The 72,089-nt window shown below is 43.2% G+C and overlaps 2 protein-coding genes across 2 annotated transcripts; both read right to left on the bottom strand.

Moving 5' to 3' along the window:
• Window positions 1-5,709: 5,709 nt before the first annotated feature.
• Window positions 5,710-13,154, bottom strand: LOC121576946 (fibroblast growth factor 6-like). Its single transcript, XM_041890565.2, has 3 exons — window positions 11,963-13,154; window positions 11,332-11,435; window positions 5,710-9,710 (listed from the first exon to the last, which is right to left on the bottom strand). The coding sequence occupies exons 1-3, from the start codon at window positions 12,300-12,302 to the stop codon at window positions 9,534-9,536; spliced, it is 621 nt and encodes a 206-aa protein (XP_041746499.1). The 5' UTR covers window positions 12,303-13,154; the 3' UTR covers window positions 5,710-9,533.
• A 3,827-nt stretch (window positions 13,155-16,981) lies between these two features.
• Window positions 16,982-71,673, bottom strand: LOC121576947 (solute carrier family 45 member 3-like). Its single transcript, XM_045223606.1, has 6 exons — window positions 71,385-71,673; window positions 37,399-37,734; window positions 27,174-28,007; window positions 22,567-22,832; window positions 18,777-18,977; window positions 16,982-18,744 (listed from the first exon to the last, which is right to left on the bottom strand). The coding sequence occupies exons 2-6, from the start codon at window positions 37,544-37,546 to the stop codon at window positions 18,535-18,537; spliced, it is 1,659 nt and encodes a 552-aa protein (XP_045079541.1). The 5' UTR covers window positions 37,547-37,734; window positions 71,385-71,673; the 3' UTR covers window positions 16,982-18,534.
• Between the last annotated feature and the right edge of the window lie 416 nt (window positions 71,674-72,089).

The raw sequence follows: 72,089 nt of genomic DNA, 5'->3' as shown, positions 1-72,089 counted from the left end.
CCGAACATACATACAAGCGACGCGAACAATAACACACAAAGGCAAACATAAAACAAGGGAACTTATATGGTACATAATCAATACAGAATACGAAACCGGTGTACCAACTAGACAATACAAGACAAACATCGAAACATCGAGCGGCAGTAGCTAGTACTCCGGGGACGACGAACGCCGAAGCCTGCCCGAGCAAGGAGGAGGAGCAACCTCGGCGGCATCCGTGACAACACTTTATGAAAGAACGGAAGTTCCAGACTTGTTTATCCAGGCACAACGCCCATTCGTATTACACAAACTTTTGGCTGGTTTAATTAATTAATTAATTAATCTAATCAGACTGTACAGCACATCTCCTTTTTGAAACTACTCACATCATGTTCTATATGTTTTTGTCATCAGACTGTTAAACAGAACTTCATGCTTTTGAAAGGTTATGCGTGATTGACCACAGATTTACCTCTTGGAATCCAAGTTTATTGACCACTACCACTAGTTTACCAGAATAAATGTACCTCCTATTGTTCCAATGTCAATGAATGAACTCTGGGTAACACTAATTACACCTGTAATCAGTGGTGACGTGTCATTCAGGGCAGGTGGGGCCGAGCCCCACCGGTTTTGTTAGTTTTTTGCCTGTTTTGCATGTTATTTTGGCATTAATACGTGTCACATATCAGTTTGCAAACAATGTAAAAAAATAAATAATCATTGAGTTATTAAAGCCACATATAAACATGGTTTATTTTTTGCTTTCTTGAGTAAGGCAGCTCCAAAATGCAGGTGTTTCAGTCTAACTCAGTGCTTTCTTTGGTGGTGGCGCAGCCAGCGGAAAATACGATTGTAGGGGTTGGTAATGTTCTCTAGTTGCGCCGTGATTGGCTAAGTGTTCTGTCACTAATGGAGACACTACATCACTGCAAAATCTACGGGTAGAGTTCGAAAATTCAAGCCCCTTGGGTGCTGCCATAGACTTCCATTAGAAGTGTCCATCCAAGAAGGCTCAAGGTCATTGGCCACAGATAAAATAAAGTCAAATCACGTTATATCTACCGTAGCTTTGATTGGACTGATCATGTCAACATCATACTTTCTAAATCTTAGCTAGCAATCTAGACAAGCAGTCATCATCATGAATCAAGTCGACAATGTACTGGAAAATCCTTTTCAATCCTTGTCATATGAAGAGAAATTATAGATAAAACGTATCGGTGGACATAAACATTACACAACAAGTTGGAAATCGTAAATTCAACAACGAGTGCTGAGGCGCAACTGCAGCCTCGGGTTCGATCCCAGGCTGTGTCACAGCTGGCTGTGACCGGGAGACGGTGCACAATTGGCCCAGCGTCGTCCGGGTTAGGGGAGGGTTTGGCCGGCCGGGATTTCCTTGTCTCATCATGCTCTAGCGACTTCTTGTGGCGGGCCGGGCACCTCCAAGCTGACTTCGGTCGTCAGTTCGACAGTGTTTCCGTCAACACATTGGTGCGGCTGGCTTCCGGGTTAAGCAAGCAGTGTGTCAAGAAGCAGTGCGGCTTGGCTGTTGACCTTCGCCGAGTCCGTAGGGGAGTTGCAGCGATGAGACAAGATCGTAACTTCTGGCCCATGGCGTTGCATGTGAATGTTTATACTTTTTAATGTTTTTCTTTTTTTTCGTGATATCCAATTGGTCATGTTTGAATACATTGGCCATGCTGTCAATCCAGCATGACTTCTGCCGCATTCAAAACAACTGGAAACTTGGAACTGGGAAATCTCAGACTTCAGTGAGTTCAAGACAACTGGGAAAATCAGAAAATAATTTTGAATGGTCATCCAACTCGGAATTCCAAGTCGGGAGCTCGGGCCTCTTTCTAGAGCCCACAAGAAGGACCACTGCGCCACCTTCCTGTTCAAGTGAGCATAGCACAACAAGGTGAGTCCAAAAATGTATTGTATGCTGCTGCATAAATGATGTAATATGCCAGGGAGATATGTATACTGTAGCCAAGAAAGTAATACTAAGTGTATGTTGTGTAGTAAGATGTTAGTAGCCCATGTGCCTCACCCTAATAATTTGGTCCCTTTCCCCCCTCATAACTTAGCCTACTATTCTGACTTGGTGGTGCACATGTAGCCTATAGCCTGTTTTAGAGAAATGTAATCATCAAATATTGTGAGAGCTTTCATTGTCTGCTTATATGCCCCCTTTATTTATTCTACGGTTCTGACTTGGTGTACAGGGAGAATACTGTAAGAACGGCCCATGTTCTGAATTCTGTCGCTGTACATTTCAAAAGTGCTGAAATGTTAGTCCTAGCTCAGATTGCCTTTTATCTGCTCGTCATCCCCTTATGCCATAGTTTGTACATCTCAATTGTCAGTAGAAACCACATTTGTTTAAGAAAGTCAGCCATATCAGCTATGTTTTAAAAAAAGGCAGTAAATGAAACTGTTTCGCTGCCAGACAAGGCTCCGCTGATAGCCAGGTGTAGCGGTGGTAAGGATTCACTCCATGGTGCTGAAGAGAAAGCTCTGCTGTTGGGACAGCTTTATGTAGGCCCTAACAGTTTGTGGGCACCGTTTGTCACTGTTATAGTGCAATGAATGTATTGTTTAGTGTTGTGTTGTGTTGTGGCTTTGCTGGCATGCATACATTTATTTTTATTTTTTTATGTTTGTCCCACCAAGATTCAATCAAATAAAATCTAATTGTATTTGTCACATGCGCCGAATACAACAGGTGTAGACCTTACAGTGAAATGCTTACTTACAAGCCCTTAACCAACAATGCAGTTTCAAGAAAAAAAGTGTTAAGTAAAAAACACACTGCTCAAAAAAATAAAGGGAACACTTAAACAACACAATGTAACTCCAAGTCAATCACACTTCTGTGAAATCAAACTGTCCACTTAGGAAGCAACACTGATTGACAATAAATGTCACATGCTGTTGTGCAAATAGAATAGACAACAGGTGGAAATTATAGGCAATTAGCAAGACACCCCCAATATAGGACTGGTTTTGCAGGTGGTGACCACAGACCACTTCTCAGTTCCTATGCTTCCTGGCTGATGTTTTGGTCACTTTTGAATGCTGGCGGTGCTTTCACTCTAGTGGTAGCATGAGACGGAGTCTACAACCCACACAAGTGGCTCAGGTAGTGCAGCTCATCCAGGATGGCACATCAATGCGAGCTGTGGCAAGAAGGTTTGCTGTGTCTGTCAGCATAGTGTCCAGAGCATGGAGGCGCTACCAGGAGACAGGCCAGTACATCAGGAGACGTGGAGGAGGCCATAGGAGGGCAACAACCCAGCAGCAGGACCGCTACCTCCGCCTTTGTGCAAGGAGGAGCAGGAGGAGCACTGCCAGAGCCCTGCAAAATGACCTCCAGCAGGCCACAAATGTGCACGTGTCTGCTCAAACGGTCAGAAACAGACTCCATGAGGGTGGTATGAGGGCCCGACGTCCACAGGTGGGGGTTGTGCTTACAGCCCAACACTGTGCAGGACGTTTGGCATTTGCCAGAGAACACCAAGATTGGCAAATTCGCCACTGGCGCCCTGTGCTCTTCACAGATGAAAGCAGGTTCACACATGTGACAGACGTGACAGAGTCTGGAGACGCTGTGGAGAACGTTCTGCTGCCTGCAACATCCTCCAGCATGACCGGTTTGGCGGTGGGTCAGTCATGGTTTGGGGTGGCATTTCTTTGGGGGGCCGCACAGCCCTCCATGTGCTCACCAGAGGTAGCCTGACTGCCATTAGGTACCGAGATGAGATCCTCAGACCCCTTGTGAGACCATATGCTGGTGCGGTTGGCCCTGGGTTCCTCCTAATGCAAGACAATGCTAGACCTCATGTGGCTGGAGTGTGTCAGCAGTTCCTGCAAGAGGAAGGCATTGATGCTATGGACTGGCCCGCCCGTTCCCCAGACCTGAATCCAATTGAGCACATCTGGGACATCATGTCTCGCTCCATCCACCAACGCCACGTTGCACCACAGACTGTCCAGGAGTTGGCGGATGCTTTAGTCCAGGTCTGGGAGGAGATCCCTCAGGAGACCATCCGCTACCTCATCAGGAGCATGCCCAGGCGTTGTAGGGAGGTCATACAGGCACGTGGAGGCCACACACACTACTGAGCCTCATTTTGACTTGTTTTAAGGACATTACATCAAAGTTGGATCAGCCTGTAGTGTGGTTTTCCACTTTAATTTTGAGGGTGACTCCAAATCCAGACCTCCATGGGTTGATAAATTTGATTTCCATTGATCATTTTTGTGTGATTTTGTTGTCAGCACATTCAACTATGTAAAGAAAAAAGTATTTAATAAGATTATTTCATTCATTCAGATCTAGGATGTGTTATTTTAGTGTTCCCTTTATTTTTTTGAGCAGTGTATATACAGTACCAGTCAAAAGTTTGGACACACCTACTCATTCAAGGTTTTTTTTGTTTTGTTGATACAAACACTGCTGAGAAACACCTGTAAAATACAGTCACCAGACAAGTACAAAACTCTGAAATCTGAAATTGGACAGGTTCTGTAAATCCTTGAATACAAAACTTCAGCTACAAATGTCCTAAGCAATGCGTCCACAGCTGTCCAACTCCAGTAAAAGAGCAGTATAAATGGCAGTATAAATAGAGCCCTCGCTTTTAGTTTGTGTCAAATAAAAACTTGAATGAAAACTGAATTTCACAAATTGATAACTATAAAATAAAGCAGTGTGAAATTAGTTTGTTAAAGAAAACGTAATTTACCCAGAGAGTTTATGGAGATAGCTTTATTTACATATCCATTCAAATTCACCTTCAATAAATAATCTCCTAAATCGACAGACTCTGAGCTCTTGCAGGTTCCCTTGATTGTCTTGCGCAGCTGCCATGGGTCTAGCACAGGGAAACAATTCACCGGCATTGATTGGTGTAGAGCGGCCAGCCAGATCACGAAGAAAGCCGGGTGCATGTTGGGGAAATGTGCGGGGTCATACACTAATCCGCCATGTGCTCTATCTGCAGTGTTGACCACAATTGACGGGAAAAGAGGCCAAAAGTTATATTTGAAGAATGACAGCTCTGTGACTGGCCCAATCCTGTAGAGTTTTTTTTGGCTGACCGGATGTTAGTTTGAGTTTCAATAACTCTTTAGATAACAAGGCTAACAGTAAATTATGCTCGCTTTTACATAAAAAACGTGTTAACTATCAGGCTCAACAGAATTATGTAGTTTATATGTGCTGGAAATTATGTATGGATCGTTTAAATCCTACATTAGTAGGAAACGTCACCACCCTCGCCTCAAAGGTAATTGGCCCATGTGCCATTCCTGCTCTCTGCTTGAGCAATCGCCTTTACAGTGGTCTGCATTTCTATTTGTTGGTACAGTTTATTTACATTTTACCTGCAAGTAGAGGTTGCCTATATGACGGTCTGGGTTCTCTTTTGTTTTTGCCCCCTAGCCTCTACCTACATAGGGAAGTTGATAAGTACTGGACAGGTTAAATCTCTCTCTCGCTCACACATACACATCTGTTTTGCCCAGTTTTTGTCCCCTGCCTTATCCTCCTATCCCTGAACACATATGGAGTGTAGGGAACCAAATTGAACCATATTCTTCCCAAAACGTGGCTATATTTATTTTTGCCAAAGGGGGGAACCCCAGCTGCACATATGTCAATGTAATTTGAGTGTGCTGAAAATGCCAGTATAATCCTTGAAAGAGTTCAATTTACTTATCATTTGCCACAAAGAAACACTCGCTGGCTTATTTTATTTTGAATAGTGTATAATATACTCCTCAATGTAAAATACTTAGGGTGGCCTTGACAAAATCAATACATAGGAGGTTCAATCATGCTAAATCCAGTTCACAATTTACATTAACCATAGGCATAACATAACAACCCATATAAAACATGTTTTATTATTATTGCAGGAATACAGTTGACTGTTGTGCACAGCACATACGTACAAAAATAAAAGGAAAACCATTTTTTATATATTAGTATACTTACTCGTCGACATATTTTTTCAGAAACAAATGATTGGAGAAGTCTGTTTTTCAAACTAATTTACAATCATTTCAATGAATCGGAACTAAGGCAGAAGGTAAGGTATATGTTAAGAAAGAGGAGGGAGATTTAGAGAATGCACACTCCCCTCAGTGCAGGAATATAAAACTGAGCGAGAACACAAACTAAGGCTGCCAACACCAGTATGAAAATGTATGCACTCGCTAACTGTAAGTGGCTCTGGATAAGAGCGTCTGCTAAATGACTAAAATGTAAACACACAGGGACACACACAGACTCGCTACCGGCACCTTTGCAGAAGTTGGAGAGCCCGCAATGGATTGCATTGTAAGTTACTTCTAGGCTTGAACACTCTTTGAGCAGCTTTAATACATTTGGTACAAAGACGTGTGTGTAGGTCTAACAGATGTACACTGAACTAGGTGCCCCTTATGACATAAGAAGCCATTTTGACTGAGGCACAATTCTCACACTTCCAAATATCTCTTATTTCAGTTCATGTATTTGCTTGTTAATAATAATAATAATAATAAATGTATTTTATATAGCTCTTTTCATACAAAATCTCAAAGTTGTCCAGATAGTGTCATGTTGTCCATATGGACCGGCAAAAAAAAATATGAATGATCAATACAATAGGATGTTGTTATCAAAACAAATATTAAACACCTTCATGAACATTCACATTGCATGTCTTATTATGATGACATTTTGGGGAGAAGAAGGGATAGAAAATAGGATGTTGCACCACCCAGATGAAATAAACCATGAATCCTGCTACGTCATCCCAGAAAGACACATGCAAGAACAGTGGAAAAGCTCGTTTTCATTCCTCAATCACTGATCATCATCCTGAATAGGTCATGATCAAGACCTTTTTCAGTTCCATTGTGACAATATAGGTAGGCTTGATCTGGTGCTATCTGTAGAGATAACTCTACTTGGAAGACTGAGCAACACTTTTAACTTGTTTTCTAAAACTATTACAGTATATCTCCAGGGAGCACCAATTGTTTTCAAGCCATAGAACCCTTAAGCACCATGGTTCAAGCACCTGCAATACTTGTTATCCATATAAAATCATGTTTTGTCTCATAACGGCCCACATTCAAAACAGCATTTGTGTTACATATTTTCATTGTCTGCCATCCTCTTTGTCTGCCATCTCCCTTGTATACCATCTTCCTTGGAAGTAGTGCTTTGCTAGCACTGCACAGCAAGACAATTCCAGCTTATTCCTGACTCAAGGTAAATTGATCTGATAGCACCTCTGCTTTCTCTTTGGCTGTGGCAGATACAGAGTATGATGGCTGTACACACGGATGCTTTCTGTGTTCCATCTCAACTAGACACTGCATCAAGCCTGCAGCCTGTCTCTTCCTACTACAAGTACTTGGGTGAGGGTAAGTACCAGCTCACATCCATTTTACAGTCGGCTACCAATGAATGCTGTTTTGGAATAAGAATTTAACAGGTGTAAATGTAAAAGAGGTAAAAGATTACAACATTTCTTATGGATTCTACTCTGACGCACCAAACATACCTATAGGACTGTAATAACCAAAGATAAACGTCTTTAAATCAGATTATGCCACTCCATTCCCAATAAGTCCATGCTCATTGCCCACCAGTCAAAGAGAGGTCCAGAATCATCAAACCACTTACACCTAAAAATCATTGTATGTCATTCATGCAAGGTTTTCTTCGAGCTACATATCATCCATTAATAAATAAAGGAATAACAGAGTGAACGTAGATCAAAGGGGCAAAGTGATCCGGGTCAACCTGAACATCACGTGCCTAGACACAGTGAAAGAAGTCTATGACTCTGACCTTGGACTAAAATGGCTCCGGATGGGAGAGGAAGGATACTTCTGGAATCTCATGGCCATTGTTGAACAAAGGGTTTTACAGTGTCAACTGGCCAAGGGGGGTCTGCTCAGGTATTTGGGGAGTAGCTTGTCCAACATGATCCGCATACTTAGCAGGTTAAAAAAACAATGGGTACCACATGCACGGTCCCATATAAGTCCTCTTCTGCATGTCAGTACAGCACTGTATATATTTTTCCCTCCACTATGGAAATGTACAGTATTTGAGGAGGAGAGCAAGCAAGCATTGACTTCAAATATGCTGCATAATGCACAAAGTCCAAACATCACTACAGTAAGCTTTTGGTGAAATGCTTTGAGACATTGCTTCTGTTTTTCTTTCACACAAGACCTTATAACTTAATAACTGGTTTAAAGAATGAAAGAAAGAAACAGGTACCTATGAGTACAATCCTTATTATCTAAATATCAGATATTAGATGTAAAAGACAGATTGCACTAGCTACCTGAAATATTGTTAGCAAATCTCAGTTGCATGAAATAAGCAAAGCTTCTCAAAAAATTTCACAGAAATATTGACATTACTTCAAATGAATGTATCAGACCCTCATTTCCAGAGTAAATGTGAAAACAAGCACTATTTATGCAGCTCAATATTTACTGCAGAAATGGAGATACTGTAAGTGCTAAAAAAAAATCTAACCAGCGCACAAGTTAACTAACCAAAATGAATCAAACTGATCACTACAGCAGGCTCCCTTTAGTCCAAGACCAGGCACACACACACATTTCAATCTGGTCTGACCATCTAGCCATCACACACTTAGCCTCATAAAACCATCTAGCCTCATAAAAGCCAGGATTGTCAAGCCCCCTAGGATGGTGGGTCTCCAGTTCTAGCTTCCCACACCAATGGCTGTGAGCTCGGACACAGAGTCTCAATTAGAGTCTCAATTACTTAATTGATGTTATTCTGGAAAGAAAATAAACTGAAGATACTTGTGGGCCTCTAGGAATTGGGCTAAAGCCCCCTGGACTGTATGAGGTTAGTGATGACATGCATGTCATCCCTATTTCTGACTGAGGGGCGCATTTCTCGCATGCAAGGGAAGGGGCCGCAAGTAGGAATCAAAGGCAGCCACCACCTCATCACAAAGCAAGGAAACAAACATTTGGCAAGTGCTCTAGTTACCCTTACTATACAATGGTATAATGTTGACACAGAGGACGGAAAATGTCTAGTACTTGATTGATAACGACAAAAGTTCAAAGTAAACAGGCATTCTTCTCAGTAGAAATTTCATGCACACATTTTTTCATTCGGGACGTGGCGCTTTGAGGTAATAAAAAGTATCAATTTCTAGAGGCTGAGCTGTCATCCACTGACAGGGCAAGGTCTCCACCAGTTATGGCAAGCACCCATATAAAGTGAAGGGGACAGATTAAGCTTCTCCACCCCTTATATAATACTAATTAAAATAATAAGCAGCAAATAATGGCATATCCATAAGTTCTAATACAAAGTAAGCTACCGAAATGTACATAAAAAAGACTGAATAAATACTATCATATATAGTGGTATTTCTTTCTTTTGCAGTCCATTTGTATTGGTATATGCATGTATACAGAATAATGTTACCTGGAAAACAATCCACATGTGCAAATAAGTGAGTTTTTGCCAGTTTTGCTCATATTCGGGGGAGGAAGTGTGTGACAGTCATGGCAGTGGTGGCTTTTTTGCCTCTCTTCAGACGGCCATGCTTGCTGAGAGCAATGTAGGAGCCTCTGTAAACGGAAGACTCATAGGCATTGTAGTTGTTTGGCAGCATGCTCTCTCTGAACTTGCACTCATCATGGAAGACTGTCTGAAAATAGCAAAGGAGAAAAGGTCTAAGAAAACATGTGGCCAAGTCTAGTTTCACAGTTAGCAGTTTGATATGGTTGTACAGGATGCACAGAAAAATACTTGCCATGCAATCATTTCATCCTCATCCGGAGTTGGTTCACATGTAAAGTAGGGGAGCCATGCACTAATATATTGTAGCAAATTTGGGGTTGAGAGAAGGCCATGAACCTGCAAACTTTTGTCTCTGAAGACTAGCATATCTCTTGCTCAATCCAAAATTAATAAGAAACAAAATTGTTTATGAGACCGTAAACGTATGTCCTTGAGGGGATATCTAACGAAAAGTACATTTTCCACATATTTTTGAAAACTAGAACTCAAAACTTTAAATCAACTGAGATAATCCTGAAATATCATATTCATTCAATTTCAAAGGAACTTACAATGTGAATGTTGCTGTTTTGGAGTAATTTATGCATGCTATTGGGAGCATACTAACAGAGGCCCTACCACTCCCATACTCTGTGCTTGATAAAGACAATGCTAAACTGCAGCTTAATTAACAAAAACAAATGTTGGTTTGCTTACTCCCTGGGTCTATAGACGTATTTATGTGTATTAATAAGACTTATTTATGTGTATTAATAAGATGACGCAAATGTGAACCAACCCTTTAAAACATCAATGACTGGGGTATTATGCACAGGTAGCACTGCTGTGCCACTTATTTCTCACCCATATGGGTAATTAATTAGCATTTTAACCAATTGTTTATTGGTGCAATTATTGATGTCAAAATGTTTTTAATTGCATACACTTTGTAACTGTATTTTTTTGGTGACTCTGTTCATTCATGCACAATTGGAAAGCTGTGGGCCTTCTTGTGCGCACCTTGCACTTTGTTAATTGCGAATCGTGTTTGTTTATTGTTTAAACATTTCTCTAACAATATTTATTGGATAGACATTTTTGACCATTTTCTGCAATAATACGTTGTGAAAAGAGAGGATGTGCTGGGAGTTCCAACAAGACTGAGCTGATGACGTCCGTCAGAGATTCCCTAATGGAATCACTTGTGAAATCATCAAACCTGACTCTTGGTTCAATGTCCATAATCCTGACTCTTGGTTCAATGTCCATAATCAGAGGACGCACTTCAATCAGTGATAGCCATAGCCTACAAGTGTAACCTAACATGTAAATAGGCCTAATATTAATCTTTAAAGGACTAATTTCATACTGTCCCGGGTCCCGATGACAGGTTCTGGAGTATCAGGGGCTTTCCCTCGAACGCAGGGCCGTATTACAGCGCGTGACACAATTATGCGTCTGTTAACCTCATCATTATAGCCCAAGGCAAATCGACCATGAACAGGCCCTTAGCTCATTTACTGCCTATAATTTCAAAATAATGCATAATAAGATAGGGGGAGCATATCATTAACAGTACCAAATAGCCTACCATTCCATTATCATATTTATTGTCACATAATTCACAGCACACGTTAAGATAGGCACACCCAATAGTTTATATGACATGCAAATAAAACCCGACCAGTCATAGCGTAATAGCAAAGGCCACTATTCTCTGAGCCATTAACAAATATTGCAGGAAAATAAATGTAACTGTGCATACCTACCGTTCCGTATAACCTTCCTCGGCTATTCATTGCGACAAACAGCTCACTCCTTACCCCATACAAGCTAACCACTCCTCGCTCTACCGTTGAGATCTCTATTAGACCTAATTGAACAAAATACCAGATATTAGATATTGAAAAAATACATCCGATCAGATCGGTACAAAATATAGTTCATAATGGTTATAGCATATGCTCTGCGTCTGTGGGTGTAACCTTGCAGATTGCTACGCAGGATGCTGAGTCTTTGTTCTATATCAATTCCCACGTTCAATTTTCGATGTATGCTCAGCAATGTATAGGCTTAGGCTATCATGTATGCTTAATAATTGCCCTTTTGGACGTGCACGGTGACTGTTAGTTTCTGGGCCACTGTAGGAGCCAGTGTAAAAATAGGTTGTTGTCTAAATACGTCCATACATTCATGTCATGTTTGAGATTAAGGAGATAGTTAGCACTGATGGATACTGTTTTTAATAGATTTGTCTTTGCTCTAGAAGACATTCAATGCTCCCTTCGCGACTGATGACACATCATGCAAAATGGGCTACAGACGCTGTTAGATCCATAATTATTGATGACGACCCCTTTATGTGATGTCTATTGCGTTACATCTGTGGAAGCAACTCACTGTACTGGTTTTCATTATGTACACCATTTATCCTGCCGTCTGGGAGGACCTGAAGGTGAAACCCGATGCCCACGTTGCAGTAGAGCCTCCGGACTCTTTTGATACCTAGCAAATAGTCACTCTCCCAGTTCAGGTCCGATTTCTCCCCCGAGATGCCCAGAATGGAGCGGGAGAAGAGGGTCTCCCATCTTTTCTCCAATAAAGTTGCATTTGTCCTGCTTGGAATAGGATATGATGACACAATCCCCACTATGAACCCCAAGAGAACAATCGCAGTCAACGTCCAGTGCGTGCTGGCCTCGTAGGACATACTGATGAGGAACCTTTGCGCAATGGCCATCCGGTTTACCTTCGGGGCACGTGGTCAAAATGAATGGCCCTAAAAATACCACTCTTCTTGTTTTTCTTCCTTCGGCATGCTGGCAGAGGATTATTTTTGGAACGCGGATCAGGGGTCTGGGCATGAGACGACAGCCCCAGTGCAGAGGAGTAGAAATGGGAGTGCGCGTGGCAGAGCTTGAGATTGTGGCGGTGATGATTACCATGTTTTGTAGCTCCGCGCCTTTCTCTCTCTGTGGGCAACGCAGGCCGTGGAGAACACCACTCACCAAAACCCTGTTTCACCTTGCCAGGCTATCGCATCTCTAGATGACATCATGCTGACTTCACTGCTGCCCCTTCGAATAATACAAGGGCGGAGGATGGGGAGAGTGAAGTTGCAAGCAAGCAAGAAAAGAGGCGCTGAACTGCAGTGCCAAGTCTGTGGAGAGTTCAACCGAACACTGTCACAGCGCCCGTGAAACCGAGGAAGGGAGAGATCTCATTGGGTGGCGTTAAGCAACTGCGGGACATGATGGACACTTTGGCAGCTCCCAAATTGGGTCGGTGGTCATATGTCTGACAGGCTGCTTCCTTATTTAGAAGGAAGGTGTAAAAACAGTCCACTTGTCACCGGAGAGCAATGGCACCCTTGGGGGCCACTTCCTATGCTGCTGGTTCAAGAACTTTCCCAAACAATTCTTATTTTAAAACACTTGAATAGGCTTACAATTAAAGTAGGATGCATTAATGAGCACTGTGGTGCGTAATTTGGTTACCCCGAAACGTCTCGAATAGACTATTCCTTCCCCTGAAACATAAATGCAGATCATATTTTCTTTGTAATGATGACACCATGGAGCATATGCCTATTCGTCTGTGGCGCGCTTCCACCGGTCCCCTGAATGTCATCCATTTGGTTGGGAATTCCGATGGATGGCGCTATTTCCAAGGTTTTAACTGTGCTTCATGCGCAACCATCATTGACCATAGTTCAAATAATTTTGACAGACTACAAAGTTGTTCCCAGTGACATACAACATCTCAGACAAGCATTTTACAATGCAATACATTTATTTTGTATAAAAAAATCTATTTGGTGACTGCACAATACCCAATCTGAGGGATCTATAATCAAAATAAAATTATATGATTTTTATGAAGGCTGAAAACACAAAGAACACATTTGGAGCATCAGAGAAAACTGAGGACATAATAGCACATTCATAATCATACAGTCCTTGGCAAATAGGACCAATGTGAATAGATCTCTGATTAAGTCTTATCCACCCCAGCACATTTACAAAACAGCTTTGTCAATCAACCAAAGCCATCTTCTGAAATGTGACCCTCGGTACTTGCTATCATGAGACCCAACTAACCTAAACACTGGGCATTTGGAAACATAATTAAAAGGACCACAACACTGTTGCTAAGTTATGAAATTCATTGGTTACAAACACTACATGACCAAAAGTATGTGGATACCTGCTTGTCGAACATCTCATTCCAAAATCATTGGCATTAATATGGAGATGGTCCCCCCTTGGTGCTATAACAGCCTCCACTCTTCTGGGAAGGCTTTCCACTAGATGTTGGAACGTTGCGGTGGGGACGCTTCCATTCAGCCACAACAGCATTAGTGAGCTCGGGAACTGATGTTGGGTGATTAGGCCTGGCTCGCAGTCGACATTCCAATTCATCCCAAAGGTGTTCGATGGGGTTGAGGTCAGGGCTCTGTGCAGGCTAGTCAAGTTCTTCCACACCGATCTCAACAAACCATTTCTGTATGGACCTTGCTTTGTGTACGGGGGCATTGTCATGCTGAAACAGGAAATGGCCTTCCCCAAACTGTTGCCACAAAGTTGTAAGCACAGAATTGTCTAGAATGTCATTGTATGCTGTAGCGTTAAGATTTCCCTTAACTAGAACTAAGAGGCCTAGCCCAAACCATGAAAAACAGCCCCAGACCATTATTCCTCCACCACCAAACTTTACAGTTGGCACTATGCATTTGGGCAGGTAGCGTTCTCCTGGCATCCGCCAAACCCAGATTAGTCTGTTGGACTGCCAGATGGTGAAGCGTGATTCATCTCCAGAGACTGGAGCATGGTGATCTTAGGCTTGTGTGCGACTGCTCGGCCATGGAAACCCATTTCATGAAGCTCCCGACGAACAGTTCTTGTGCTGACGTTGCTTCCAGAGGCAGTTTGGAACTCGGTAGTGAGTGTTGCAACCGAGGACAGACGATTTTTACGCGCTACGTGTTTCAGCACTAGGCAGCAACTTTCTGTGAGCTTGTGTGGCCTACCACTTCGCAGCTGAGCCTTTGTTGCTCCTAGACGTTTCCACTTCACAATAACAGCACTTATAGTTGACCGGGGCACCTCTAGCAGGGCAGACATTTTAAAATTGACTTGTTGGAAAGGTGGCATCCTATGACGGTGCCACGTTGAAAGTCACTGAGCTCTTCAGTAAGGCCATTCTACTGCCAATGTTTGTCTATGGAGATTGCATGGCTGTGTGCTTAATTTTATTCACCTGTCAGCAACGGGTGTGGCTGAAATAGCCAAATCCACTAATTTGAAAGGGTGTCCAAATACTTTTGTATATATAGTGTATGTCTAACAAATATCAACAAAACTAAATATAGGGGAAACTCAAAACAGAGAAACAATACAGTGGTTATAAATGATCCTGATGCAACAGTATGAACTACTTCCTGTTTACTAATGAATAATGATACAGGAGGTTGTTTACCATACCCTGCAAAGGTATTAGTCATCATCAGGACATCCAGCAAAGTTGCTCCTTTAAAACCAGAACTCATACAGGAAATGGTCAGGATGAAATATTTAAAGCAAAACCATGTGTTTAAATATTATTAATGTACTATTATGCATGGTAAACCAGGAAATCATCAACTTTGTGAGTTGAGTTGGATTTCTGACAAGCAACCTATGATGAACGAGTGGGATGGAAGAATATTCAAATAAATTATATCGCTGAAGTCAAGATGTCTTTATACCACATCTATACAAAATAATAATTTATAATTTTTTCACATAAATATATTTTGCCCTTTACACCTTTGACAGATGCAACAAAAAGAATAAATATTTTAATGCTTATGATTTTTAAAAGAACAATAAATAAATAGTTATGTCCAAAAAATTCTAAATTTTGTAGAGGCACTTGCAAAATGTAGCTATATTCCTAAGTTGCTGGCAGTATGTCCATATGCTCTACAGTAGGTCAGATAAGTATTTACTTGTCTGTGTGCAGGGGGAATTTTCTCAAAGTCATCTGTTATTTTCTAAAAGTGAACCTGTCTGTTTAGTAATTGGTTTTCATTGATGAGTGTCATGGTATTATCTTTCACTAATTGCCAATGAAATATTACAAAAAACAAGTTCATTTTGATCCCATTCTCAAAATGAGAGTATATATCCAATAGGGCCAACTAGCCAATCTCATCATTGCATAAATGGGCTATTACATTATGTTTGGTTATTATACAGCCATCCACATTTCTAATTGAAAGTCACAAAGAGTAGGCAAATCATACACAGAATGGATACAATATAAACATATTGAATGTAACACAAGCGTTTTACTAACAAAACCCCAATTTTGAAGAATAACTGAAGGCCACAATATATTTTGATTACTATTTAAAAATACACTCAGTGGCCAGTGTATTAGGTACACCACCCGTTCACGGAAATGGTTCACTCCTACAGACAGTGAGTCACGTGGCCGTGGCTTGCTATATAAAGCAGGCAGACAGGCATCGAGGCATTCAGTTACTGTTCGATTGAACATTAGAATTGGCAAAACGAGTGACCTAAGCGACTTTGAGCGTGGTATGATCGTTGGTGCCAGGCGCACCGGTTCCAGTATCTCAGAAACGGCCGAGTTTACCGAGAATGGTGCGACAAACAAAAAACATCCAGCGGCAGTCATATGTGCGAAAATAGCTTGTTGATGAGAGGTCGAAGGCAGGCCACAAACAGGCAAATAACGGCACAGTACAACTTGTCAGTCCTTGTCACGGATGGGCTATTGCAGCAGACGACCACACCGGGTTCCACTCCTATCAGCTAAAAAACAAGAAGAAGCGTGCGTCTCCAGTGGGCATGCGACCACCAACACTGGACAATTGAGGAGTGGAAAAACATAGCCTGGTCTGACGAATCCCAGTTCCTGTTGCGTCATGCTGATGGCAGAGTCAGGATTTGGCATAAACACCATGGACCAATCCTGCCTGGTGTCAACGGTACAGGCTGGTGGCCGTGGTGTAATGGTGTGGGGAATGTTTTCCTGGCGCACATTAGGTCCCTTGATACCAATTGAGCAACGTTTCCATGCCCCGAAGAATTCAAGCTGTTCTGGAGGCAAAGGGGGGTCCAAACTGGTACTAAATGGTTGTACCTAATAAACTGGCCACAGTGTACAGCAGCAGATGAGATACAAAGTCTGTAGCCATGTTGCCCTGCTCTCTCTACTGCACTATGAAATTCACACACGTTTGATTTACTATCCTTGTGGGGACCAAACAATTGAATCCCTAAACCTAACCCTAACCTTAACCCTAAACCTAACCCTTACTCCTAACCTTAACCCCTAAGTATACAATAGCCTTTTTCCTTGTGGGGACCGGTGAAATGTCCCCACTTGTCTGAATTTTCCTTGTTTTACTATCCTTGTGAGGACATCTGGTCCCCACAAGGATAGTAAAACCAAAAAAAAACACACACACCTTTTCACAGACCCATGTTGACCTCCAAAAGAGATGTACAATACACAGAGCAAAGTATAAACAATTTGACAGAACACAGAAAACTGTCATCTTGCATACCGAAACTATTTTCAGTAAACCAGTTCACTGTATTGCTGCAGTGTTGCTAGTATGACATTTTGGTCTTTTGCTCATGGGAATATTAATGGAGTTTCCAAAAATAAATGTACCTGGATTTTTTACAGCATTGATTAATTGACCTTATTTACTTTCCTAGAGTGTCATTTCAGGTTGAACGTGATGATAATGCCAGTAGAAATTATGTAATAAATAGCACAATATGGCACTGTCTGACATTTCTAGAAAAGAGGTGAGATATCCTGAGATGACAGACTTCAAACATAAATGCAATGATGCCATTGAGCCACTTCATTCTAACACAACCACAGTTACACAGATGACCTCACCCAAACAGGTTGCATAAGAAATTCCCATAAGAATATAAATATATGTATTCATATACAAAATATATACAGTAAACCTGTTAATTACCAAAAACCATCCAACACTCGGGGCCAGTTACCCTTAACATTCCCAAATTTTCTATTCGCAGTTTCTTGACGAACAAGTCCAATGGTCCCATTTGACTTATCACGTGTGTGATAACATGTATGTTTCGGTAAGCAATGCATAATCATTGTGACTGCAAGCACAACCTGGCTGAGAATAACAAACAGACAGAAATGCCCCTAGAGTAGCAGCATGGAGCTATGTGAGCCCAGATCCTTTCCAAAGCAGGTGATGGGCTCTCCAGATTGGCTATTTATATCTCTTGGCCAGTCTGCATGAGAAGTGGGCAATAATCTCCTGTTGACTTTGACTAAGGGCTGGATTCGATCCGTATCGCAGAAATATCGCTGAATATCCACGTTATAGCTCTATTTAATTTTAAAGGCAATGTTCCCGCGGACTGCATTCACGGTAAAAGCTGCATATGTCGGCTTAATCGGAAATTACCTTTACATTTTAACGCAGATCCTCCGCAATACGGATTGAATCCAGCCCTAACAGCAGATTGTTTTAAAGATATAGCATTGACAAGCTCCACTTCACACATAGATGAGAGTAAAATGGTAATACATCTGTATTCCAGTTGTCTAAGGGCTGATGGAGTCTGATCATGCTGTGAAGCTAGTTGTACCTGAGGAGAAGGAGAAAGGACTTATCTGAGAGGCCATCTATGTGGCTGAGAGGAACAAGGTGAGAGACACTCAAAATACACAGACAGTCTCTCTCTTGTAGACACAGTAACTGGCTGCAGTAAACTCTGGAGGGAACAATTGTCATGGGTATACATTTGTCTTTAATTCTGCCGCACACATACACACAAACGTATAGACGGGCTGCCTCATTGCAATGCATTGGTAATGCCATGGCAACGGTCAGTAACGACACTGGAGTGTTGCAAGCTGGGAGCGGTAGTGCATTCCTTCACTCCTGGTTACTGGTTCTTTCAGCTCTTGAGGTCCTTTTGGTCAAAGATGATGTGGTTGGCCAGATAGATGGCGATGATGCCGAAGATGGCGGAGGAGGCCATATAGGCAGTGACGGACTTTGTGAACTGAACGATCATGCCCATGAAGAGAGTAGGAAAGACCTGAGAGAGGAGGAAGGTGCTATCCAGGATGGCAAAGTCCAACCCTACGCCACGCTTCTCGTAGCCCTCTGGCTCATCCTGCTCGGGGCCCGTGGCACTGTGGGAAGATCCATTCTGTCCGTGGGGAGGGGGTAGTAGTCTGAGCCGTCTTGGCTGAAGAAAGCATGCCCGTTTGTGCCCCCCAGTTTGTGGGCCAGCCCTCCCTCCTCGTCCACGGCTGTCAAATGCGTGATCGAGTCCTGCTTGATCACAATCCCGTTCTTAAGCAAGTTTTTTATTTTATTTTTTGGCATGTAAACCTGAAATGCAATGAGAGATAAGTAAATTCATTATACAGTCGAGGGCTAGGCAGTGTGTGCAAGGGAGTTTGTTTGTGTAGGGCTGGACTGGGTGTGTGTAAGGAGGGAGCGAGAAAAATGATATGACTATGAGCACGATGTGAGCGTTTGTTTGTATTGGAATATAAGTAATATACAGTTGAAGTCGGAAGTTTACATACACTTAGGTTGGAGTCATTAAAACTTGTTTTTCAACCACTCCACAAATTTCTTGTTAACAAACTATAGTTTTGGCAAGTCGGTTACTTGCTTGTCGGTTCTACATTGTGCATGACACAAGTAATTTTTCCAACAATTGTTTACAATTGTTTACAGACAGATTATTTCACTTATAATTCACTGTATCACAATTCCAGTGGGTCAGAAGTTTACATACACTAAGTTGACTGTGCCTTTAAACAGCTTGGAAAATTCCAGAAAATGATGTCATGGCTTTAGAAGCTTCTGATAGGCTGATTGACATCATTTGAGTTAATTGGAGGTTTACCTGTGGATGTATTTCAAGGCCTTCAAACTCAGTGCCTCTTTGCTTGACATCATGGGAAAATCCAAAGAAATTAGCCAAGACCTCAGAAATAAAATTGTAGACCTCCACAAGTCTGGTTCATCCTTGTAAGCAATTTCCAAACGCCTGAAGGTACCACGTTCATCTGTACAAACAACAGTATGCAAGTATAAACACCATGGGACCACGCAGCCGCCATACCGCTCAGGAAGGATACGCGTTCTGTCTCCTAGAGACGAACGTACTTTGGTGCAAAAACTGCAAATCAATCCCAGAACAACAGCAAAGGACCTTGTGAAGATGCTGGAGGAAACAGGTACAAAAGTATTTACAGTGGGGAAAAAAATTATTTAGTCAGCCACCAATTGTGCAAGTTCTCCCACTTAAAAAGATGTGAGAGGCCTGTAATTTTCATCATAGGTACACGTCAACTATGACAGACAAATTGAGAGAAAAAAATCCAGAAAATCACATTGTAGGATTTTTTATGATTTTATTTGCAAATTATGGATGAAAATAAGTATTTGGTCACCTACAAACAAGCAAGATTTCTGGCTCTCACAGACCTGTAACTTCTTCTTTAAGAGGCTCCTCTGTCCTCCACTCGTTACCTGTATTAATGGCACCTGTTTGAACTTGTTATCAGTATAAAAGACACCTGTCCACAACCTCAAACAGTCACACTCCAAACTCCACTATGGCCAAGACCAAAGAGCTGTCAAAGGACACCAGAAACAAAATTGTAGACCTGCACCAGGCTGGGAAGACTGAATCTGCAATAGGTAAGCAGCTTGGTTTGAAGAAATCAACTGTGGGAGCAATTATTAGGAAATGGAAGACATACAAGACCACTGATAATCTCCCTCGACCTGGGGCTCCACGCAAGATCTCACCCCGTGGGGTCAAAATGATCACAAGAACGGTGAGCAAAAATCCCAGAACCACACGGGGGACCTAGTGAATGACCTGCAGGGAGCTGGGACCAAAGTAACAAAGCCTACCATCAGTAACACACTTCGCCGTCAGGGACTCAAATCCTGCAGTGCGAGACATGTCCCCCCTGCTTAAGCCAGTACATGTCCAGGCCCATCTGAAGTTTGCTAGAGTGCATTTGGATGATCCAGAAGAGGATTGGGAGAATGTCATATGGTCAGATGAAACCAAAATATAACTTTTTGGTAAAAACTCAACTCGTCGTGTTTGGAGGACAAAGAATGCTGAGTTGCATCCAAAGAACACCATACCTACTGTGAAGCATGGGGGGTGGAAACATCATGCTTTGGGGCTGTTTTTCTGCAAAGGGACCAGGACGACTGATCCGTGTAAAGGAAAGAATTAATGGGGCCATGTATCGTGAGATTTTGAGTGAAAACCTCCTTCCATCAGCAAGGGCATTGAAGATGAAACGTGGCTGGGTCTTTCAGCATGACAATGATCCCAAACACACCGCCCGGGCAACGAAGGAGTGGCTTCGTAAGAAGCATTTCAAGGTCCTGGAGTGGCCTAGCCAGTCTCCAGATCTCAACCCCATAGAAAATCTTTGGAGGGAGTTGAAAGTCCGTGTTGCCCAGCGACAGCCCCAAAACATCACTGCTCTAGAGGAGATCTGCATGGAGGAATGGGCCAAAATACCAGCAACAGTGTGTGAAAACCTTGTGAAGACTTACAGAAAACGTTTGACCTGTGTCATTGCCAACAAAGGGTATATAACAAAGTATTGAGAAACTTTTGTTATTGACCAAATACTTATTTTCCACCATAATATGCAAATAAATTCATTAAAAATCCTACAATGTGATTTTCTGGAATTTATTTTCTCAATTTGTCTGTCATAGTTGACGTGTACCTATGATGAAAATTACAGGCCTCTCTCATCTTTTTAAGTGGGAGAACTTGCACAATTGGTGGCTGACTAAATACTTTTTTTCCCCACTGTATATCCACAGTAAAACGAGTCCAATATCGACATAACCTGAAAGGCCGCTCAGCAAGGAAGAAGCCACTGCTCCAAAACTGCCATAAAAAAGCCAGACTATGGTTTGCAACTGCACATGGGGACAAAGATCGTACTTTTTGGAGAAATGTCCTCTGGTCTGATGAAACAAAAATAGAACTGTTTGGCCATAATGATCATCGTTATGTTTGGAGGAAAAAGGGGAACGCTTGCAAGCCGAAGAACACCATCCCAACCGTGAAGCACGGGGGTGGCAGCATCATGCTGTGGGGGTGCTTTGCTGCAGGAGGGATTGCTGCATTCACACAATAGATGGCATCATGAGGAAGGAAAATTATGTGGATATATTGAAGCAACATCTCAAGACATCAGTCAGGAAGTTAAAGCTTGGTTGCAAATGGGTCTTCCAAATGGACAATGACCCCAAACATACATCCAAAGTTGTGGCAAAATGGCTTAAGGACAACAAAGTCAAGGTATTGGAGAGGCCATCACAAAGCCCTGACCTCAATCCTATAGAAAATGTGTGGGCAGAACTGAAAAAGCTTGTGCGAGCAAGGCGGCCTACAAACCTGACTCAGTTACACCAGCTCTGTCAGGAGGAATGGGCCAAAATTCACCCAACTTATTGTGGGAAGCTTGTGGAAGGCTACCCGAAACGTTTGACCAAAGTTAAACAATTTAAAGGCAATGCCAAATACTAATTGAGAGTATGTAAACTTCTGACCCACTGGGAATGTGATAAAAGAAATAAAAGCTGAAATAAATCATTCTCTCTACTATTATTCTGACATTTCACATTCTTAAAATAAAGTGGTGATCCTAACTGACCTAAGACAGGGAAGTTTTACTAGGATTAAATGTCAGGAATTGTGAAAAACTGAGTTTAAATGTATTTGGCTAAGGTGTATGTAAACTTCCGACTTCAACTGTACATGGCTGTTTACTCAGCCCTGATACATGGCTGTTGACTCCTATGGTGTCTAAAGGAGTCAACAGAATTGTATCACGGTTCAAATATGATCTCATATGTACACTATGCTCAGTAAGTGCAGGGAGTACTATATGCATGTGTGCCTTTCTGTCTTTACCTCCATTTCCTTGTGGTAGTGGCAGGTGAGGGTGTACGGCAGCGTCTGCAGCGTGGCGTAGGCAAAGCCGGTCAGCGCCGACATCACAGTGACCAGGACCACACTCTTGGACATACAGATGACAAGGGCAGAGATGGTGAAGCTCACCATGCTGCTCATGTAGACCCGGCGCGAGCCAAAATGGCGGACCAGTCGGCTCATGAGCAGGGAGAAGACGGTAGAGGTAGCACACTGCAGGAACAGGCCCAGGCTGCCCATACGGATGCCTGCAAGACAGGGTTGAAGTTCTGGTAACAAATTAAGATACAACATTATGTAATACCACTTATGTCCCTAACATACAGTGGGGAGAACAAGTATTTGATACACTGCCGATTTTGCAGGTTTTCCTACTTACAAAGCATGTAGAGGTCTGTAATTTTTATCATAGGTACACTTCAACTGTGAGAGACGGAATCTAAAACAAAAATCAAGAAAATCACATTGTATGATTTTTAAGTAATTAATTTGCATTTTATTGCATGACATAAGTATTTGATCACCTACCAACCAGTAAGAATTCCGGCTCTCACAGACCTGTTAGTTTTTCTTTAAGAAGCCCTCCTGTTCTCCACTCATTACCTGTATTAACTGCATCTGTTTGAACTCGTTACCTGTATAAAAGACACCTGTCCACACACTCAATCAAACAGACTCCAACCTCTCCACAATGGCCAAGACCAGAGAGCTGTGTAAGGACATCAGGGATAAAATTGTAGACCTGCACAAGGCTGGGATGGGCTACAGGACAATAGCCAAGCAGCTTGGTGTGAAGGCAACAACTGTTGGTGCAATTATTAGAAAATGGAAGAAGTTCAAGATGACGGTCAATCACCCTCGGTCTGGGGCTCCATGCAAGATCTCACCTCGTGGGGCATCAATGATCATGAGGAAGGTGAGGGATCAGCCCAGAACTACACGGCAGGACCTGGTCAATGACCTGAAGAGAGCTGGGGCCACAGTCTCAAAGAAAACCATTAGTAACACACTACGCCATCATGGATTAAAATCCTGCAGCGCACGCAAGGTCCCCCTGCTCAAGCCAGCGCATGTCCAGGCCCGTCTGAAGTTTGCCAATGACCATCTGGATGATCCAGAGGAGGAATGGGAGAAGGTCATGTGGTCTGATGAGAAAGAAATATAGCTTTTTGGTCTAAACTCCACTCGCCGTGTTTGGAGGAAGAAGAAGCATGACAATGACCCAAAACACACGGCCAAGGCAACAAAGGAGTGGCTCAAGAAGAAGCACATTAAGGTCCTGGAGTGGCCTAGCCAGTCTCCAGACCTTAATCCCATAGAAAAGCTGTGGAGGGAGCTGATGGTTCGAGTTGCCAAACTTCAGCCTCAAAACCTTAATGACTTGGAGAAGATCTGCAAAGAGGAGTGGGACAAAATCCCTCCTGAGATGTGTGCAAACCTGGTGGCCAACTACAAGAAACATCTGACCTCTGTGATTGCCAACAAGGGTTTTGCCACCAAGTACTAAGACATGTTTTGCAGAGGGGTCAAATACTTATTTCCCTCATTAAAATGCAAATCAATTTATAACATTTTTGACAAGCGTTTTTCTGGATTTTTTTGTTGTTATTCTGTCTCTCACTGTTCAAATAAACCTACCATTAAAATTATAGACTGATCACTTCTTTGTCAGTGGGCAAACATACAAAATCAGCAGGGGATCCAAATACTTTTTTCCCTCACTGTATGTTGACTAGGATGTTACTTTAGCTAATATGTGGACAACGATGTAGGCTGTGTGCAGCGTTTTTTTGCCTGGTCACTTACAGCTGATGTGTTGTGCATTGAAGTCCACAAACAAAGGGAAAAGGTGAGAGGAGGAGAGTGCATAGATGCGAGAAGGAATACAATGTGGCTGCTATGAAAGGGAACTGTGTTTATGCGTGATCAGGGTTGTATTCATTCCGCCGATTCTGTTGAAAAACGTATCTTAAACGGAAGCAAATGAAATGGGGATAAAAATACCTGAATTTGTCCAATAGAAACTATAGTTTGCAACATTTGGACTAATGATTACAGCCTAAATAAGCTAGATGCAGGCAAGCGTGTGCAAGGCGGTATTGAATGTGTCACTGTTTGTCCATGTGTCACTGTCTGTCACCTTTTCTTGCGACCTGTGTGCACCTACGTTGTAAACTTTCATTCATAGGCTAGGTTATAGCAACCTCATGATGGGTATAGGGAAAGATGGAGTATCATGTAGTAGCCTAAACCTATCGATGTTACATTGAACTGGGCGAATGGAATATGAATGACAGTCATCCAATATGCTGTAATAGAAATAAGGCCATGCTCATAAAAATAAAAATAATGTCCTCCCTCATCATAAACGGCACTGACCGCCACTGTCTGACACTGGCGTTTGCCCCATGCTTAAATTGCGTAGAGAGAAAAGTGCATAAAATGGGAATTAAGTTTAATTTATGCGCTCATAACTCAGGTTTGAATTCCCCCCTAAGTGCATATGACACAAGTTCAGCAACATGGCCACTAATATTACATGGGAAAAGGATGTGGATTGACTAAGCCCACATTACAAACACTGCATGAGATAGTGGATTAGCTTTAACCAGCATTGGAAGTTCAGGGTATACAATCAAATCTGCACTGAGGAAAAGCCACATTGCAGTAAAAAGGGTAATCACAATTATGGGGTGTTGTAATAAATACTGTGTTACAACTTAAATAAATATGACAGGCTTCAGACTTTTGTGCTTGGCCTCTGCCCTGTACCTTAATGAACATGCTCTTTGTGCACTGATTGTTTGACATTAATGCACTGTGAGTGTGACATTCCTCCTGGTCCTGCAGGCATGGGGGGGGCAGGAGTAAGGTGGGGAGGGAGCGAGGGAGGGAGAAGCAGGAAGCCTTGCAGAGCTCCACTACACACAGAGAACAGACCTGGAGGGTTGACATGGGAAACTTCTCAGTGTGGGAGAAGAAGGTGCCTTTCTTTTTGTCTCTCTCATCTCTGTTTCTCTCTCTTTGCCTCTTTAGCTCTTGGTCGGTCTCTCTCATCTCTGTTTCTCTCTCTTTGTCTCTTTAGCTCTTGGTCTGTCTCTCTCATCTCTGTTTTTCTCTCTCTGTCTCTTTAGCTCTTGGTCTGTCTCTCTCATCTCTGTTTTTCTCTCTCTTTGTCTCTTTAGCTCTTGGTCTGTCTCTCTCATCTCTGTTTTTCTCTCTCTTTGTCTCTTGATCTGTCTCTCTCACCTCTGTTTTTCTCTCTCTTTGTCTCTTTAGCTCTTGGTCTGTCTCTCTCATCTCTGTTTTTCTCTCTCTTTGTCTCTTTAGCTCTTGGTCTGTCTCTCTCATCTCTGTTTTTCTCTCTCTTTGTCTCTTTAGCTCTTGGTTTGTCTCTCACCACTGTTTTTCAATCTCTTTGTCTCTTTAGCTCTTGGTCTGTCTCTCTCATCTCTGTTTTTCTCTCTCTGTCTCTTTAGCTCTTGGTCTGTCTCTCTCACCTCTGTTTCTCTCTCTTTGTCTTTAGCTCTTGGTCTGTCTCTCTCACCTCTGTTTTTCTCTCTCTGTCTCTTTAGCTCTTGGTCTGTCTCTCTCACCTCTGTTTCTCTCTCTTTGTCTCTTTAGCTCTTGGTCTGTCTCTCTCACCTCTGTTTTTCTCTCTCTGTCTCTTTAGCTCTTGGTCTGTCTCTCTCACCTCTGTTTCTCTCTCTTTGTCTCTTTAGCTCTTGGTCTGTCTCTCTCACCACTGTTTTTCTCTCTCTTTGTCTCTTTAGCTCTTGGTCTGTCTCTCTCACCACTGTTTTTCTCTCTTTGTCTCTTTAGCTCTTGGTCTGTCTCTCTCACCTCTGTTTTTCTGCTGCGAGTCTGGGATATTATGTTAGTCAGATTCAATGCAGTTTGAAGGTCAAAGACACTGACGGTGTTCTTCTCCTTTTACACTGATCTTCTCCTTCTCATCCAATAAAGCTATGCAATCTTCTAGGGGATTAGGAACCAGACTCTTAATGACTTGCGTATTTAGAGCTAGGACAGAGTGAACTGCACACTTTATTACCAGGTAGAAAGGTACAGTGACTGTAAATTCTAGGTAATATTATGGCAACACCGAAGCTTGCTCCTCTGCCTGACTACCTCCCACCTGTGCCATTGGAATGTGCACGCATCTGGCCCAGCTATGGCGGAGGGAGCCGTCTGGGCCGCCAAAGCAGCTGAGTGGCCAGGTGGTGTTGGTGAAGATGCAGACGTGGGGAGGACTGAGGACAGGACAGGCAGGGTGAACTGGACTGGGGACAGGACAGGCAGGGTGAACTGGACTGGGACTGTCTGCACTCTGAGGCCTCACTAGTAGGGTGGGGGAGGATTCTATCTTTCTCTATACAAAATCACTCTATTGGATGTGGCCGTTTGAGAACTTTGGGTTCTCTGATTGTAAATACATCAAAGATCAAGGATATAATGAAGCAGAGCTTGCCCAGCCAAAGCGTGTATATGATAATATCAAATAGTGTCTATATGAGAGATGAAGAGGCACTCTGCCAAAGTAAGTGATCGATCACACATTATATCCACAGAGAAGAAAGCCAACTCACCGTCGTCGTAGCGCTGCCTGGAGGCGGTCCCCGGTGCGGCACTGGGCACGCCCTCGTACAGCCCCTCCCCCACAAAGTCTGTGTAGAAGAGCATAAAGGACATGACGGCCATCCAGCTGCAGAGCTGGGCCACGCACAGCTGCCTCATCACCCGGGGCACGTGGCAGTAGCTGCGGTAGATGGCCGGCGTCATGGACCAGCACGTCCTCAGCAGGCACAACAGCGGGCCTGACTTCAGAAGCCGTAGCTTGCACTTGAGCAGGTAGCAGCAGGAGCGCGGCACGCCGCAGCGGCCCGCCTCCAGGAGAGGACCTGGCTCCAGGGCCGCCACGCCAGCACACGACGGCTCCTCCGACACCTTCATGGTGATAAGCACGCTGGTCACGAAAATGAGGATGAGCATGAAGAAGAGGCACTCTGCCTGGCCGCCCAGGTAGACGGACAGCAGGCCCCGGCTCCAGTCCAGTGCAGGCAGCAGGTAGCCCACGCAGCCTCCGAGGCTGACCATAAAGGAGAACATGGCGAAGGCCTGGTTGCAGTCCTCCTCGTCGTGGTACAGGTCCGAGAGGAGCGCCTCTAGCGGCGTGAAGCACACCTGGCCACAGAAGTCGAGCAGGCCCACCCCGAGGATGAGGAAGGCCACCTCCAGGGTGCGTCCGCCCCAGGTGAAGTAGGCAGCCAGCAGGTCGGCGTGGGGGATGATGAGGAGGGCTAGGAGGACACCCAGGGACAGCAGCCAGATAAAGGGCCGGCGGCGGCCATAGCTGCTGTTGCAGTGGTCACTGGCTGAGCCAATCACAGGGATGAAGATGAGACCTAACACTGGGCCAATACCTGGGGGAGAGAGAGAGAGAGAGAGCGAGAGAGAGCGAGAGAGAGAGAGAGAGAGAGAGAGAGAGAGAGGGAGAGATAGGAGGGCATCAGTGATGTTGATTCATTGGTTGTCAGTAACAAAGTCAAAGGGTTTTTAGGTTGGTGCGTAAAACCAGTTAGTTTAGTTATCAGTATCAAAGCAATTGTCATAAATACATAAAAGAGTCAAGTAGGTAAAGCTGTTATGATTGAAATTGCCTTCAAGAACAATTGAGTGAGTTACAAGCCAACATGAGTTCTTCCACAATATTTCCCTGTGAACTGGGAAATCTGCAATCCAAAAAATGTCCTGGCTGCATCTGATAGGGCTTGGAGGCAGGATCTCCGGGGGTATGTGGCCCACTGGCCCCATCACTGCTCTATCCATCTCTCTGAGTGCTAGTGAAGGCTGCCTACAGATGGTTCTGTGCCCCAAGCTAACCCACCATCAGCCTCCCTCTCCTCCCCACTGCTGGCTTGGGCTAATTAAAACACCCCATGACAAAGGATGCTTGTGGAGCAACACAACTCACATTCAACTTACATTCCCCACAATGGCCAGATGTATGCCTCTGGTTTCACAATGGGAGCACGCATGGAATGCTTGTTTTGAAAACATGATTAAAAATTCCATAGAGAAGAGAAATATAACATTAACTGGATCCACATGAGGGATGCCACGAGTGTCATTCTGATGAAATATGTGTGTAGACTGGAGTACTGTATGAATAGGTACATTCCATTTTTCCATTCCCAGACAATGACCTTTTATGTAAGGGATAATCAACGATCTATGGAAAATAATGAACGACGTGGAAGGTGTGTTCCACGATGTGCTAGCCAAGTGGAACTAACCTTCCACGGAGTTGGATTATTCCTTTTATACCATTGCTATAATTTAACACATTTGCCGCTAGAAATGTGTTCATTTGAAGGAAGGAATGTGTTAAACATCCATTGAAGTAGCTAGCAAGTTTACTAGATAGCTACAGTAGTTGCCTTGGTAACCAAACTAACAGACTTGCTTGTTTAGCTTACCAAACCATCAGTCCTAGCTTGCTATTGTGAAAATCGAATTCAACAATGCCAATAATGCTTTCAAAAGCAGCTCGAACATGAAAGATTGAACTATACTGTAGCCATTGAATTCTACCATGCTGATATACCGTGCGTTATAGGGAATTATACAACGGGTGGGTCTAATCCTGAATGCTGATTGGTTAAAACCGCATTCAAGCTGGTGTCTATTCCACAAGTTACCACCGGCTAAATCTATGACGTTAAAATGCCTATTTACTCTGTTCCATCTGACTGCACAATCCACTGTCCCATCAGCCCAGCCAGGCAATTTATAAACTTGATCTCCACTTTAAAAAGCATCTAGACAATATCTCACATTTCTTTTAGACTAACATTTAGTCTTCAACAGGGGAGATTTGTATAAACCTTGCTGTCTGTCTCTCCAACATTTGCAACATTGTTTCAATATTCAAATTCTATCTCCAGCTGTTGCATAGAAATTAACGTGTCGGGAGTCGGGATGAGACAGACAACGAGGCAGCTTTTCTCAACCAGTTGAAATCATGAATTAGCATTATTTGTATGGATATATACAAAGAAAAATCAATAGAAAACTGGTCAAAAGAAACGAAGTGCAGCTAGTTTGCAGTCTTTCCAGCTTCAGTTTGAAGTGATTGTTAGCTGTGTTGTTGGCTAGCTCCTTTGAACAACAATGTCCTGACGAGAGAGCACATTTTCTATGCCAGGTGAAATCGCTCATTGTTATTGATGTACCAAATAATAATAACAAATAAAACAGCTTAAACAAATGCAAATACAGCTACTTTGTTGTTATTCTGACGTGACTGTAAGTTAGCCGTAGTTGGCTAGCTAGCAAGTAAGGGATAAGAACGTTGCCAGCCAGTATGGCAATAGAACATTTAGAATGAACGACTGGGTTGCGTCCATAGATGCTGAACAAAAATACTTAACGACTGGGTCGCGTCTCTGGCAACCTAACCGATAGAACGAACGACCAGCCGGCTTGGGTAGCAACCCTAGATTTGTGTCGGGACTATATCTTGTGGAAGGATGAAATAGTATGAATACATTTATCAAAATAATGTTTTTAATGAAAATATGTAAATCATTATTTGAATATGTTGGTAACCCCTTGTATAAAAGTGATAATGCCCCTTGAAGCCGGTGTTTGGAGGATATATTGGCATGGTTTGCTAACAACATCCGTGCCAATATATCCTCCAAACACCGGCTTCTCTGGCATTATCACTTAAATAATGCACTCTCTAGAATGCCAATCAGAAACGAGTATTCAACAATGCCATGGTATAAGTATGGGATTAATCGACCTGGATGGATATCTGACAACATGCTGTTGAAACTGTTACACAATTAAATGAAAGAAACCATATACTATTTTATTGGGATTCAGTCGTTCTCAGGAAAACATTTATTCGATTTCTTGAGGTAAAAAAGACACCGTTGTGTAGACTAGAGAGGAAGGGGCACACTGTGTGCGTCAGACGGACGGACAGACAGAGTGAATCACTACAGTCAAACCCTCAGTCACATATTTGCCTGGCTGCCACAGCAGCTGTGGAGGCCCATCATAACAATCCAGTGTGTACAGCCTGATGGTACAGCTTGAACTCTCACTCACACACAGCCCTACACCGGTTAATATAAGCTCTCCTTACCTCACCACACACCACATACAATACCAGGCAGTGACTTTGTCAGCTGCTACAGAATCACACAGTGTTCATAGAATGCCACCAATACAAATGATCAGTGTGTCCTCGGCCCAGTCTGGCATCAAACACTATCAACTGATATGAGAAAAATCCACAACATTCAAGTCTGGCGAACCAACAACCTTGCACAAACAGAACATTGTATCGACCACTCTTAACTGAATATACACTTTATTCATTTTAAATATTCCCATTACAAACATAATGTGCTCTCTAACTAGGGTTGGGCGGTATCCCGATTTTCTTATCGTCATATTGTCCTTCTCTCATACATGTATATACGGTATTACCGGATTAGTAGACAAGAGGGCGCCCAAAAAACGAGAAAAAAACCCAATTGGGCGTCTATTAACTGAATGCTAACAAAATCTGCACAAGTAATAGCACATTTCAATGGAGGCTGCTAGCTAAATATGCTAACGAGCGCAAACAAAAATAAACTAATTGCAAAGACAGGCAATCTAGTTCATAAAGTTATACATACTGTATATAGGTAGGAGCTACCGAATGTCATTTTTGGTGAGTTTGGACATTTACATGTGAATGTGAACGAGAGACATTGTGCAAATGAACAAAGTTTTGACACATGCTTGTCTGAAGGAAGAACAGTACTGGCTCTGGAGCTAAATGTGTAGGCTACAAGTTGTGTCTGTCTGGAGTCGCAACGGAGACAGTGGGACTCTAGACTCTGAGACGATGGGGGAGGAACAGACAGGCTGAGAGGAGAAAAAACGCAAGGAACTCAAGAACTGTACAAATAACTCATCCAGAAAGCTAACACAATATGATGCCCCGTCACCTTGTTAATTCAGCCACTTACTTAGATTAATTTGCAAGTTAAATTTAGTGGTCGCGTTCATGCAGAATTCTGCGTTATTCAAGCAGGAAAAAAAGATACAACGCATAAGAATTATCTTGCTGGGTTTTGTAAACGCAGATGTAAAATGCTAGTTATTGTAATTTCTGCTCAGCATCAGACTAATTTCATGCTTCAGTTGCGCTCTGACTGATGTGTAGCTACTTTTCTCCAGAACTTTTCTTGGTGTAGCCAGCCTACTTTTCTCTGGTAAAATGTAAGATTACCTTTAAGCAAAACATTAGGAAATGTAATTGGCTACATTCTTTCTATAACAAACATTAGAAATATGATGGCCATGCATCGTTTTTGTAAAAAAGCTCATGCTTTTTCATTGTAAGCTCATTTACTTGTGTGGCTGCCAGCCAATTAGCATTGCACTTCTGTTGTCATCTGATGAAAATGACGCTATTTTCTGCCGAATGTGTTGCACTAATGTATTGTCTGTGAAGGAAAACTATAGTTACACGTCCCTGATCACTCTATTGAAGCCAAAAAACACTGTTTACTTTCTATATAAGATGCAACGCCTTTCAATACAACTTGTGGCTACTTTCTCTCATTGTGCTATTTATAAACAAACACAATGTAAAATAATGTGACAGGTGAAATGAAGAACGCGATCTGCTTATTCTCCAAACGTATTGCACAAAATTGACTGCAGGTATTTACTTAAAAAGTAGCCACAAATATTAAAATGTATAGTTGGTCAGTATACTGTGTGTTACATTACCGTTTTGGGTTTTTACTTTACCATCTATAACGGTATTTTAATGTTTGGTTTATTAAATGTGATACGCCGTATGTAACATCCATTTTTACAGTTTACTTCGCTACTTGAGTCATCTCTCTCCCTCTCTCCATGCCACTTTCTACACATACAGTGCATTCGTAAGGTATTCAGATCCCTTCCCTTTTTTCCACATTTTGTTACATTACAGCCTTATTCTAAAATTGATACATAATTTTTTCCCTCATCAATCTAGACACAATACCCCATAATGACAAAGCGAAAACAGGTTTTTATATATATTTTCCAAATGTATAAGAAAATAAGAAACAGAAATACCTTATTTACATAAGTATTCAGACCCTTTGCTATGAGACTCGAAATTGAGGTCAGGTGCATCCTGTTTCCATTGATCATCTTGAGATGTTTCTACAACTTGATTGGAGTCCACCTGTGGTAAATTCAATTGATTGGACATGATTTGGAAAGGCACACACCTGTCTATATAAGGTCCCACAGTTGACAGTGCATGTCAGAGCAAAAACCAAGCCATGAGGTCGAAGGAATTGTCCGTAGAGGTCCGAGACAGGATTGTGTCGAGGCACAGATCTGGGGAAGAGTACCAAAACATTCAGCCTTGAAGGTCCCCAAGAACACAGTGGCCTCCATCATTCTTAAATGGAAGAAGTTTGGAACCACCACGACTCTTCCTAGAGCTGGCCGCCCGGCCAAACTGAGCAATCGGGGGAGAAGGTCCTTGGTCAGGGAGGTGACCAGGAACCAGATGGTCACTCTGACAGAGCTCCAGAGTTCCTCTGTGGAAATGGGAGAACCTTCCAGAAGGACAACCATCTCTGCAGTACTCCACCAATCAGGCCTTTATGGTAGAGTGGCCAGACGGATGCCACTCCTCAGTAAAAGGCACATGACAGCCCGCTTGGAGTTTGCCAAAAGGCACCTAAAGGACTCTCAGACCATGAGAAACAAGATTCTCTGGTCTGATGAAACCAAGATTGAACTCTTTGGCCTGAATGCCAAGCGTCACGTCTGGAAGAAACCTGGCACCATCCCTACGGTGAAGCATGGTGGTGGCAGCATCATGCTGTGGGGATGTTTTTCAGCGGCAGGGACTGGGAGACTAGTCAGGATCGAGGGAAAGATGAACGGAGCAAAGTACAGAGAGATCCTTGATGAAAACCTGCTCCAGAGTGCTCAGAACCTCAGACTGGGGCGAAGGTTCACCTTCCAACAGGACAATGACCCTAAGCACACAGCCAAGACAACGCAGGAGTGGCTTCGGGACAAGTCTCTGAATGTCCTTGAACCCGATCTAACATCTCTGGAGAGACCTGAAAATAGCTGTGCAGCAACGCTCCCCATCCAACCTGACAGAGCTTGAGAGGATCTGCAGAGAAGAATGGGAGAAACTCCCCAAATACAGGTGTACCAAGCGTGTAGCGTCATACCCAAGAAGACTCGAGGCTGTAATCGCTGCCAAAGGTGCTTCAACAAAGTACTGAGTAAAGGGTCTGAATAATTATGTAAAGTATTTCGTTTTTGATTTTATGTGCAAACATTTCTAAAAACCTGTTTATGCTTTGTCATTATGGGGTATTGTGTGTAGCTTGATGAGGGGAAATAAACAATTTAATCAATTTTAGAATAAGGCTATAACGTAACAAAATGTGGGAAAAGTCAAGGGGTCTGAATACTTTCCGAATGCACTGTACCTAGCCCCGCCCCGTCACTCAAGGCGCGCATTTGTTGTTCCTCGACCACGAGACAATTGCATTCAGTCTGCATGGGCAATGCAGCACATGTTGATGACAACGATGCTGTTTTCACTTTGCTTCTTATATATATATATATATATATATATATATATATATATATACACTACCGTTCAAAAGTTTAGGGTCACTTAGAAATGTCCTTGTTTTCGAAAGAAAAGCACTTTTTTTGTCCATTAAAATAACATCAAATTGATCAGAAATACAGTGTAGACATTGTTAATGTTGTAAATGGCTATTGTAGCTGGAAACAGCTGATTTCTAATGGAATATCTACATAGGCGTACAGAGGCCCATTATCAGCAACCATCAGTCCTGTGTTCCAATGGCACATTGTGTTTGCTAATCCAAGTTTATCATTTTAAAAGGCTAATTGATCATTAGAAAACCCTTTTGCAATTATATTAGCACAGCTGAAAACTGTTGTGCTGATTAAAGAAGCAATAAAACTGGCCTTCTTGAGACTAGTTGAGTATCTGGAGCATCAGCAATTGTGGGTTCGATTACAGGCTCAAAATGGCCAGAAACAAAGAACTTTCTTCTGAAACTCGTCAGTCTATTCTTGTTCTGAGAAATGAAGGCTATTCTATGCAAGAAATTGCCAAGAAACTGAAGATCTCGTACAACGCTGTGTACTACTCCCTTCGCAAACTGGCTTTAGCTAGAATAGAAAGAGGAGTGGGAGGCCCCGGTGCACAACTGAGCAGGAGGACAAATACATTAGAGTGTCTAGTTTGAGAAACAGGCTTCACAGGTCCTCAACTGGCAGCTTCATTAAATAGTACCCGCAAAACACCAATCTCAAAGTCAACAGTGAAGAGACTCCGGGATGCTGACCTTCTAGGCAGAGTTGCAAAGAAAAAGCTATATCTAGATATAGCTTTTTCTTTGCAACTCATTTTGAGCCTGTGCTTTTGAATGTATTAAAATACACAACATTTCTAAGTGACCCCAAACTTTTGAACGGTAGTGTATATATATATATATATATATATATATATATTATTTTGTGTTTCTTACATCTGCAAACAGCTAGTTTGTATTTTCTTAGCAAGTTGGGCCTAAATCTTGTTAGCCGCTAATGCTAATCACTAGTTAGCTGGCTAGCTAGCTAGCTAATACATGTACTGTGTCAGAACAAATGTAATTAGCTATACAGTCTGATAATACCAGTGATGGTGTAGACCTAAATCAGCATGTTGTTTGTTCAACAGTATCTTCTAAATCAAAGAGGAATACGTGAAGCATGAATATGTTTGCTAGCTACATGAAGTAGCTAAGAGAAAACAATTAAAATATGGCTAAAGATTATAGGGTCCCCTAGGAAATACTTAACAACACTTTGGTTCCTACCCTGTCACAATAACTCCCCCCTTGCATTTTAATTTGTTGTCATGTCAAACAACACTGTATTCAAACAGGCCACTATTATCTATTAAAAAAAATTTTGGGGGGAGGGGTACTTTTACCCCTTTTTCTCCCCAATTTCGTGATATCCAATTGGTAGTTACAGTCTTGTCCAATCGCTGCAACTCCCCTACGGACTCGGGAGAGGCGAAGGTCGATAGCCATGCGTCCTCCGAAACACGACCCTGCCAAGCCGCACTGCTTCTTGACACACTCGCTTAACCCGGAAGCCAGCCGCACCAATGTGTCGGAGGAAACACTGTCCAGCTGGCAACTGAAGTCAGCTTGCAGGTGCCCGGCCCGCCACAAGGAGTTGCTAGAGCGCGATGGGACAAGGAATTCCCGGCTGGCCAAACCCTTCCCTAACCTGGATGACCCCTCATGGGTCTTCCCGTCACGGCCGGCTGTGACACACCCTGGGATCGAACCCGGGTCTGTAGTGACGCCTCAACACTGTGATGCAGTTCCTTAGACCGCTGCACCACTCGGGAGGCCCCCACTATTATATTCTAACTATATAATTCGAATAATCATTCTATCTATCGCAATTGCAACATTTGGTTAAAAATAAGGCCTAGATTGTTTGCCCATATCGTACAGTCCTATGTTGCAGTGTGGAAATGATCTCAAATGAGTGCAGGAAATGCAGAAATGTATTAAAATGCAGAAAATTATTTTGGGTTGAAGTTGTATTGAACAGTATAAAACAATCAGAATGGAGAAAGACGCATTGAAATCGCTTAGAATGTATGTGTTGTCACCCTAGGGTCACGCACTACTCATAAAGCAAATGTATAACTTGTATTATTCAAAAACATAAAATACCATCCCATACCCAGGTATACGGTATATACAGTATACCGCCCAAGCCTGTCTCTAACTCATATGCAGTATACACACAACACCATGTGCTTTCCAAGTCATACACAGTACAAACACTACAATGTGAATTTCTAACATAAGACATGTCCCTGAGCCCCTCTCCAGAAAGCTTGCCTCCTCCTGATAGACAGAGAAGAGTCGATTAAACAATTAAAGAGTGGCAACTGGGCAGTATTAATCCAGAAGTGGCCATTAGATAAAGTAGATGACCTGCATCTGAGAATCTGACACTACTCCTGGGAAAATTAGCCTTAAGACCCCAGGACACAATATCCATCTCCATTACTAAACACTCTGCCGTTCCATTAGACAAAATTAAGGAGTGAGGTAAAGCATATATTTTGTGCCATTTCCAGATGAGGTTTACGGGCTGTGTGGGAATGACACAAATAAAAAATGTCTCCCATTCGCATGCAGCTGTTTAATGAGAGGGATAGTGGAGTGTACATTAACACACATAATATTACTGTATCTCTCTATTCGAGCTGTAATTGCCACCTGCACGTTTCGGAGTGGCAATCTCGATCCGTTTGGTCACAAGATAATCTGAGAGAGAGAAGAAAAACCTCTATAGCCATTCACATCGCCTACACAGAAAATGCACTGCAGCACGGTAGCTATATATACATATCTTTTTTTAAACCTGAACTTCTAATGTAGCATTAAGGTTAGGTCAAACACAACAGCATGTCACTGATTTGCAAGCAATGAGGTCTAACAACAACAACAACAACAACAACCCCTCTTTGTATCTATCAGTAAGAGTAGGCCTCTGCTCCACAAGAGACAGCAGGTTGCTTTAGATACATTAACCAACAGGCTGGTGGGGCACAGCCCTGTACCTCCACTCCCTTCAGGACAGGACCCCTCTAGATGAAGACTCTTTCATGTGTAATGAATGTCCCCCCGTCAGGGTGAGCCCGAGCTGGCTTACCTAGCACCATGGTCATGTACTGCTCCTCTACCCCAGCCTCCAGCAGCAGGGGGGGAACGTACGTGATCCCAGCTGCCACACAGATCTCCAGGCCGCAGGTCAGGGAGTTCAGCAGGACGAGACGCCACTGAGACCTCCATCCAGGCATATTTACAGGGTCGCCTTTCCACCGCTACGCCGTTACAGGGGGCTGCTGCCGGGAGAGGGAGAGGCAGATGGTGCCCCGTGGGATGAGGCTCGGGGACAAGAGGACTGCCACGGAGGGAGAGCAGGGAGGACACACTGACACTGTCTCAGATGACCTGGAGGATCCATTCTGGTTTCAGCATTCTGGATCTGAAAGAACAGAACAGAGGAGAGAGAGACAGGCGTTGACAAAAACAGAAAAACTGATTAACTCACTTTGGGAAAACATGAAGGCTGAGAGCTAAGACCGGCCTGAGGATGGAGGAAAGCCAGGAGAGAAAAGGGCCCACGCATGCTGAGCCAGACAGGTCACTCTCAGGCTAAAGCACCTGGTTGTCAGACGCCTCAGGCACCGAAATTGCTTGATTGCTGCTGCCGCGGAGAGGCTTTCTCACAAGACAAAGAGGAGGACTCCAACACGCAGAGACAGGGACTGTTAGAAAGCCACAACCAGACACAAAGGGATTGATACACAAACTTGACTGCTCAGCTTCAGGGCAGCTTGAACAACAGAGAGATGAGTCAGCCCGATGTGGCAACGTGGCAAATGCACCTATTTGGCACTATCGTTCCCTCTCTGTTTTCTTAAGGCGGGAGAGGGAAGGAGGGAGGGCATGACAAAAGTGGTTGTTGACAAAGAGAGAAAGAGAGAGAGAGACATTCCGGAGGAGCTTTCGCTCTCTCCTGCCTGCAAGGCTACAGCAGCAGGTGGTGTCTGGGAGCCGGCTCTCTGCTCTGTCATTAAACTATCTGAGGCCTGCTAACACGGAGCACCTCGCTCTCATTTTCACCCATTGTTCACCTGAATCGCTGCTAATGAGCCCGTTTCTACCACTCTCTCCCTTGAGAGGACCAGGACCTCACACACAACGAACAGCAACATTGGCAGATCAACTCAGACCGAAGGTGATACTAATTCTGTGTCATTTTCTTCTAAGCTCTAATAACCATACGATACACAGGGGTCTTTTAGGCAAGATATGCGGATAGACAACGGCCCTGACTCCAGGTAGCAATGTCATCCATTCAAATTGGAGTAAAAGGCATAGTGAGCATAATGAGACCTTGTCTAGATGAGGGTCAATAGTGCCAAGATCAAAATAATATTTCCTGGTCTTCCAACAAAATGAGCGATGTGGCATTACCTTTAGTTCCACTCCAGTAGACAGAAGGAAAGTACACCCTGATCTGATGATCCCGCTTCAAAGATGCAAGTGAACGCTGCATCAACAGAGCCTAAACAGATCTAGGCCTACATCATTTACTGATTCTGATGTCACAGTTCCACAAACGTCTGCCCCATCACACACACAGAAACACACAGACACATGCTCGCACACACACCCACATGCAGACAGAGCAGGACCCAGCACCATCCCATGCGTAACAGAACACCAGAGTGTGCCCCCTGCATCTCCCAGATTGTTTCCTCTCACAATCCTCCTGTGCCTGACATGTCATCTCTACTGAAAGACCTCTCCCCCCAACAATCTGAAGGAAATTGAACAGGAAAAGCACAAAGCGAGATAGATATCGTATCAATTGACTGAGAGAGCAACAGCAGCGTACTCTAACCCTCAACTGAACTCATTCACTGAGGTGATGCAATATCACGTATAGGAACAATGAAAGAACACTCCAAAGAGCATGGATCGAGTGTTCCTCAAGTCGGTCACTCGGGAAGAATTTATTGGGAGAAACCCCAGCTGATATAGGATCAGATTTCCTCAGCCTAGGTACCAGACTGATTCAGAGTCAGACAGAAAAGGAAATCTTGCCATGTTCCAGCCTCCTAAGAGAAAAGACTACTGCCAAGGTGCCATCTGTGCAAGAGATGTGTGAGAACACTGAGAACAGCCACAGACGCAAAAACAACAAGGTGCTAAATTCATATTTGGTGTGAAATTCCTCCGCCAGTGTGGTCCATCTGTTCATCCCTAGCAAATTAAATGGATATGTCATTCTCAATAACAGACTCAGTTAGTAATGACAAGCCCAGCACAGTAAATAAATACTGTTCAAGTGCACAGAAGGAATTGGCTGCATTTACATGGTGAGTTGAGTCTGTGTCCTTCAGGTGGTGAAGAAACAGAAAAACAACCGCATTAGGCTGTTTGTAGAGTGGGGAAACGAGTTCATTCAAATGTTACGTAAATGTTAGAATAACATCTCTTTAAATCGAATAGCAGGTAATTCAACCCAGCATTGAATACAATGAATGATCTCCTCATCATAGTGTCAGTAAGCAACGTGAGAGTAGAAGCGGGACAAATCAGATGCTTTGGCAGCCAGGAACCAGCAGGGGCCTGGGTCACTCCTATGGAGGAGAGAGGGGACTTTCACACCCGTCAAATCCCATTCCTACCCGCCCCAAACACCCTGAAAAGAGCCCATCAGGGGACCAGCCAGTGCCTCCACTGTCTGTACACACGTCATCTTCTCCCCATCCCCAAACCACCCTCTCTCCCCCTCACACCTCACTCCTTCAGTGCTGACCTGCATTCTATGAATTCTCAGAGGACTTCTGACATTTCTGCCCACGACTGGTTATTCTTTGATGACTTTGAATCACAGTTTGAATGCCCTCTATTCCCATCCATCCCAGCTGAGTCCAGTCCCAGTCAGACTTCCTCACTGAAACCACAAGCTCCACATGACATGAACAGACAAGGAATATTGTTTTGTGCAGACTCCAGGGTTTGAAAATGGAATGGCTGCAGAGGTATTGACCTAAGCATTGGTGGCCATACTGAGTCAGGGATGAGGTGGGGGGGAGTCAGACTACCGTGCAGAGAATTGATCAGCACATTTAGCGAACCCTGAATTATGTGTCAAATAAAACCCACGTGTTTGGTTTAAAGCTGGCACTCCTCACAAATAACATCAACATGGCACAGAGCGGAGCTCTCGGGAGCCAACTCCTGCCTTGACGGAGCAGAGCGAGGTAGCCGAGACACACACAGCAACCCACACAACAACCATTCCACACAAGTTTAATGACACCTCTGACTCCACAATATATAATTCCAGTCATGCTCATCGATTGTCTGGCTATAACCCCAGCCATACTTAATCAGAGCATCAGCCCTTAGAGTCTTCTGGAGTGATTACACACACAGGAACTAGGCACAGGGGCAGCCAGAGCCAGCTATTGTAGAGAGAGAGAAGGGGCTGAGGGGGGAAGAGAGAGGAGGAGGAGGAGGAGGAGGGGGAAGAGGTGCTTTTGTCTCGTCAGCCCTGCTCTCCCTTTGCTCCATTACCAGGCCCATTCAGTCCCAGGCCCCCCAAATCAGCCTTAATGTCTCTGAGGGGTATTATTACAATACAAAACAGTCTTTGTATACATTGTGCCAGTCTGAGTAACTTGATATAGTGAGGTACCAGGCCCGTTCAATTGGGCTTTTATTAATGCGGGGTTTCATATAAAATGGTACAAAAAAACAGCAACTGGAGAGTCTGTGTCTGTGAGTCTGAGAGAGGAGGAGGAGAATTGCTGCGATATGACATCAGAACCACAAGTGCTGCTTCGGCAGCGGATGAAGAAACCTCAAGGAGGCTCTTGTGGTGTTCTGGCTCCCTCTGAATGGCTGCAGGGAGACAGCACACTAGTTCTCCCCCTCTGTGTTCCTGTTCAGGGACTGCTGGCAGGAGACAGAGGAACAGAGCTGTGTCTAACAACAGTAGGCCGCCTGCGTGGCTTTAGCCTCCAGTCTTCCAGACAGTGAATTCCAGATGGATTCCAGTTGAGGTTGAGCAGGCTGGGGACTGGGCTGGGGAGGATCTCTCACTTGAGAGGCCTTCTCTTTGGAGCCTCAGACTCCCATCACATGAGAGAGGCTTGCCTAACCCCACTGCCCTCCAGGCCCATAATCTTCCCCCCACATCTGTCACACATGACCCCTGGCTTTGGCTGCCAATCATGTGACCAACAGAACAGCTCGAAGAGCGAATGACAGTCTCAGTCTGGTATTTCCATCTTAATGCGAGACATTGGCACATGAATTTAGTGAACATTACAGGGCTGGCTGTCGATCAGTTGACTGAAAGAACTCTGTCTGGGCTGAGGAGGAAAGACGTCCTTGTCTTATTTCTGAAGAGTCTAATAATACATTTGGCCGTGTCACTCTCCAGCTACATAATTAGGCCAATGACTCAGAATACATCTTAGAAGTAAGTTGAAAATGAAGCAGACTTTAATTTAAAGTTATAGGCAATTCATTTTTGTTATTCATTGTTTTGAAACGTCATTTGTCTATGCATGTAGCCTATATAAAGTACAATGTTTTTTTCAAGATTAAATTGTCTATTACGCCTTTGACCCTGCACGCATCACTCCATCCCTGCACCCCGGGGGGCAGTGCTGGTTAGCCTTTCTGACAGACAGACAGGGGATCCATACACACATACAGTTATCAGGTGGACACAAGAGGAGAGGAATGCAGGCTGGGGGTGGAAGAGAGGAAGATCAGCACCCCTCCCAGTCCTTTCAAACTGTTGAATGGAGCCAGTAACAGATCTGGTAGGTGACCGTTATCACACTCGGCACGTAAATAGTACAACAATGGAGCACCACAGATTCCAGTCCTGTAGCCTCTTGTGAATCAACGCCTGATAACGTCCCTGAGGACCACTTCTTTTCACTGCCTCAAACCCTATTATGTAAAGGTGAAAGGACTAATGTGAGTAAATAGCCTCTTAATATATTCGTTTGCACTAGTTAACTGAGAGGCCAAAACCTGAAATTAAATGGTTTTCATCCCATGCAGAATTGCCATAGAGTTTAATAAAATTGATCTCGCTCATATTTATAGTATTAACTAAAACAGAGCTTTCAAACCGTCTGCCATCAAATGGTCAATACATGCCTCCTTCTTGGCAGTGTTGGCACAGTTCCCTCATGCGAGCAAATAATCGGTGTAGTCAAGCATCATCAACTACAATGAGCATGGCGTGGACTGGCATCATGCATGGCTGACAATATGTAAAATCCTAACTGTCAATGAACATACACAACTGAGTGACTGTCTGTCTGCAGTCAGATAACTGTCACACATAACAAAAGGATCATATAAGAACAGTATTTGCATCTTTAAATTCACAGTCTGATGGTTCTGACCAATTAGCGCATTCAATTAGGACTTTATAATAATTCAAAGTAATGGGTAGAAGAACTTAGCAAAATACTTACTATGTAAAGTAGAGAACTGCAGAATTGCATATCTGACTATCACACAGTATTGTCCACTAACCACTCACACACTGACCACTGGATATGTGCATGCTCACCTTATCCAATCAACACTCCACTGACTCTAAAGGACAGCTACACAGATCCCTCTTCTTACTACCTGGCCAAACTCATATACTTTCTGCTCTCCCCCTCTTTGTCTCCTCCTCTCTGAATGAACCCTCCTCCTTCTTACTATCCCTCCCTATATTCTCTCTCTCACTCTCTCCCAGCCTGTAAGGTTGGGAAAAAAACCTGAGAACCAGGAATCTTTTCCTCGAGGAAAAGGTATGGCACGCTGGCTCAAACCTCTTCCTAAAACACACACACGCGATAGGCCAGAGCACAACAGGCTGTTCGGGAAACAAAGAGTGAATTCATATCAGTTCCACCTCCTCCCATCTCCCAGTCTATCACTCCTCCTCCCCAAAAAAGTTTGTATAAAAGCCCCTGACCCGGTATGATGTTAAACTGCCTATCAGGGACCGCCCTCTCACCCCCTCCCAGCCTTAAGCCATAACCCTGTATGTACTCCCGTTCCTGGGATCAGAGCCTCAGTCACAGGCCCATTCACACACACTAACCCCACGGCTGCTGACATGTCTGCTCCTCACGCCTGCAAGCAGGCCCAGCCCTCTACGGAGAACCTTTTCATTTGATAACCGACAGGAGAAGTGGAGCGCGTGGAGAGGAATCAAAGAGAGTAAGTCATTAGAGCATGCCTGTAGTTTAAGGAATCTCCATTCCTGCAGCCTGGAGCCCAGGGGCAGATCAATATGAGTGCAGCAAATGGCTGCTGGTAACACTTCCCTTGCCCACAAGAGTGGCTTGCATTGCATTAGATAAGCTTTAGAGAGCTCACAGCTTAGGGAATGATCTGAGTTTGTTAGGAGACTATTTCCTCCTGACTAACAAAAGCCTTTGCTCCACTTTTGTTTGTTCATTCAGATACATTGTGCTGGCATAACTGAACAGAAATTATTCTGCTTTAAAACGTACCATAGGAAAATGAAATTAGGTTGTCTCAGAATGATCCTCTAATAACTAGGCTATCTTTTATTTAAAAGGCAGCTATGTTTAGTCCCCAGTCATAAGTGTGAATGTGAGATATTTATACAACTGAATGTTCTTGAACAAGAGTCTAAACATGAGTCTAAACATACCCCTTTTGCTATTCATTAACAAAGTAAAAGCAGAATGTAAACGCATTTCAGTATGTGACGGAGTTAAAGAAGACATATGGGCCTTTAACAAAGTATGAATAATGGGCTTGGTGCTGAGTAAATTGACTTAAGTCAAACTGCCAAGGAACTAGAGTTCCACCCAGTCTCATTTCTATATCCAGCTGGCCTCTTCCACAATAACCAAATGATTCAAATAGGAGCATATGACAAGTACACATAGGACACACTTTAAGACTATAGATACAGCTCTAGACATAGACCACAATATCCAGATTTTACCTGCAAAGTCAGTAAATCTGGAATATCCTAGAAGCACTATTCCACTGAACATGAGATGTTTCGTTTCATTGAAGTTGTTCACGGTTCATTACAGCGGGTCTTGGCTGAAGACATATCAGCAGGCTAAGTTTTACATTTCAGATGTGGGTTTGAATCTTACACAAAACCTGCTCCAGGACTACAAGCCAAACCCAGAGTCCATAATAAGCTATGACAGACTTCTCTGTACTTTGATAACTGAGGAGGAGATGAAAGCCACCATGTCAGAAATAGACCAGAAGTGCTACTGCTCTTGGCATCGAGAGGAAGGACCCAATACAACTTAAATGCCACATCACAGATGAGTCGGTGGACGGAGAAAGGTTCAATCACTCATTGTGTGTTCCCATAGCAAATTAACCTTTAAGTAAATACGTGATGCTGATGCTAAAACACAGATCTGCACATTCATTAGCTTAAGCACAGAGCCTGGCTTCCATCCTTAGAGATTGCCTTGCAAGTAACCATACAGCTATATTGTTCTCTGCTTGCTCTAAATAGATAGCTTATTAGTTGGGGATAGTGCCTGAGAGACGATGACAATGAAGGAGTACTGCTGGGCATTATCAGTGTGATTTCTTATTGAAAAGGAGCCTCACTGCAGGACATGAGTTAAGCTGCTGAGAAAACGGGCCGACATTACGGTAACACACAGCCTATTACAGACAGCACAGACCGCACTCATGGGCCTATAACAGAGATGCATTTATAGGAGTCCACTGCCAAATTAGATCTGTATATCTCTGATGCGTTGGGGAACATTTGAACCTGTGTTTGTCGGGCTCTGTGTGAAGTTTCTTGGCTTGGGAGTCATGACACACGTGACCCTTCCAGCTGTTCTGTTAGGTAAGCTGGGAGCGTAGAGTAGCGACCTAACACACATCTGTCCTCAGAGAGAGAGGGTGCCGGAGCTTGGCAGGCTGTGGCTCTGTATTGGTGGGACATCAACAAGGTCCATGTCTCTAGCTGTTGTCAGACTGCTGCGAGCCTCAGGGCCCAATGATTAACGCCTCAGTCAAACTCTACACAAACCAGATGGTGAAGTGAGGGACGACAAGGACAGGAAGGGTTCCTCTGCCCCCATACTATACTGACAACTTTAACTTGCACACGCACACAGTCACACACCATCGCTTTGTGTTGCTTAGCAGCAGTGTTCACGTCACACAACCACTCCCTCACAGACATACAGACAAAGTAATTAAAACACAAAATCAAAACATAAAAGAGCTTTTGAAACATAACTCTCATGGTGAGCCCAAACCATTACAGAGGCACAGCGGGGAAGTCAAAGTCGGCTGGGACAGAAGACATGTCAATCGTCAGCTCCAACACACAAAAGGCAATAAATGGCTAGAACCAAGATTTCCTTCCTTTACGTTGATTAGCCTCTCATAAACACTCTCAAACATAGACAGACATCAAATGGTCAAGTTTTTTTTGCAAATTGTTCATTGCTGGGATTGGCAGAAATCCCATCACTAACCTTCATCTAAATAAAGACCTCAAAAAACCCCTCACAAAATAGGCCTCTCTCATGGTTTTCGGCGTTTATCAACCCACAGAAATTCCTTTCCATTTTAGGTACATGAGAGTGTGAGAAGGAGCAGAAGCCATGTGTCACAGGAGCACAATGTCCATTCGTCCAGTTTCTGATGGGGAATTCCAGGTCTAATACAGGAGAATAACATGTCAGGAACACAGGAGCAATAACATCCCTGCAAACAATATTGAGTCGTTAGCACGTCCCCGGGACGTCACAAAATGGTTGCCTAAAGTCGTCAGGATGTTGTGTCATGGTCCCCTGGAGGTTTTGTGTAGTTCCTGGTTGGTTTTAGGACTTTCTTGGGATGTTGTGTTATGGTCCCCTGAAGGTCCCCTGAACGTTCTTGGGACGTTGTGTCATGGTCCCCTGGAGGTTTTTGCCTAGTTCCCGGTTTGTCCCGGGGACGTCACCTGATAGTCGCAAAGAAATGTTCTCCCCCCCACGCCCATCAAGGCCCTGATTGGTGAACCATTGGTCCAGTGCAGATGGCACTCTTTTGCTAAGTGCAGAGATGTATCATAAGTAATTAGGGGTGTAACGATCCATCTACTACATCGATGTATCGATTTATATTCCTATGATCCAACTACATCGATCTGTGCTCGGCGAGTTGGCCTTTTGGACAACATATATCAATCTAACATCGTTTTAAAATGTAATAAATCGATTGTATCGATACTAGGAAATAACCCATTGGATTTAACCCTCCTGTTGTCCTGGGGTCATTCTGACCCAAATTAAATATTTTGCCGACAAAATATGTTTTTATTCATCAATTGGTCTGAAAATAACGGTGGTTGTTTAATACTATGCTCTTTATGATTCAAACAAATTTGAAGTAATTTGATTGAATTATGGGTGTTTTACTAAATGTAATAACTTCTGTTGTCCTCTGGGGTCAAAAAGACCCCCAGCACAAAGTTTACATACTGCTTGGCAAAACATATTTGATCATGTTTCTTTGATATGTGGGGTCAAGCAATGGTTATGACAACAACAACAACAACAAAAAAGTATTTTTCTCACGGTGTTTGGGCATTTCACATTTTAGTCTGAGAGAGACAGGCAGCACAATGAGGAGGCAGAAGTTTTATAATGCACAGAAGGCTTGCAAGATAATTTTTGAAATAAAAGATAATGACCAGGAGGACAATGCTGCACATAACGAGGATGAATCAACTGATGAAGAGGGTTCAGGGTCAGAAGAGGAGGAACATAATGATGAGGTGATAGATCCAACATACAGACAGCATGCTACTTCTTCCTCCGAAGATTCCCCCACATCTCCTGCTGCAGAAATGGAAGATGATTATGAATATAAGGAAATGGATGAACGTGATGATGACGTAGAATCTGAAGCTGGTATGGAAGAAGTGTCAGAAGTGGGCACTGCACCTATTATGATGAAGAATCAACAGATGAGGTGAATCTGAAGTTGAAATGGAAGAAGTGTCAGAAGTGGAGGACATCATCTATTATGATGAAGACGAAGAATCAACAGATGAGGTAGAATCTGAGGAAGAGGACCCATCTCAGCTCGGTCCTCTTCCTCAGATTCTACCTCATCTGTTGATTCTTCGTCTTCATCATAATAGATGATGTCCTCCACTTCTGACACTTCTTCCATTTCAACTTCAGATTCTACCTCATCTGTTGCTTCTTCATCATAATAGGTGCAGTGCTCCACTTCGACACTTCTTCCATACCAGCTTCAGATTCTACGTCATCATCACGTTCATCCATTTCCTTATATTCATAATCATCTTCCATTTCTGCAGCAGGAGATGTGGGGAATCATCGGAGGAAGAAGTAGCATGCTGTCTGTATGTTGGATCTATCACCTCATCATTATGTTCCTCCTCTTCTGACCCTGAACCCTCTTCATCAGTTGATTCATCCTCATTATGTGCAGCATTGCTCCTGGTCATTATTTTCTTTTATTTCAAAAATTATCTTGCAAGCCTCCTGTGCATTATAAAACTTCTGCCTCCTCGTGCTGCCTGTCTCTCTAGACTAAAATGTGAAATGCCCAAACACCTGTGAGAAAATACTTTTTTGTTGTTGTTGTTGTCATAACCATTGCTTGACCCCACACATCAAAGAAACATGATCAAAGATGTTTTGACCCCACACATCAAAGAAACACGATCAAAGATGTTTTGCCAAGCAGTATGTAAACTTTGTGCTTCGGGGTCTTTTTGATCCCAGAGGACAACAGAAGTTATTACATTTAGTAAAACACCCATAATTCAATCAAATTACTTCAAATTTGTTTGAATCATAAAGAGCATAGTATTAAACAACTACCGTTATTTTCAGACTAAAGATGTAACACAGAATTGATTGAAAATGTATACTGTATGCTTTATAAACAGTCAAACCAGGCGGGGTCATTTTTGACGCCAGAGGACAAAAGGTGTGATTATGGGCTGTCATTAATAAAAATAAAATGATTCAAAAACAGCATCCTCACTAAACTTTTTACAAATACCACTCAGTGATAAGTCAAATAGTCAAAATAATAATTGGTCAAAATAATTCATTGTTTCATTGTAATTTTACCTAAAAACAGGGTATAATTTTATGTAAACAAGGTCTATTGGCTCTAAATTCCAAAACAAATGAAAAAAATTCTAGTAATGGGTTGAACAGAAGTAAGACTAAAGATGTAACACAGAATTGATTGAAAATGTATACTGTATGCTTTATAAACAGTCAAACCAGGCGGGGTCATTTTTTTGACCCCAGAGGACAAAAGGTGTGATTATGGGCTGTCATTAATAAAAATAAAATGATTCAAAAACAGCATCCTCACTAAACTTTTACAAATACCACTCAGTGATAAGTCAAATAGTCAAAATAATAATAGGTCAAAATAATTCATTGTTTCATTGTAATTTTACCTAAAAACAGGGTATAATTTTATGTAAACAAGGTCTATTGGCTCTAAATTCCAAAACAAATGAAAAAATTCTAGTAATGGGTTGAACAGAAGTAAGACTAAAGATGTAACACAGAATTGATTGAAAATGTATACTGTATGCTTTATAAACAGTCAAACCAGGCGGGGTCATTTTTGACCCCAGAGGACAAAAGGCGTAAGGCATTTGGGAGGACAACACGAGGGTTAAGCACGTCAGACTTTATATGGATGTTTTTTCTTAGCACTTTTAATGATAAAGGCTTTAAACATTACTCGATTCAGTCTGCCTATCCGTGACGTCATCGCCCCGCGCCAGCAGCAGCGCAAAGGCGCAAAGACAACAAAACATAGCATGGCGGACGACAGAGGAGAAGCCGACGAGCGAGAAATTATCAAGCCACCATTGCGGTCCTTACAAGAAACAGGAATCTAGGAAACTTCACCTGCACTGTCCAGTATCCAGGTATTTATTTCAGTCACACTGGTTGAATTTTTGGCTAAAAGGTTACTGAATCGATTTCAAGTCACTGAATCGTTTCGGATCGTATCGTTCTAAATGAACCAATATCGTCCTTGAATCGTATCGACAACCACGAATCGTGATACAAATCGAATCGTTGTTAAAACGAATCGTTACACCCCTATAAGTAATGAATGTGTAATGGACTTCTGAAATTCTACAGACTTTGTGGCGCAGCAGAAATATCAGCATGCCCCAAATCCAGAGGTTGTGAGTTCAAATCCCAGGTGGGGTCATACAGTGCATTCGGAAATTATTCAGACCCCTTGACTTTTTCCACATTTTGTTATGTTACAGCGTTATCCTAAAATGGATTTAAAAATAATCCTCATCAATCTACAGACAATACCCCATAATGACAAAGCCTTTTCATCAAGGATCTCTCTGTACTTTGCTTCGTTCATCTTTCCCTCGATCCTGACTAGTCTCCCAGTCCCTGCCGCTGAAAAACATCCTCACAGCATCATGCTTCACCGTAGGGATGGTGCCAGGTTTCCTCCAGACGTGACGCTTGGCATTCAGGCCAAAGAGTTCAATCTTGGTTTCATCAGACCAGAGAATCTTGTTTCTCATGGTCTGAGAGTCCTTTAGGTGCCTTTTGGCAAAATCCAAGTGTGCCTTTTACTGAGGAGTGGCTCCGTCTGGTCACTCTACCATAAAGGCCTGATTGGTGGAGTGATGCAGAGAAGGTTGTCCTTCTGGAAGGTGCCTTTCCAAATCATGTCCAATCAATTTAATTTACCACAGATGGACTCCAATCAAGTTGTAGAAACATCTCAAGGATGATCAATGGAAACAGGATACACCTGAGCTCAATTTTGAGTCTCATAGCAAAGGGTCTGAAACGTATGTAAATACGTTTTTATAATAAATTTGCAAACATTTCTAAAAACCTGTTTTTGCTTTGTCATTATGGGGTACTGTGTGTAGATGGATGAGAAAAATAATATTTAATCCATTTTAGAATAAGGCTGTAACGCAACAAAATATGGAAAAAGTCAAGGGGTCTGAATACTTTCCGAATGCACTGTATTGAAAAGTCAGTACTAAGTGTTCATGTCAAATGTAATCATATTGTTGTTGATTAAATATTTTTTACCCTATTTTAGCTGTACAGCTTACCACTTACCTTAAACCCCCCATACCATTTCATTACTTTACTTATAATGGTTTGGGACATCTGGGACCATCACGTGACAAAAGCCTCCATGGGACCATGACACAACGTCCCAAGAATGTCCTAAAAACGTCCTCGGGGACGTCCCCGGGACCATCCGGGAACTAGACAAAACCTTCAGGGGACCATGACACAACGTCCCAAGAACGTCCTAAAAACATCCCCGGGTCAAACCGGGAACTATAATCATGCGACGACCTAGTAAAATGAAAGTCCTGAGAACGTCCTAAAAAGGTCCTGACATGGTCCTCAGTGATGTCTTGGGAACTTAAAGGGATAGAGACAAAGGTCCCCTAGAGAATGTTCCCTTGGGACCATCACGCAACGTTCTTAGAACGTTCTCAGAACGTCAATGGGATAACATCGCACCGAAAACCCTTAAGGGACCTAATGGGAATGTCGCTGAATGTCCTCAGGACGGCCCGTTTGCTGGGAATTCTTTAGATCTATGACCTTGTTCAATCCAGCACAGCACATAGGCCTATCTGATACAGTATAACAAGAACCATATGATTATAATTCCTTTGCATGCCACTCTTTACCCCTGTCACTCAGCTGTGTGAGGGTGAGTCAGAGGGGTCTTTCTGACACATTCAATGGTGAGTATTAATCATTTATATAGTAGTAATACAAGTTTCTGTGTGTGAGAGTAACAAAACGTCCTGGTGTGAACATTAGGGATGAATATTTTCCCGAAAATCTACCAAGTTTCAATACCGGGAACCATTTATATATATATCATTTATAGTCCCGGGAAATACCCCAAAAATTGTAAGTGCCCATTTAAAGCGTTTAAAACCAAGATATGGTCACTATGCCAGGGATCTCCCCAAATAAGAGGGCTCTGCAACACCTTTTGGGCTTTGTGGCGCCACTTTGTAAAGACTTCAGAGCAAATTAAACACATATTTAGTAATGATATAGTAACTATCTTTGATCGCCAATGACATTGTTGTGAATTGCGAATGTTCCTCAATTAATTCAGCGCATTTCAGCAGTAGACGATCTCGACACAGAGCGCACTGAGGACGCACAGAGCGCACCCCAAGTATAGCATTGTCGAATCATACAAACTTTGTAACGGCAGTCAAACAAAAGTAAAATGACCAAAGTTAAGCTAAGCTTGCTAGATAACCTCCTTAAACGAATGACAGAATATCGCCTATATTTGGCAAAATCGAGTTGATACAGATCAGCTCATGAATAACGAGATGAAGAGTGGAAATAATTTAAATATCAAGGTATCGTAAGGGGGATATAAAAATATCCATATCTACTCTCATACCATTTGTTGATCACACATTCTCTACCGAAGCTCTCATACAGTGGGGAAAAAAAGTATTTAGTCAGCCACCAATTGTGCAAGTTCTCCCACTTAAAAAGATGAGAGGCCTGTAATTTTCATCATAGGTACACGTCAACTATGACAGACAAAATGAGAAAAAGAAATCCAGAAAATCACATTGTAGGATTTGTAATGAATTTATTTGCAAATTATGGTGGAAAATAAGTATTTGGTCACCTACAAACAAGCAAGATTTCTGGCTCTCACAGTAGGTAATTTTCATGTGAGACAGGAGTCAAGATTTTGGGTTTCAGTGGGATTGAGACTGGATAGGAAAATAGCCTAGGCTTTAGGACAGGAGAACATAGAATTTTCCCTCATGCCCCTCTGAATTGTTAACAGACTTGTCTGTGACAGAGATACCTATGTAGTGAATTGTGCATTGGCCTATCAAATTTGTGACTGTCTGAAGAGTCATAATGACAGCTCAAAGAGAAACACTTTATTTTAAAGGCTATATTGTAGGGGTTTCCTGTAGGGTTTATTAACGGCATTCGGGTCTCGTGTACAGTCCGGCAGTGTTAATTATGAGTGTGTTTTGAATTTATGGTGACTAAATACTCTAGGCTAAAGGCTTCCATGTGACAACCTGTTTGGATAATGTTCTATTACATTTTTTTGCTAATCTGATGCTGCGCATGTTGTGTATTTTGTGGAATTGTATTAGTGCCGACATTGGGTAATTTATTTATTTTAATTTTGGGGGAAAATATGAAGTGTGTTCCCGGGCCAGTCCTGGGATCCCGGTACCTGTCACGCCCTGGTTCTGGGGACAATGTTATGTTGAGCCAGGGTGTGTATTCTATGTTTGATTTTCTATGTTGGGCTGAGTGACTCCCAATCAGAGGCAACGAGTGACAGCTGGTTGTCTCTGATTGGGAGCCATATTTAACTATCGGTCTTTTCACTTTGTGTTGTGGTTTCTTGTTCCGTGTTGGTTTGTTTTTGTAACCAAGGACGTCACGTTTCGTTGTTTTGATCGTGTGATCTTGATAAAATAAATATGTTTGCTTTCAACGCTGCGCCTTGGTCCTCTCCCTCCTTAGACGATCGTGACAGAAGAAACCACCATAACAGGACCAAGCAGCGTGAAGAAGAGAGAGGATGGACTTGGGAGCAGTTGAGTAGGAGTCTCGACTGGGCCAAGCCAAGAGAAGAGGAGAGAGGTTGGACTTTGGAGCAGTGGGGTGAGAGTCTGGCGAGAACGATGGAGGCCTGGCCCACGGGGAGGAGAGACCCCCAGAAAATTTTTAGGGGGGGGGCTCACGACGTCGGACCAGCAGGAGGCCGCGATAGAGCGGCCCAGCGGGTTGCCAGAGGAGGCCGCCAGGTTACGGGGGCCACTGGTCGAAGAGGGGATGGAGGATGTAGAGGCACGGCGAGAGGTACTGGGGTGTGTTACCAGTCCGGTCCGGCCCGTTCCAGATCCCGAGGTAGAGCCAGTGGTGTGTCCCCCCAGTACGGTCCGGCCTGTTCCAGCCCCTCGCACCAAGTGTACGGTGCGCGTCGCCAGCCCAGCCCGGCCTGTCCCTGCTCCACGCACCAAGCCTACGGGGTGCGTCGCCAGCCCAGTCCGGCCCATCCAAGCTCCCCGCACCAAGCCAGTGGTGTGCGTCATCAGTCCGGCACGGCCCGTGCCTGCTCTCCGCACCAAGTCTGTGGTGCGTTTCGTCAGCCCTGTCCGGCCCGTTCCTGCTCTCCGCACCAAGCCTACGGTGTGCGTCGCCAGCCCAGCCTGGCCAGTCCCTGCTCCACGCACCAAGCCTACGGGGTGCGTCGCCAGCCCAGTCCGGCCCATCCAAGCTCCCCGCACCAAGCCAGTGGTGTGCGTCATCAGTCCGGCACGGCCCGTGCCTGCTCTCCGCACCAAGTCTGTGGTGCGTTTCGTCAGCCCTGTCCGGCCCGTTCCTACTCTCCGCACCAAGTCTGTGGTGCGCGTCGCCAGCCCAGTCCGGTCCATTCTTGCTCCACGCACCAAGCCAGGGGTGCGTATCGTCAGTCCGGCTCCGGCCAGCGGGGCCAGACCGGACCAGGGGTACTTTGGGGGGTTGGAGAGGGAGTGGGGATCAGGCCCGGAGCCGGATCCGCCGCCAAGGCGGAGTGCCCACCCGGTCCCTCCCCTGTGGGATTTAGTTGGCGCGGTCGGAGTCCGCGCCTTTAGGGGGGGGTACTGTCACGCCCTGGTTCTGGGGACAATGTTATGTTGAGCCAGGGTGTGTATTCTATGTTTGATTTTCTATGTTGGGCTGAGTGACTCCCAATCAGAGGCAACGAGTGACAGCTGGTTGTCTCTGATTGGGAGCCATATTTAACTATCGGTCTTTTCACTTTGTGTTGTGGTTTCTTGTTCCGTGTTGGTTTGTTTTTGTAACCAAGGACGTCACGTTTCGTTGTTTTGATCGTGTGATCTTGATAAAATAAATATGTTTGCTTTCAACGCTGCGCCTTGGTCCTCTCCCTCCTTAGACGATCGTGACAGTACCAATGTTAATCCCTAGTGTGCATGTGTAGTTGATACATTTTGACTGACACACACATGCATGTTGGTGATTCACTAGCCAGACATTTACTGACCCATCATCGGATTCAGGGCAGATCCCATAAGCCTGCTGTTTGAAACCATTTCTGACAAAACAATGGTCCAGCTGAAATTGGCATCAAAGCAGTCACACATAAGGCCTTTTCACACTGGATTGTTCTTAGCCCCGGGCCTGTGCAACTGGGTCCTGGACTTCCTGACGGTCCGCCCCCAGGTGGTGAAGGTAGGAAACAACACCTCCACTTCGCTGATCCTCAACACTGGGGCCCCACAAGGGTGCGCGCTCAGCCCCCTCCTTTACTCCCTGTTCACCCATGACTGTGTGGCCAAGCACGCCTCCAACTCAATCATCAAGTTTGTGACAACACAACAGTAGTAGGCTTGATGAACAACAATGATGAGTTTGGTTTTCGCCAGGCATTACTGGAACCATGTCGTCCAAAAAGTTATACTTTTGAATCATCTGTCCATAGAACGTTCTTCCAAGAGTCTTGATGATCATCCAGGTGCTTTTTGGCAAACTTGAGTCAACTTTTTGGACGAGATGGGTCCCATTATGCCTGGCGAAAACCAAACACTGCATTCCACAGTAAGAACATCATACCAAAGGTCAAGCATGGTGGTGGTGGTGTGATGGTTTGGGGATGCTTTGCTTCCTCAGGACCTGGATGGCTTGCCTTAATAGAAGGAACCATGCTGAATTCTGCTCTGTATCAGAGAATTCTACAGGAGAATGTCAGACCATCCGTCTGTGAGCTGAAGCGCAGCTGGGTCATGCAGCAAGACAATGATCCAAAACACACAATCAAGTCTACATGAAAATTGCTAAAAAGCAACAAATTGGAAGTTTTGGAATGGCCTAGTCAAAGTCCAGACCTAATCCCAATTGAGATGTTGTGACAGGACTTGAAACGAGCAGTTCATGCTTGAAAACCCACACGTCACTGAGTTAAAGCAGTTCTGCATGGAAGAGTGGGCCAAAATTCCTCCACAGCGACGTGAGAGACTGATCAACAACTACAGGAAGCATTTGGTTGGAGTCATTGCAGCTAAAGGTGGCACAACCAGTTATTGAGTGTAAGGGGGCAATTACTTTTTCACACAGGGGAATTGGGTGTTGTATAACTTTGTTTATGAAATAAATGAAATAAATATGTAATTGTTGTGTTATTTGTTCACTTATGTTCCCTTTATCTAATATTAGGTTTTTGTTGAAGATCTGATAATATTCAGTATCACAAATATGCAAAAGTAGAGAAAATTAGAAAGGGGGCAAATACTTTTTCATAGCACTGTATGTGACCAATAAATTTGATTTGATTTGACTGGCCACAGGCTAGCTTACCTGTGTCCACACAAGCGTTTGTTAACAATGGGCTAAACTTTAGCCCTGGGCTAAGGATTCACATTTGTATTCCAAAGCCCTGGGCTAACGGTCAATCATCATGCGACCAACATTCTATCTCTGACACGCGACCAATGTTATAAGCAATAATTATTAACACATTATTTCATCTTGCTTCTAGCCTAGCATTTGATTTCCAACAGCGATGGTTTGTATAAACCTTGCTGTCTGCCTGTCTGACCTCTGAAACAATGTTTCACTTTTGAAATTTGATCTCGCCCCTGTACAGAGAATGCTGTAGAGTTTGTACCTTTAGTTAATGATGGCGAGTCAACTCTAAAATTATCGATTCTTTGACTCCTTGGCCTTCGACTCCCGGTGTCGACTCCCATTTCTGGGTGTCAAGCTTAGATTCTGCTAGGAATCGACTTCTCGACTTCTAAGATTCAGTATTTTTGCAACGTAGGAGACTGAGTAGTTCCGTAGGCTTCTTCCGAGAACACAAACTATCGCATCTTTCACAGCAAAGAAAGAGTGAGCTAGCTAGGGAGAGAGAGGAGGGGCACAGCCAGACATACAGTGGGGAGAACAAGTATTTGATACACTGCCAATTTTGCAGGTTTTCCTACTTACAAAGCATGTAGAGGTCTGTAATTTTTATCATAGGTACACTTCAACTGTGAGAGATGGAATCTAAAACAAAATTCCAGAAAATCACATTGTATGATTTTTAAGTAATTAATTTACATTTTATTGCATGACATAAGTATTTGATCACCTACCAACCAGTAAGAATTCCGGCTCTCACAGACCTGTTAGTTTTTCTTTAAGAAGCCCTCCTGTTCTCCACTCATTACCTGTATTAACTGCACCTGTTTGAACTCGTTACCTGTATAAAAGACACCTGTCCACTCACTCAATCAAACAGACTCCAACCTCTCCACAATGGCCAAGACCAGAGAGCTGTGTAAGGACATCAGGGATAAAATTGTAGACCTGCACAAGGCTGGGATGGGCTACAGGACAATAGGCAAGCAGCTTGGTGAGAAGGCAACAACTGTTGGCGCAATTATTAAAAAATTGAAGAAGTTCAAGATGACGGTCAATCACCCTCGGTCTGGGGCTCCATGCAAGATCTCACCTCGTGGGGCATCAATGATCATGAGGAAGGTGAGGGATCAGCCCAGAACTACACGGCAGGACCTGGTCAATGACCTGAAGAGAGCTGGGACCACAGTCTCAAAGAAAACCATTAGTAACACACTACGCCGTCATGGATTAAAATCCTGCAGCGCACGCAAGGTCCCCCTGCTCAAGCCAGCGCATGTCCAGGCCCGTCTGAAGTTTGCCAATGACCATCTGGATGATCCAGAGGAGGAATGGGAGAAGGTAATGTGGTCTGATGAGACAAAAATTGAGCTTTCTGGTCTAAACTCCACTCGCCGTGTTTGGAGGAACAAGAAGGATGAGTACAACCCCAAGAACACCATCCCAACCGTGAAGCATGGAGGTGGAAACATCATTCTTTGGGGATGCTTTTCTGCAAAGGGGACAGGACGACTGCACCGTATTGAGGGGAGGATGGATGGGGCCATGTATCGCGAGATCTTGGCCAACAACCTCCTTCCCTCAGTAAGAGCATTGAAGATGGGTCATGGCTGGGTCTTCCAGCATGACAACGACCCGAAACACACAGCCAGGGCAACTAATGAGTGGCTCCGTAAGAAGCATCTCAAGGTCCTGGAGTGGCCTAGCCAGTCTCCAGGCCTGAACCCAATAGAAAATCTTTGGAGGGAGCTGAAAGTCCGTATTGCCCAGCGATAGCCCCGAAACCTGAAGGATCTGGAGAAGGTCTGTATGGAGGAGTGGGCCAAAATCCCTGCTGAAGTGTGTGCAAACCTGGTCAAGACCTACAGGAAACGTATGATCTCTGTAATTGCAAACAAAGGTTTCTGTACCAAATATTAAGTTCTGCTTTTCTGATGTATCAAATACTTATGTCATGCAATAAAATGCAAATGAATTACTTAAAAATCATACTATGTGATTTTATAGATTTTGGTTTTAGATTCCGTCTCTCACAGTTGAAGTGTACCTATGATAAAAATGACAGACCTCTACATGCTTTGTAAGTAGGAAAACCTGCAAAATCGGCAGTGTATCAAATACTTGTTCTCCCCACTGTAGGTAGGCAAGTCGGCCACCAGGCAGACAGTCAGAATCGTGCATTGGTAATCAAAAGCTATATTTCTTTCATAGCGAAGAGAAAGAGCAGGCGACCAAGCGAGGGAGAGAGATGAGGGAAAGGCAGACAGACAGTCGGAACCGTGCGCATAGGCTATATCTTGGTCATCTGTATCTCGCAATGTTTTGTCTTGCAATGCCTCGTAAATTCACCAAAAGTATATGAAAGTATAGATTAGGCTATCAATGAGTATGGCTAAACTATGCTACATTGTGAATTGAAGTTGAACAAATGCATCAATTTAATTAGGCCTAAATGTGCAATAAAAAGTATTGTGCCTATAGCTTATTTAATGAAACCCTGGGTATTTTTGTCCGAGGCAATAGATCGCAAAGCAGGGCATCCCTGATTCCCCACTGAGCTTAACTTTTTTGAAATGGCAAATTCACTTTCTCATCCATAATCTCAAATGCAAATACTGTTCAGCAGCTAAAATCAGGAGGATGGGGGGCATTTCTATTAGGAGGGACGTACCATGGATTGCTAAAATAATGATTATGATCACAATTCCTCAGTTGAAATATTATGGGGACACCTAGCCTACATTTGGCAGCCAAGCATGAGTTATCAGTGTAGCCTATTATCGTCTAGACATGACATTGAAATATCTTCACGCCTAGTATAAAAACCTCAACTCCAGGCTTCCATCACAAGACTCAATTGAATGAAAACATTTATTTTTTTACAGGAGGCAGTTTGTCTAATCCCAATGCGAATTGTCCTCTGGATTAACACATATGCTTGGATGATAATAACATAACAAACGTCTCTAGTAATAGGCCTAATAGTCCCGTCCAAATAGACTATAGCTATAACCCTCAGTGGCTATAACACGGCAAAGAATATAGTTATCGGCGTAGAGAGTGCGCCGCATCATCCCATGGGATCTGTCAAGGCTGCGCACAGCAGAAATATCACTGAAATATTCTAGTTCCTACACATCAACTTCTATATTGAAACAAAATAATTTGATAAGCAAAATGGACAGCATCATGCTCATGCCAGTCCTCTCTAGAACTCAAAATGTGTCATCCTAGTAGGACTCTGTCTGCAATAATGAGGTGGTGTGTGTACATGTATGCGCAAGCAGGCGTTTAAGCATGTTTTGGGAGTCGAGCAAGAGTCGACTCATTCGACTTCAACCACAGGAGTCGACCCTAGCTTTAGTTGGCTAAGTGAGAAGACGTTAGCCGTTAGCATAGCAACCATTTTTGTTAGGGATAGCAACCAATGTTTTTGCATGCTTGAAAGTAAATTATATTTTTTGTCCTCAAATGGAAGGATGGCTATTTTGGCATCGTGTTTCTGGGGCTAACACCGAAAAGTCTGTGCTAATCCTGCTCCGGAGCAGGGCCAGCTAGCCCTGGGCTAAGGTTGGTGGTATCCCACTTTCAAATGTGCAAGTGTGAACACTCGCTTAGCCCCGGGCTGAAATCTCCCTTAGCCCAGTGCTAAGGAGGCTCTTAGCCCTGGGCTAAGGTGCAGTGTGACTTAAATCATGGGCTTGATCCTTTCAGAGGGTATGTTGTTCTCAGATATCAAAGTCTCTCCCACTTCCCTCAAACAGTGGCTGTTAATCCTTTTCAGCTCACGACATAAAAGAGAATATGGTGGTTTCGCTCATACTATCTAGAACCTGGAACCAAAAAGGGTTCTTCAAAGGGTTTTCCTATGGGGACAGCTGAATAACCCTTTTTTTTCTAAGAGCGTAGTAGCAATGACATCCATACTTGGTACACTTAAAGCCTCCTCTACCACACTTCACTCACTGGCTGGTGCTTTGTGTGTATTGCAAAACATCTGGCCAAGTCCTTATCACCATGGGATAATGTTGGAGGACAAGCCTCTGTGTTATCCAAGCTGCGGGGCCCAGTCTCAGTCTGGTACACAATGTCAGCCATTAGTGTGATGTGGGGTTTTATTTTGAACAGCATCATACTGAAGACGTGCTTCTCATTACTGGAGAATTAGCCGAGGCGATGGGCCTTGTTCCCTCCACTCCCTGCTTTCGTGAGAGTTGGACCTGCAGCATTCTCCTCAGATGCCAAACTCCCACGAAAACACATTACCAAATTGGGCGGAACTGAGTAAAGTCGCTAAATTCAATTAGGCCTAGGGGGGGGTGTCAGACTGCAATGAGGCACAAGGAACAGTTGGGTTTGTTGTTGATTTCTCTCTCAACCAGGAAGTGAGCATTGTTGTGTGAGTAACTTAGTTAGCCTACTCTCAAAAGCATTGGGGGATTGAGGGAGAGACAGAGAGCTTTTCAATGGATACATATGTTTTAAAGGAAAAATCCACCAAAAACCACTAATTCCTATAATTGACAGTGTTAAATAACACTAATATGTGAGAACAATATTTTTGGTGAACAAATGTTTCATTTTGTCATTATAATAAGGTTGGTAGCAACATGTGAAAATCGTTGTGGAAATCTGTTGCAGCTCAAGCAAGCTAGCTAGCAAACGTAGCTACACACAATAATACCAAAGTCAATATCAGCATGTGAAGTAGCTAGTTAGCTGTAAAATCGCCTAAACAAACTGCACTATCAATTTAGGAGTCTACAATCTCACCATGTTCAACCTGCAGATCAATGTGACTCGCAGAGTGGAGTCTGACATGCGCAACGTTCATGCAACGGCACCATGCAATGCACCCTGGCTGAAGAGGCAGACAAATAGGATAAATGTTGTGGACCCTCTGTTAAATTACACATTTCTCGAGGTAGGAATATTGCAAAAATATGATCAATGGCTCATTCGAGAGAAGACAACCTCCCGCGTTATGACATCGGCCCGTATTGAAATCTGACATCTTTTCGATCTAAAAGTCTTATTCCTATTAACTTCCGAATTTCTGCCTGCTTGAATGGCAATAGCTCAGATACACATAAAAACATGAAATGACCCGGGAATCGATAGAACATCGCTCAGAGATGCACAAAAACAATATAACATAAAACAATTGGTGAATCTTTCCTTTAAGGCTCTGTTTATGTACGTTTATAACATTAGTGAAGAACGATAGCATTTACCAATTTACCAAAATCTTGTCTAGCTACCCAACCACTAAAAAGTTATATTAATTACATATGGGGGTGGTTATTTTTAACACCCAAGCATACACTAACCTGACATAGCAGGTGTAAAAAAAAACACCTGAAACTAGATCCCCTACATACTGGTCTTGACGAGAAAAAACCTGTCGGGGGAGGTTCTCTTCTGCACTGTTCAACCAATCCAGTAAATGTGGAGGAAGAGTTAAGATGGAATGTCGCCTTGTTAACGTCCAAAATCAGAAGTCGCATCACAGGCTCTCTTTCCATTTCCCCTGAAAACCGGAACATCTGGTTGTTGGGGACTCGACAGAGGCTAAGCATAAACAAGCACAAGGACAACAAGCATGGCCTTAAGAATTGGATTTGTCTGCCAGACCAATTGAAAGCCATTAAAATGTTCCCTCAATATGGCTATTTTTAGAGATTGCCTTCAAATGTAATGGTCATGGTGTTATTTATTTGCCAATCTGCTACCATATTTTCCTTTTATAATATCTACTTAAAAAGAAGACACTGGATTAACACATGTAATTAAATTGAAACTACAAAGTAATTAAAAACACATAACGATGGAAGAGGTAAGCAGTTGGTAGAGCCACTGCAGTACTGAACTGCTGCCAATGTTCCCACTCAGATTGGCATGGAGGGGGTTTATTCTTGCCATTGAGGAAGTCGAGACGGGTTTGATGATGAGGTAAAGTGGATAGGGAGAGAAAAAGCATAGAGGATCAATTAGAATAAAATGGCACTCTCTCCAAATAATTTGGATTAGCCGTCATACAAGGAGTCAAAGAGGTCATACACCCATCCTTTGGATGCCAAAGTTAAGACAATATGTACAGTGCACTCTTTAGCTTAGCTGTAACACAGATGAACACATTCAATGGCAAGACATATCTACCGGGCATAGCAAGGGAATGAAAACAAGCTGTCTGTATTGCGTTTCAGCATCCCTCAGTATAGCTGTCTAAAGAAAAAATGCAGAGAAAACACCTAAAACGAAAATGGATCACTCCTACAATGAGTCACGTGGCCGTGGCTTGCTATATAAAGCAGGCAGACAGGCATCGAGGCATTCCATTACTGTTCGATTGAACGTTAGAATGGGCAAAACAAGTGACCTAAGAGAATTTGAGCGTGGTATGATCGTCGGTGCCAGGAATGCCAGATCCAGTATCTCAGAAATGGCCGCCCTCCTGGGCTTTTCACGCACTACAGTGTCTAGGGTTTCCAGAGAATGGTGCGACAAACAAAAAACATCCAGTCAGAAGCAGTCTTGTGGGCGAAAACAGCTCGTTGATGAGAGGTCGAAGGAGAATGGCAAGAATCGTGCAAGCTAACAGGCGGGCCACAAACAGACAAATAACGGTGCAGTCCAACAGTGGTGTGCAGAATGGCATCTCGTCGGATGGGCTATTGCAGCTAAAAACAAGAAGAAGTGGCTACAGTGGGCACGCGTTCACCAACAATGGACAATTGAGGAGTGGAAAAACATTACCTGGTCTGACAAATTCCGGTTCCTGTTGCTTCATGCTGATGGCAGAGTCACGATTTGACGTAAGCAGCATGAGTCCATGGACCCATCCTGCCTGGTGTCAACAGTACAGGCTGGTGGCGGTGGTGTACCGCCGTCCAATCTGCAGCAACTGCGTGATGCCATTGCGTCAGCATGGACCAACATCCCTGTGGAACGTTTCCAACTTGTAGAATCCATGCCCTGAAGAATTCAGGCTGTTCTGGAGGCAAAGGGGGGTCCCGACCCGGTACTAGATGGGTGTACCTAATACTGTGTGGACTCTGACCTTGAGGCCTTGAGAGGGCTGAGAAATGCTGTTGTGCTCCTCAGCTCTCCACAATCAATGGTCCAGTAGGAGACTTCATTGGACTAGACAGCCCTGCTGTGAGTTATGGATGGTGCATTCCAGAACACAATGGTTTCTTCAATCACTGAGCAGGTGGTGTGGCCATTTTGATTGGTAGGTGTTCAAAGATTGTTATCCTCTAGGGCCAAAACGTCAAGATAGAAAGAAGACTATCAGACACACAAAAAGAGGGACTGATCTGTCTCCTACTGAAACAGGAGCCAGGGGGGTAGTGCAAAGACAAACTATCCCAAAAAACTGTAGGCCCTCAAATTGGAGGCCCCTCAAATATTGGCAAAATGTATTGCTCATAGAATTAAAAAGGTCCATTATTCATCACGATCAGACGGGATTCTTTAAAGGAAGATATATTGGAAACAACATTAGACAACTACTAGAAATCATTGAAAAACATGATTCAGGGAAAGCAGGTATAATCTTCATAGCATATTTTGAGAAAGCCTTCGATACAGTATGTCTAGAATCTGTTTATAGGTGCTTAGATTTTTTCAACTTTGTAGAATCTTTCATAAGATGGGTAAAAGTCATGTACAACATCTTAATTATAACAATAAGGGGCTAAAAATGTATGGTTTAGAGACAAAATAATCAATGTTCCGCCGATGATTAAAGTTTTACCTTGAGTCCTCAATCTTCAACCTTGAAGGGCCTTATTGAGGACCTGGATAAATTCTCCAGTTTCTCTGGACTAAAACCAAACTATGACCAAATCCAATTGTATTTGTCACATGCGCCGAATACAACAGGTATAGATAGACCTTACCATGAAATGCTTACTTACAAGCCCTTAACCAACAATGCAGTTTTAAGAAAATAGAGTTAAGAAAATATTTACTAAATAAACTAAAGTAAAAAATAAATAAAAGGTACACAATAAAATACCAATAATGAAGCAATTAACAGGGGGTACCGGTACAGAGTCAATGTGTGGGGGTACAGGTTAGTCGAGGTAATTTGTACATGTAGGTAGGGGTAAAGTGACTATGCATGGTACAGTGCCTTGCAAAAGTATTCATCCCCCTTGGCGTTTTTCCTATATTGTTGCATTACAACCTGTAATTTAAATGCATTTTTATTTGGATTTCATGTAATGGACATACACAAAATAGTCCAAATTTGTGAAGTGAAATGAAAAAAATAACTTGTTTCAAAAAATTCTACAAAATTAATAACGGAAAAGTGGTGCGTGAATATGTATTCACCCCCTTTGCTATGAAGCCCCTAAATAAGATCTGGTGCAACCAATTACCTTCAGAAGTTACATAATTAGTTAAATAAAGTCCACCTGTGTGCAATCTAAGTGTCACATGATCTCAGTATATATACACCTGTTCTGAAAGGCTGCAGAGTCTGCAACACCACTAAACAAGGGGCACCACCATGCAAGCGGCACCATGAAGACCAAGGAGCTCTCCAAACAGGTCAGGGACAAAGTTGTGGAGAAGTACAGATCAGGGTTGGGTTATAAAAAAATATCAGAAACTTTGAACATCCCACGGAGCACCATTAAATCCATTATTAAAAAATGGAACGAATATGGCACCACAACAAACCTGCCAAGAGAGGGCCGCCCACCAAAACTCACGGACCAGGCAAGGAGGGCATTAATCAGAGAGGCAACAAAGAGACCAAAGATAACCCTGAAGGAGCTGCAAAGCACAACAGCGGAGATTGGAGTATCTGTCCATAGGACAACTTTAAGCCTTACACTCCACAGAGCTGGGCTTTACGGAAGAGTGGCCAGAAAAAAGCCATTGCTTAAAGAAAAAAATAAGCAAACACGTTTGGTGTTCGCCAAAAGGCATGCGGGAGACTCCCCAAACATATGGAAGAAGGTACTCTGGTCAGATTAGACAAAAATTGAGCTTTTTGGCCATCAAGGAAAATGTTTGGCGCAAACCCAACACCTCTCATCACCCCGAGAACACCAACGGTGGTGGCAGCATCATGCTGTGGGGATGTTTTTCATCGTCAGGGACTGGGAAACTGGTCAGAATGGAAGGAATGATGGATGGCGCAAAATACAGGGAAATTCTTGAGGGAAACCTGTTTCAGTCTTCCAGAGATTTGAGACTGGGACGGAGGTTCACCTTCCAGCAGGAAAATGACCCTAAGCATACTGCTAAAGTAACACTCGAGTGGATTAAGGGGAAACATTTAAATCAATGAGCTTGCTGCACCTTTCTACTGGCAATTTGGCTCACTCTTCAGCAGCAAACAGCTCTCATTTGTCAATGTTTGAGGGTGCCGTCCACCAACTGCTGTTTTCAGATCTCGCCATAGGTTTTTCAAGACCCTCGTGAGACATCACTGTAAAATAGAGGGATGTATTACAAAAGGAAATAGTAAAATGGATGTACAGTGCATTCGGAAAGTATTCAGACCCCTTGACTTTTTCCACATTTTGTTACGTTACAGCCTTATTCTAAAATTGATGAAATTATTTTTTCACTCATCATTCTACACACAATACCCCATAATGACAAAGCGAAAACAGGTTTTTGCAAATGTATTAAAAATAAACAGAAATACCTTATTTACATAAGAATTCAGACCCATTCTATGAGACTCGAAATTGAGCTCAGGTGCATCCTGTTTCCATTGATCATCCTTGAGATGTTTCCACAACTTGATTGGAGTCCACCTGTGGTAAATTCAATTGATTGGACATGATTTGGAAAGGCACACATCTGTCTATATAAGGTCCCACAGTTGACAGTGCATGTCAGAGCAAAAACCAAGACCTGAGGTCGAAGGAACTGTCCGTAGAGCTCCGAGACAGGATTGTGTCGAGGCACAGATCTGGGGAAGAGTACCAACACATTTCTGCAGCATTGAAGGTCCCCAAGAACACAGTGGCCTTCATCATTCTTAAATGGAAACAGTTTGGAACCACCAAGACTCTTCCTAGAGCTGGCCGCCCGGCCAAACTGAGCAATCGGGGGAGAAGGGCCTTGGTCAGGGAGGTGACCAAGGACCCGATGGCCTCTCTGACAGAGCTCCAGAGTTCCTCTGTGGAGATGGGAGAAACTTCCAGAAGGACAACCATCTCTGCAGCACATCACCAATCAGGCCTTTATGGTAGAGTGGCCAGACTTAAGCCACTCCTCAGTAAAAGGCACATGACAGCCCGCTTGGAGTTTGCCAAAAGGCACCTAAAGGACTCAGACCATGAGAAACAATATTCTCTGGTCTGATGAAACCAAGATTGAACTCTTTGGCCTGAATACCAAGCGTCACGTCTGGAGGAAACCTGGCACCATCCCTACGGTGAAGCATGGTGGTGGCAGCATCATGCTGTGGGGATGTTTTTCAGCGGCAGGGACTGGGAGACTAGTCAGGATCGAGGGAAAGATGAACAGCGCAAAGTACAGAGAAAACCTGCTCTAGACCACTCAGACTGGGGTCTTTTTTAGAACAAGGCTGTAACGTAACAAAATGTGGAAAAAGTCAAGGGGTCTGAATACTTTCCGATTGCACTGGGAAAGATGGGATAGTCTGTGGACATTTGATGGGTGGAATTAAGATTAGAGAGATTGGTTGATTTGACGATGCACTTGAGTCCAGTACAAATAGGAAGACGCTATATTATATATATTGCATTTTTATGTTTTCCACCAGGTCCTCCAACTAGGGGAGGGGGTGGTAAAGAATAAATAAAAAGGGGATCAGAAATTATGCAAGTAATGTTATTTGCTAGACTAATCTGTCTGCTAGTTTCATAGCTGATCTATTCCCACCCCCAAAAAATTTATTTAAAAAAGCAACAGTTTTTCCCCACTCTCGCTATCTCTCTCAGAACAATCTTCTTGACCCTAACCAGTCAGGCTTCAAGACGGGCCACTCAATCGAGATGGCTCTTCTCTGTGTCACGGAGGCCCTCCGCCAAAGCTGACTCTCTCTCCTCTGTTCACATCCTCCTATATTTTTTTATTTTTTATTTTTTTTATTTCACCTTTATTTAACCAGGTAAGCCAGTTGAGAACAGGTTCTCATTTACAACTGCGACCTGGCCAAGATAAAGCAAAGTAGTGCAATAAAAAACAACACAGAGTTACATATGGGGTAAAAAACATAAAGTCAGAAATACAACAGAAAATATATATACAGTGTGTGCAAATGAAGCAAGTTATGGAGGTAAGGCAATAAATAGGCTATAGTGCAGAATAATTACAATAGTATTAACACTGGAATGCTAGATGTGCAAGAGATTATGTGCAAATAGAGATACTGGGGTGCAAAAAGAGCAAAATAAATAACAATATAGGGATGAGGTAGTTGGGTGGGCTAATTTCAGATGGGCTGTGTACAGGTGCAGTGATCGGTAAGGTGCTCTGACAACTGATGCTTAAAGTTATTGAGGGAGATAAGAGTCTCCAGCTTCAGAGATTTTTGCAATTCGTTCCAGTCATTGGCAGCAGAGAACTGGAAGGAATGGCGGCCAAAGGAGGTGTTGGCTTTGGGAATGACCAGTGAGATATACCTGCTGGAGCGCAGACTACGGGTGGGTGCTGCTATGGTGACCAATGAGCTAAGATAAGGCGGGGATTTGCCTAGCAGTGATTTATAGATGGCCTGGAGCCAGTGGGTTTGACGACGAACATGTAGTGAGGACCAGCCAACAAGAGCGTACAGGTCACAGTGGTGGGTAGTGTATGGGGCTTTGGAGACAAAACGGATGGCACTGTGATAGACTACATCCAATTTGCTGAGTAGAGTGTTGGAGGCTATTTTGTAAATGACATCGCCGAAGTCAAGGATCGGTAGGATAGTCAGTTTTACGAGGGCATGTTTGGCAGCATGAGTGAAGGAGGCTTTGTTGCGAAATAGGAAGCCGATTCTAGATTTAACTTTGGATTGGAGATTCTTTATGTGAGTCTGGAAGTTGAGTTTACAGTCTAACCAGACACCTAGGTATTTGTAGTTGTCCACATACTCTAGGTCAGACCCGTCGAGAGTGGTGATTCTAGTCGGGTGGGCGGGTGCCAGCAGCGTTCGATTGAAAAGCATGCATTTAGTTTTACTAGTGTTTAAGAGCAGTTGGAGGCTACTGAAGGATTGTTGTATGGCATTGAAGCTCGTTTGGAGGTTTGTTAACACAGTGTCCAATGAAGGGCCAGATGTATACAAAATGGTGTCGTCTGCGTAGAGGTGGATCTGAGAGTCACCAGCAGCAAGAGCGACATCATTGATATACACGGAGAAAAGTGTCGGCCCAAGAATTGAACCCTGTGGCACCCCCATAGAGACTGCCATAGGTCCAGACAACAGGCCCTCCGATTTGACACACTGAACTCTATCTGAGAAGTAGTTGGTGAACCATATCTATCCCTTGCCCTTGCCCTTGACACCGTGAACCATCAGATCCTCCTCTCCACCGTCTTTGGGCTGGGCGTCTCAGGCTCTGCACACTCTTGGATTGCAGCCTACCGTGTCTGCACCACGTACTCTCACTACTGGTGTCCCCCAGGGTTCGGTTCTAGGCCCTCTCCTCTTCTCTCTATACACCAAGTCACTTGGCTCCATCATATCCTCACATGGTCTCTCCTATCATTGCAAAAAAAAAAAAAAGTGAAACCCTACCTCTTCAAAGAGCATCTTAAATAATCCCACAGCAACCCCTCCCCCCACCCCAAAAACATTTAAAATAAAAATAGCTTTTTGTGAACTAACACTCGCCCTTGACTTTCTTCCCCAATTACTAGCTCTGACTTTGCTGATAGCTACTTTGAGGAGAAATGTACTTACTATGACTGTGATAAGTGGTTGTCCCACCTAGCTATCTTAAGATGAATGCACTAACTGTAAGTCGCTCTGGATAAGAGTTTCTACTAAATGACTCAAATGTAAATATAAAACCGTTTTTTACAGCTGATTTATTACTATGTCATACCCAGAGTTTTACCTGGTTAGGTTAGCCTACCAGATCAGGAAAAACTCTGGGCCCCAGGAAACATTTTTATTACTGCAATTTCAGGTAAAGACTCAATAAAACAAGTCTGAAATATAAGGAAAATGTTTATACATTTCAGTTGTTTCAAAAACACTGCTCTGCTATTACCATTTATACCGTAGGAGTGTTGAGCTCAACGAGACAATTCTGTTTACACTGCCTTGCTCGGAGGGGTGCAACTGTCAGGCGAGTCTTGTGCGCGAAGCTAGCCAGCCATTGTGTAGATTGTATACCACTGATTGTTCATGGCATCATATGATACCAGTATAGCATACAATGCTTTAAACAGGAGGAAGAGCTTAGAGGAGTGAATAGCCTCTAAACCCACTGAAGCACATTTTTCAGCTGCTCTCAGTGAAAGGCAATGAGCTAATTTCACTCACAGTGGTCATGCTAAACTTATCTCTGAGGAACAACACTTCACTAATAAATGCTTTTACAATGAGGTTAACAACAAGGAGTAGCAGAAGATATAGGCCTATCTATCAATGTGTGTTTAAAAGTCGAGTCGCTTTAAGTAGCTTGCCGGGTGGTGTGTGATTATCCTGCTCTCTACAGCATTAGGGAGCAGTGCAGCTGGTCAGGCAGGAGCATTTTGGGTGAAGGACGTTTCTTCAGGTTGGAGCAGATGTGGCCCTAAGGAGATCAACCCAAGGCCCTCTGATTGGCGACTACAGGCTCTGGTGAAAAACCATGGCCCAACATACTGTACATACTGTGTCTGTCTGCCCATTGTGCCATACACATGGAGAGTCCCTAATGGCATATTCTGAATAAGAATTGTTTTCATATATGTTATTACCAGGGGATAATCAGCTTATTACTTAGCAGGCTGAGTGATTATTGGATGTTAATGTTTAGCCTAATACACGTTATTAACAGGATCATAAAACAACCCTAGTCTATTTAAATTAATGATCAGTCCTAGGCTGGAAGAATAGGTTGGGAAGTGAGATGTTAATTTGCTGAAGTTATAACTGGACTGCACAGTAACTAGCTGAGAACAGAGCAAAACCTGATAAGGATGGAAGAGGAGAGATCGACTCAGGCAATAGGACTAAAAGGAAGTCTGTATTTTGCTGAAAAACATGAATAACACACTCAAGTGGCCTTTGCAGAGGGAAAGAGGCCTTTGTATGGAGGTAGAGTGAGTCATGGCCACAGAGACAATAAAAGTTCCTCTGTCATGAGTTGAAGCTGTTTAACCTTTTGATCCTCTTTGTAAGTACTGTGGGTTTGGCCATTCAGTTCCTGGTAAAACCAAAGCACCAGATATAGGCTATTAAAAAACATTGGAAACTTTTAGTTGTAATTGCCATTTATATACATGTAATATGACAACCTCTGTTTACAGAATGAGTCTCATGGAAAATGTGCATTACCCAGTTCCTGTTATTTTGTTCTCCAGCCAGGGCAGTTTAAATAGAAACAGAGAAAAAAAACACAGACCATTTGACTAATGGCTCTACAGTCATTCGTCTAGCAATAGAGGCAGTTCTTTTTAATCTAAAACTGAGAAAATGTGTCATTCCAATCACTAAATTGAAACTCTAGGCAGATTGAATGTCTAGGATCCATCTTCAAAATATATCATGATGTTTGATTTCCAGGAATGTATGAAATTGGCCTAAATTACTTTTGATGAAGGTAAAATATAAGGGCACAGTATGAAAATGTCAAGTTATTGAAATGTCAGCTGTTGTGGTCTACTCTAAAACAAGAAAACATTTGTTGCATAACATGTAAAGTTAAGTTAAATTGTTTGGGACAGTTTTGTCATGTCGCACTGTATGTGAAACATTTTTACTTTCCCTGTTGAATGATTTTTTTTCTTGTATTAGGCCTAACCCTATATGAAAATATATATGTTAGTATTAGTATTCCTCGTTCATGTTAATTGGAACATACTATAATAATAGGTCTACTACTGTTTTAACACCGTTTTCCACTTTGCCAATGAGGTAATTTTAAAACATATCTCTATGACCTCAAAATACTTGCAAATGGTGCCTCCCCCACAAAACAGCAGGGGTCTCCCCAACAGCGCCAAATGTTTAGAGCGAAGATAAAATGCTTTCGATGAGAAAGAAAGGCACTGATTGCCATTGCAATCGGTACGCAATCGTTGCCACCATGGCGCTTGGCACAATATCAATTTATAGAGAGCAAAGTTTATGGCAACTAAGACGGTAAGAAACAACTTAAGGTCCTCAAAAACCACAACGTCGTAGCCACATGCGCTCATTTTGAATGAAACATCATCACATTGCTTTAGGTTCGATAGATAGACCATAACCGCGAGACGACTTCAAAGCAAAGCATTATATTTTTCAAAAGCAAAACCAATAAACCTAGTGGGCGCATTGTATAAAGTGGAAGTTATAAAGATACAATGACTAAGTTTGACATGTTAGTAGTTCAGTTATCGCGAGCTGCGGCGCTACATTTGGAAACACACGGAAAGTATGTTGCATACCACAACAAACCCCGTATAAGAATGGCAAATTCTTAGATAGATTAGCGAAATACTGTACCTTGTCGACGCAACTCCCGTAAATCCATGCAGAAACTTGTACACCTTTCTCGATGTTCCGTCGTTGCCCAACTTGTAGGAAGGACTGCTGTGACGTTGAGGGATTCTATGGAGCGGGGAAAGAGAGGAGATAGATTTAGGGAGGATGGAGGCGACTGTTTTCCTGAGGAGTGCGGGAAGGCTCAATAGTAGACTTCATGCTGCATTTTAGTGAAGCTGATATTTCTTTGCTCCCCTTTATTTTACGTCCACCTGTAATAATAAGATTGACACAATGTATCAGCTATCAATTATGATGTGTGATGAACTCAACGGGGCATTTGAAGAAATTGTTTTGACTCAAACAGAAAGAGATTGGACACGTCAAAAGTAGCCTATTTTGTATATTTCAAAGCGATTTTTACATTCCATCTACACTGAACAAAAATATAAACGCAACATGTAGTGTTGGTCCCATTTTTCATTGGCTGAAATAAAAAATCACAGAAATGTTCCATAGGCACAAAAATCGTATTTCTCTCAAATGTTGTGCACACATTTGTTTACATCTCCATTAGTGAGCATTTCTCCTATGCCAAGATAATCCATCCACTTGACAGGTGTGGCATATCAAGAAGCTGATTAAACAGTATGATCATTACACAGGTAATCCATCCACTTGACAGGTGTGGCATATCAAGAAGCTGATTAAACAGCATGATCATTA

Source organism: Coregonus clupeaformis, chromosome 11 (assembly GCF_020615455.1).
Source record: "Coregonus clupeaformis isolate EN_2021a chromosome 11, ASM2061545v1, whole genome shotgun sequence".
Classification (NCBI taxonomy): Eukaryota; Metazoa; Chordata; class Actinopteri; order Salmoniformes; family Salmonidae; genus Coregonus; species Coregonus clupeaformis.
The sequence above is the reverse complement of the archived record's forward strand: the minus strand, read 5'-3'. Positions and strand labels throughout refer to the sequence as shown.

Excerpts from the sequence above, each read along its gene's own strand:
- LOC121576946 (XM_041890565.2), bottom strand. The coding sequence starts at position 12,302 with ATGGCCATTGCGCAAAGGTTCCTCATCAGTATGTCCTACGAGGCCAGC. Across the intron at positions 11,436-11,962 it reads ACATAATGAAAACCAGTACA|GTCTAATAGAGATCTCAACG; the intron begins GTGAGTTGCTTC and ends TTGTTCAATTAG. Across the intron at positions 9,711-11,331 it reads GAGGAAGGTTATACGGAACG|ACAGTCTTCCATGATGAGTG; the intron begins GTAGGTATGCAC and ends TGCTATTTTCAG.
- LOC121576947 (XM_045223606.1), bottom strand. The coding sequence starts at position 37,546 with ATGCCTGGATGGAGGTCTCAGTGGCGTCTCGTCCTGCTGAACTCCCTG. Across the intron at positions 28,008-37,398 it reads GTACATGACCATGGTGCTAG|GTATTGGCCCAGTGTTAGGT; the intron begins GTAAGCCAGCTC and ends TCTCTCCCCCAG. Across the intron at positions 18,745-18,776 it reads ACAGAATGGATCTTCCCACA|GGCTACGAGAAGCGTGGCGT; the intron begins GTGCCACGGGCC and ends GATGAGCCAGAG.